Raw genomic sequence first — 71,856 nt, 5'->3', positions numbered from 1 at the left:
ATGTGGCGGCAAAAAAGCCAATGGGATTTTGGCCTGCATCAATAAGAGCAGACACAGTGAAGACATCTGCCCTTGCGCTATGCTACTCTGCTGCTGAGTATGCATGCCCAGTGTGGAACACATCTCACCACACTAAAACAGTAGATGTGGCTCTTAATGAGACATGCCGCATTATCACAGGGTGTCTGCGCCCCACACCACTGGAGAAATTACACTGCTTAGCCGGTATTGCACCACCTGACATCCGCCGGGAAGTAGCAGCCAATAGCGAAAGGACCAAGGCAGAGACATCTCCAGCTCATCCCCTGTTTGGGCATCAACCAGCACGTCAACGACTTAAATCAAGATATAGTTTTCTTAGATCTACAGAGACACTCGCTGGAACACCCCAGCAAGCGAGAGTCCAAAAGTGCCAGGCCCAAACCCAGCACCTGAGTGCTCTCATCTGGTATCCATGGGTGATACCAGATGAGAGACCCCCCTGGGCACACAGAAAACTGGGCGACTTGGAAGGCGCTGAACAGACTGTGCTCTGGCACCACGAGATGCAGAGCCAATCTTAAGAAATGGGGCTACAAAGTGGAATCCTCGGCATGCAAGTGCGGAGAAGAACAAACCACTGACCACCTGCTGCAATGCACCCTGAGCCCTGCCACATGCACCATGGAGGACCTTCTTGCGGCAACACCAGAGGCACTCCAAGTGGCCAGATACTGGTCAAAGGACATTTAACCAACTACCAAATTTGCAAAATCTGTTTTTTTTTCTTTTTCTTTTTAATCTGTGTGTTTGTTTTGCTTTGTTAGAATTGTAATATAATGGTATGGTTGCTGATGACACGATGACACACAATAGGAGCATAGTGTCTAGATCCAGGGAAGTCATGCTACCCCTCTATTCTGCCTTGGTCTAGATTTGGAGGGCCATCTAGTCCAACTCCCTTCTTCTAGGCTGAAGGGTACCATCAAACTCTCCTGACAGATGGCCATCCAGCTTCTAAACTAATTAATATGCTTCCCCTAATAATAGTAATAATAATAATAATAATAATAATAATAATAATAATAATAATTCTGGGAAATGTAGTCTAGGAATTCTGGGAAATGTAGTTTAGGGCAGGGCCTTTTGAATTCTGGGAAATGTAGTCTAGGAAATCTGGGAAATGTAGTTTAGGGCAGGGCCATTTGTAAGGTTCAAAAAAGAATTCATGACGCACTCACCTCCATCATGTTGCCCAAGCACTCGTCCTGGCCATGCTGGCACTCAAACTGCCACCGGCTGGGTCCCTTTGTCTCCTAGTCAAGGCAAGCAGAGAGAGGATGTGAGGACAAGTGAGATGCTGTCACGCCCAACGGATCCCCACAGCAAGGGATCGGTCCTTACCTGTGCATTCCCATAAGGCACCAAGGTGATGTTCATGATGTGGGACAGCATCAGCCAGGTGGGGAAGAGCTGCAGGACCAGGAAGGCTCGGCAGGCTGGGCAGAGGCTCTCGTAATAGAGGCTGACCGAGACAGGGGGTGCCACGGAGGGGCCCGGATCAAGCTTGGCACAGTGCTTCTCCACCTGAAAGAGCCATAGAATCCTAGGGTTGGAAGAGACTCCTTGGGCGATCTAGTCCAACCCCCTTGTGCTATGCAGGGAAAGCACAATCAAAGCAGCCCCAGCAGATAGCCATCCAGCCTTTGTAATAGTAATAATAATGATGATGGCAGTAATAGCAGCAACCTCAGGTGTCATCTAGTCCAACTTCATTCTGCCATGCAGGAAAGGAACACACACACACACACCCGACAGGTGGCCCTCTGTTTAAGAGTCTCCAAGGAAAGAGCTTCCATCGGACTCCGAGGAACAATAATAATAATAATAATAATAATAATAGTAATGGAAGAAACCACACAAACCATCCAGTCCTTCTTTCTGCCAGGCAGGAAAAGCACAATCAAAGCACACACCCCAGCAGATGGCTATCCAGCCTCTGCTAAATGATAAGTAATAATAATAATAATAATAATAATAATAAGAGTTGGAAGAAAGAGACCACACAAGCCATCTACTCCAACCTCCTTCTGCCTCCAGGCAGGAAAACTACAATCAAAGCACCACTACCCTGACAGATAGCCATCCAGCCTCTGCTTAATGATAAGTAATAATAATAATAATAATAATCATCATCATCATCATCAATAGAGGTGGAGGAGACCACAAAAGCGGTCTAGTCCAACCTCATTCTGCCACGCAGAAAAAGCACAATCAAAGCATCCTCCCCCACCCACCCCCCGTCCCGGCAGATGCCCATCCAGCCTCTGCTTAATGATAATAGTAATAGTAGTAATAATAATAAATAGAGTTGGTAGAGACCACACAAGCCATCTAGTCCAACCTCCTTCTGCCTTCAGGCAGGAAAAGCACAATCAAAGCACCACAACTCTGACAGATGGCCACCCAGTCTCTGCTTAATGATAAGCAATAACAACAACAATAAATAGAGTTGGAAGTGAGCACCAAAGCCATCTAGTCCATCTGCCATGTAGGAAAAGCACAATCAAAGCATCCTCCCACCCCCCGGCAGATGGCCATCCAGCCTCTGCTTAAAGATAAGTAATAGTAGTAGTAATAATAATAATAACCATCATCATCATCATAAATAGAGTCGGAAGAGACCACACAAGCAATTGAGTCTGACCCCCTTCTACCATGCAGGATCAAAACATAATCAAAGCACACACACACACCCTGACAGATGGACATCCAGCCTGTGCTTAATGATTAATATTATTATTATTATTATTAGTAGTAGTAGTAGTAGTAGTAATAATAATAATAATAATAATAATAATAAAGCTGGAAGAGACCACACAAGCAATTGAGTCCAACCCCTTTCTGCCATGCAGGAAAAGCACATTTGTCAAGCCCCGCACATCGCATGATGTGTTCTGCATACAAGTTGAATAAGCTGGGTGAGAGTATACAACCCTGCCGTATGCCTTTCCCAATCTTGAACCAGTCTGTTGTTCCATGGTCAGTTCTGACTGTTGCTACTTGGTCCTTGTACAGATTCCTCAGGAGAGAGACAAGGTGGCTTGGGATGCCCATCCCACCAAGAACTTGCCACAATTTATTATGATCCACACAGTCAAAGGCTTTAGAATGGTTAATGAAAAAGAAATAGATGTTTTTCTGAAACTCCCTGCCTTTCTCCATTATCCAGCGGATGTTGGCAATTTGGTCTCTCGTTCCTCTGCCTTTTCTAAACCCAGCTTGTCCATCTGCCAACTCTCTCTCCATGTATTGCTGGAGTCTTCCTTGCCTTGCAGGATCTTGAGCATTACCCTACTGGCATGAGAAATAAGGGCCACTGTACGGAGGTTTGAGCAGTCTTTCACATTTCCCTTTTTTTGGTATGGGGATACAAGTTGATTTTTTCCAGTCTGATGGCCATTCTTTTTTTATTTTTTTATTTTTTTCCCCAACTATAATTTTTTTAAATTTTTTTAAATTTTATTATTACTATTGTATAATACATAGAAACATTCCATCTTTGAAAATAACATTCAAAATTACTATTGTATAATACATAGAAACATTCCATCTTTGAAGATAACATTCAAAATACCAGTTTTTTCCCCAATCCCGCCACCAGCACACCCCCCCCCCCCCCACCGGGAACAAATAGATACTTTAGTTGTGTTTATTACAATTGTTCAATCATGAGAATAGTTTTGTTCAACACCGTATATTTATCTTTCCCCTTTATTCTATATATGAGGCCCTTCCATTTTGCTTTCCATGTCTTTTTGCTTTGACCCATCATATAGTAACTTTTCCTTTCGCTAATATAATCTTGAAGAAGGTAATCTGCTAAATATTTGTACCAGGTTTTTGTATCCCATTTCTTGTGGTCTTTCCAACATTAAAGCCTCAGGGCCACTGAGGCTTTAATTCCCTCTATCATATGTTTTATTATTTCCTCACTTTCCTTATATTCCTCTTTATTTTCGAATTTCTGAGTGAAAAATTTGGCCTTATTCCATTCTATCTTGATCCCTAATAGCTCCTCCATTTCTTTCCTGATTATTTCTTGGAACTTTTGGATTTTTTCACATTCCCACCACATGTGGGCATATGTTCCTATTTTACCACAGTTGTGCCAACATAATTTTGGGCACGTTTTTGTGATATGCGCCAGTTGCACAGGAGTTCTGTACCATTTTGTCAATATTTTTCGTTGCATCTGATGGCCATTCTTGTGTTTTCCATATTTGCTGGCATATGGCACGCATCACCTTGACAGCATCCTCTTCCAAGATCTTAAACAGTTCAGCTGGGATTCCGTCGTCTCCTGCTGCCTTGTTGTTAGCAATGCTTCTTAAGGCCCATCCAACCTCAGGATGTCTGGTTCTAATTCATTCACCACACTGTCAAAACTATCCTCGATATTGTTATCCTTCCTATACAGATCTTCTGTATAGTCTCGCCACCTTCTCTTGATCTCTTCAGCTTCTGTTAGGTCCCTGCCATCTTTGTTTCTTATCATACCAATTTTTGCCTGAAATTTACCTCCAATGTTTCTAATTTTCTGGAAGAGGTCTCTTGTCCTTCCTATTCTGTTGTCTTCTTCCACTTCCATGCATTGCTTGTTTAAAAATAGTTCTTTATCTCTTCTGGCTAACCTCTGGAACAGCGCATTTAATTGGGCATATCTCCCCTTATCAATGTTTCCTTTTGCTTTCCTCCTTTCTTGGGCTACTTCCAGTGTCTCAGCAGACAACCATTTTGCCTTCTTGCATACATTATATGCATACATTAACATTAAAAACATTTGACTCAACATTAAAATATACTATATACTACTCCCATTGCATTAACTACTACACCCTAACTAGAGTGGCTTCACTCTTGTGCAGGTGGTCAGGTCAAAGGTATTAACTCTGCTATCACTTAGACAATGCCAGGTAATTTCCAAATCCTGGCAGAATGTGCTGCCTGGGAGTCATATGTCTCCTTCTCTGGGGGTTTTGAAGCGTAAGGTGCATGGTCATCTGTTGGGAGGGCTCAGGTTGTGTTTTCCTGCTTGGCAAGGGGTTAGATGTGGATGGCCCTTGCGGTGTCTTTCTTCCAACTCTAGGATTCAGTTCCGAAATGGAAACCCCTCTGTTTGGCCCCAAAGTGAGCTGAACTACCCTTCTTCTATAGGGCACAGCATCTGCAGAACTGTGAGTCAGAAGGCAACTTGATCATTCTTTATTTTTAACCCGGCTTCCTTCTTCAAAAAGCGAAGTGAAAGAAAGAAGCCTTTTCTGGGCAATTAGGACAGTACCTTCCTTGCAATTCTGCAGAAATGCTGGGGAATTCCAAAGAAGGGTTTTTTCCCCTGCCATCATCGCAATAGTAATAATAATAATAATAATAATAATAATAGTAATAATTTAATAAAATAAAATAATAATCATTAAATTATTTAAAGATTGAACTGCAAAGACTCTGGCACAAACCAGTCAAGGTGGTCCCAGTGGTGATCGGCACACTGGGTGCAGTGCCTAAAGACCTTGGCCTGCACTTAAACACAATCGGCGCTGACCAAATTACCATCTGTCAGCTGCAGAAGGCCACCTTACTGGGATCTGCATGCATTATTTGCCGATACATCACACAGTCCTAGACACTTGGGAAGTGTCCGACGTGTGATCCTCTACAACAGCCAGCAGGGTGCCTGCTGTGGACTCATCTCCTGGTGTTAATAATAACAATAACAATAACAAGGTGGTCCCAGTGGTGATCGGCACACTGGGTGTAGTGCCTAAAGACCTTGGCCTGTACTTAAACACAATCGGCGCTGACGAAATTACCATCCGTCAGCTGCAAAAGACCACCCTACTGGGATCTGCACGCATTATTCGCTGATACATCACATAGTCCTAGACACTTGGGAAGTGTCCAACGTGTGATCCAATACAACAACCAGCACAGTGATCTTGTTTGCTGTGTACTGTTCTTGTTGTGTTCCACATAATAATGTAATAACAATAAATAGAATAGGAAGAGATCAGATCCCCAAGGGCCATCTAGTCCAACCCCCTTCTGCCCTCATGCAGGAAAAGCACAATCAAAGCCCTCCCAACAGATGGCCATCCAGTCTCAATAACAATAATAATAATAATAATAATAATAATGTTGGAAAAGATTCCCAAAGGCCATCCAACCCAACCCAGTCTGTCTGTCCGTCCGTGGCCATGGACTATGATTTCGGATAATGTGATTTTAAATAGTGTTTTAGAGTTTGATATGTTGGTTTTTAATGATCATTTTAAAATAGATGTTTATTTTACTATATATATATGTTTACATGCCATTGAATCATTGCCTATACATGTAAGCCACCTTGACTTCTCTACAGAGTTGAGAAGGGCAGGATATAAATAGGGTAAATAAATGAAATAAAAGAAATGTATGCCTCTATCTATCTTAAGGGATTGGATGACCCTAGGGGGTCTTTTCCTCTATCTATCTGTCTGTCCGTCCGTCCATCCGTCCGTCCAACACTACAACTAACTAACTAACTAACTAACTGTCGGTCGATCCGTCCATATATCCACCAATACATGTCTCTCTTTCTCTATCTCTCTACCTATCTACCTACCTATCCATCCACCTATGTATATATGTATCTATGTAACTACCTACCTACCTACGTATCCATCTACCTGCCTTTCTACCTGTCTGTCGGTTTATCTACCTGTTTCTTTATCTACCCACCTACGTACCTACCTATCTGTCTATCTATCTACCTACTTATCTATCTACTTATCTTTCTACCTGTTTGTCTATTATTTATTTATAATTATAGAAATTATAAATATATATAAATAATTATAATTATATACATAAATATTCATCTACCTACCTGTCTGTCTTTCTATCTACCTGCCTACTTATCTGTCTATATCTACCTATCTACGTACCTACCTATCTACTGTCTGTTTATCTATCTATCTATCTATCTACCTATCTGTCTACCTACCTACCTACCTATCTGTCTATATATCTTTCTACCTACCTACCTGTCTATATCTACCTACCTACATACCTACCTGTCTGTCTATCTATCTATCTACCTACTTACCTACTTATCTATCTATCTACTTGTATATCTGCCTATCTACGTACCTACCTAGCTACTGTCTGTTTATCTATCTATCTATCTATCTACCTACTTACCTATCTACTTATCTATCTACCTACCTACCTGTCTATCTATCTACCTACCTGTCTATATCTACTTACCTACATACCTACCTATCTACCTGTCTGTCTATCTATCTATCTATCTATCTACCTACCTACTTACCTATCTATCTACTTGTATATCTACCTACCTACATACCTACCTGTCTGTCTGTCTATCTATCTATCTATCTACCTACCTACTTACCTACTTATTTATCTATCTACTTGTATATCTGCCTATCTATGTACCTACCTATCTACTGTCTGTTTATCTATCTGTCTATCTATCTACTTACCTATCTACTTATCTATCTATCTACCTATCTACCTACCTATCTACCTGTCTATATCTACCTACCTACATACCTATCTATCTATCTATCTATCTATCTATCTACCTACCTACTTACCTATCTATCTACTTGTATATCTGCCTACCTACATACCTACCTATCTACCTACCTATTGGTCTGTCTCTGTATCTATCTACCCACTTACCTATCTACTTATCTGTCTGTCTACCCACCTACCTATCTACCTGTCTATCTACCTGTCTGTCTGTCTACCTACCGGTCTATTGGCCTGTCTATCTGCCTATCTGCCTATCTGCCTATCTATCTATCTATCTATCTATCTATCTATCTATCTGTCTGTCTGCCTGCCTGCCTACTTACTTACTTACCTACCTACCTATCTACCTATCTACCCATCCATCTATCTACATTTCTGTCTTTCTCTATTTATCTATCCACGTGTGTCTTTCTTTATCTAATTATCTATCTATCTATTCATCCATCCATCCATTCGTCAATACATGTTTATCTAAAGCAGTGGTTCTTAACCTGTTTATCCCCAGGTGTTTTGGCCTACAACTCCCAGAAATCTCAGCCAGTTTACCAGCTGTTAGGATTTCTGGGGGTTGAAGGCCAAAACATCTGGGCACCCACAGGTTGAGAAACACTGGTCTAAAGGGATGGGACTGGGTGGCCTTTGGGGGTCCTTTCCAACTCTAAGATTCCATCTCTCTGTGCCCCCATGCTGTGGCCCACATGGGGGTTCTGTGTGGGAGGTTTGGCCCAATTCTATCATTGGTAGGGTTCAGAATGCTCTATGATTGTAGGTGAACTATAAATCACAGCAACTACAACTCCCAAATGTCAAGATTCTATTTTCCCCAAACTCCACCAGTGTTCACATTTGGGCATATTGAGTATTTGTGTAGAGTTTGGTCCAGGTTCATCATTGTTTGAGTCCATAGTGATCTCTGGATGTAGGTGAACTACAACTCCAAAACCAAAGGACACTGCCCAACAAACCCTTCCAATATTTTCTGTTGGTCATGGGAGAACTGTGTACCAAGTTTGGTTCAATTCCATCGTTGGTGGGGTTCAGAATGCTCTTTAGAATCATAGAATCAAAGAGTTGGAAGAGACCTCATGGGCCATCCAGTCCAACCCCATTCTGCCAAGAAGCAGGAATATTGCATTCAAATCACCCCTGACAGATGGCCATCCAGCCTCTGTTTAAAAGCTTCCAAAGAAGGAGCCTCCACCACACTCCGGGGCAGAGAGTTCCACTGCTGAACGGCTCTCACAGTCAGGAAGTTCTTCCTCATGTTCAGATGGAATCTCCTCTCTTGTAGTTTGAAGCCATTGTTCCGCGTCCTAGTCTCCAAGGAAGCAGAAAACAAGCTTGCTCCCTCCTCCCTGTGGCTTCCTCTCACATATTTATACATGGCTATCATATCTCCTCTCAGCCTTCTCTTCTTCAGGCTAAACATGCCCAGCTCCTTAAGCCGCTCCTCATAGGGCTTGTTCTCCAGACCTTTTATCATTTTAGTCGCTCTCCTCTGGACACATTCCAGCTTGTCAATATCTCTCTTGAATTGTGGTGCCCAGAACTGGACACAATATTCCAGGTGTGGTCTAACCAAAACATTTTGATTTTACCAAAGATTTTGATTTAAAATCTTTGATTGTAGGTGAACTATAAATCCCATCAACTACAACTCCCAAATGACAGAATCAATTTTTTTGAGTGAAGGACATACATTGGGTTGTTAGGTGTCTTGTGTCCAAATTTGGTGTCAATTCATCCAGTGGTTTTTGAGTTCTGTTAATCCCACAAACGAACATTACATTTTTATGTATATAGATTATTATTATTATTGAGGCTGGATGGCCACCTGTTGGGAGTGCTTTGATTGGGCTCTTCCTGCATAATGCCAGAAGGGGTTGGACTGGAGAGGTCCCTTCCAGTTGGAGGATTCTCTCTCTGTCTCTAGACTGGAGGACTCCCCACCTTCTGGGTGCCTCTCTCCTCCTGCCTTCGGGGGTGGGACTGGCTGGCCTTGGGAGGTCCCTTCCCAGGTTCCCACTCACCTGGCAGGTGCGGGCGGTCTCCCCGTGGTGGCACCAGAGGGGCGGGGCTTGGGGGCAAGGAGGGCCCCCCAACACAGCGCCCCCCAAAAGGGACACACTGGCCGACAACACCCAGAACAGCCTCGCCAGAGCCATGAGCTCGTCCTTCTGGCCAGGGAAGAAGCCCAGGAGGGAGGTTGGGAGGGAGGAGGCTCCTTTGGGGAAGGGGGGCCGGGTTGGCTCCTCCCTCTTTCTCCCTCAGCAAGCTGTTCTCTCTCTGGTCCGCCTCCGGGAGGAGGAGGAGGAGAAGGAGGAAGCAGCCCTTCTTCCCTTTGCCCTCCCCAGCAAGGTTGGGCTAGATGACCTTCAGGGGTCCCTTCTCGCCAGCCAACTTCTTCTCCTTCCTTTCTTTTCTTTCTGTCCTTCCTTTCCCTTCCTTCCTTCCTTCTTTTACTTTCTTTCTTTCCTTCCGTTTCCTTCATTCCTTCCTCCCTTTTCCCTTCATGCCTTCATTCTTTCTTTTTCCTTAGTTCCTCCCTCCCTTTTCTTTCTTTCTTTCTTTCTTTCTTTCTTTCTTTCTTTCCTTTTCCTTCATTCCTTCCTTTCCTTCCATCTTTTTTCCTTAGTTCCTTCCTTCCTTTTCTTTCTTTCTTTCCTTCCTTTTCCTTCATTCCTTCCTTTCCTTTCTTCTTTCTTTTTTCCTTAGTTCCTTCCTCCTTTTTCTTTCTTTCTTTCCTTTCTTTTCCTTCCTTCCTTCCTTTCCCTCCTTCTTTCTTTTTTCCTTAGTTCCTTCCTACCTTTTCTTTCTTTCTTTCCTTCCTTTTCCTTCATTCCTTCCTTTCCTTCCTTCTTTCTTTTTCCTTAGTTCCTTTTCTTTCTTTCCTTCCTTTTCCTTCATTCCTTCCTTTCCCTCCTTCTTTCTTATTCTTTAGTTCCTTCCTCCCTTTTCTTTCCTTCATTCCTTCCTTTCCTTCCTTCCTTCTTTCTTTTTCATTAGTTCCTTCCTCCCTTTTTCTTTTCTTTTCTTTCTTTCCTTCCTTTCCCTTCATTCCTTCCTTTCTTTCCTTCTTTCTTTTTCCTTAGTTCCTTCCTCCCTTTTCTTTCTTTCTTTCTTTCTTTCTTTTTCCTTAGTTCCTTCCTTTTCTTTCTTTCTTTCCTTCCTTTTACTTCATTCCTTTCTTTCCTTCCTTCTTTCTTTTTCCTTAGTTCCTTCCTTTTCTTTCTTTCTTTCTTTCCTTCCTTTTCCTTCATTCCTTCCTTTCCTTTCTTCTTTTTTCTTAGTTCCTCCCTCCCTTTTCTTTCTTTCCTTCCTTTTCCTTCAGTCCTTCCTTTCCTTCCTTCTTTCTTTTTCCTTAGCTCCTCCCTCCCTTTTCTTTCTTTCTTTCTTTCCTTCCTTCCTTTTCCTTCATTCCTTCATTTCCTTTCTTCTTTTTCCTTAGTTCCTTCCTCCCCTTTTCTTTTCTTTCTTTCCTTCCTTTTCCTTCATTCCTTTCTCTCTCTTTCTTTCTTTCCTTCTTTTTACTTAATCTCTTCTTTGTTTCACTTTCTTTCCTTGCTGCCTTTTCCTTAATTCCTTCCTTCCTTTTCTTTCTTTCCTTCTTTTTCTTTCTTTCCTTTTTCTTAATTCTTTTCTTTCCTTCCTTCCTTCTTTTTCTTTAATTCCTTCCTTCTTTTATTTCTTTCCTTCTTTTCTTCCCTTCCTTCTCTTTCTTTCCTTCTTTTTCCTTAATTCCTTCCTTCTTTTACTTTCTCTTTCCTCCCTTTCCCTTAATCCCCTCCTCCCTTTTCTTTGTTTCCTTTTCCTTCCTCCCCCTCTCCCTTCCTTTTCTTTCTTCCCTCCCCTCATTCCCTCCTTCCTTCTTCTCCCTTCCTTTTCTTTCTTTCCTTCCTTCCTTCCTTCCCTTCCTCCTTCTTTCTTTTTCCTCCCTACCTTCCTTTTCTTCTTTCTTTTTTTCTTTCTTTTCTTCCCTTCCTTCTCCTCCCTCCCTTTTCTTCCTCCTCCTTCCTTTGATTTGACCTGAAAAGGCCGCCTCCTTTTCTCCTTCTCATTCACACTAGATGTGTTCTGTCACTTTTGTGTGTCTTCCGTTGCTGCCTTTAAGACCCCTTCACCAGCCTTAGGAACACACAGAATAATAATAATAATAATAATAATAATAATAATAATAATAATAATTTTTGTGTCATGAGCTACTTGAGAAACTGCAAGTTGCTTCTGGTGTGAGAGAATTGACTGTCTGCAAGGATGTTTCCCAGGGGACGTTGCCTGGACGTTTTTCATGTTGTGTGGGAGGCTTTTCTCATGTCCTTGCATGGGGTGCTGGAGCTGACAGAGGGAGCTCCTCCACGCTCTCTCTGGATTCGAACCTCCAACCTCCCAGTCTTTTTAAAAAATATATTTTTTATTATTTTATCAATTATTACATTTATTATACATTTGTTTATAGTAGTTACATATTATTCAACACCCTCGTTAACATATAATCTTATTCTTCTGTTCCAACCTCTCAGTCTTCAGTCCTGCCAGCACAAGGGTTTAATCCATTGTGCCACTGGGGGCTCCTAATAATAATAATAATAGTAGTAATAATAATAACAATAATAATAATAATAATAGCAGAGAAACAACTGGAAAAACTGACACGATATGAGGATTTTAAAATTGAACTGCAAAGACTCTGGCACAAACCAGTCAAGGTGGTCCCAGTGGTGATCGGCACACTGGGTGCAGTGCCTAAAGACCTTGGCCTGCACTTAAACACAATCGGCGCTGACAAAATTACCATCTGCCAGCTGCAGAAGGCCACCTTACTGGGATCTGCACGCATTATTTGCTAATACATCACACAGTCCTAGACACTTGGGAAGTGTCCGACGTGTGATCCAATTCAACAGTCGGCAGAGTGTCTGCTGTGGACTCATCTTGTTGTGTTTCAAATAATAATAATAATACTACAAGGATTTAAAGATCGAAGTGCAAAGACTCTGGCACAAGCCAGTCAAGGTGGCCCCAATGGTGATCGGCACACTGGGTGCAGTGCCTCAAGACCTTGGCCTGCACTTAAAAACCATTGGTGCTGACAAAATCACCACCTGTCAGCTGCAAAAGGCCACCCTACTCGAATCTGCATACATTTTTTGCCGATATATCACATGGTCCTAGACACTTGGGAAATGTCCGATGTGTGATCAAATACAAAAACCAGCAGGGTGAGCTTGTTTGCTGTGTACTAATATTGTCATGTATCAAATAACAATAATGTTTATTTCTATCCTTTCCCCTCTCACTGAAGGGACTGGATGGCCTTTGGGGATCTCTTCCAACTCTAGATTATCATCATCATGATGCAGAGACTGGATGGCCATCTATCGGGTGCTTTGATTGTGCTTTTCATGCTTGGCAGAAAGAAGGGGGTTGGACTGGATGGCCTTTAGAGGTCTTTTCCAACTCTATGATTCTGTAGGTGTCTTTAAGAGGGAGGTTGGTTCCGTCCATAGAGTTATAGTTCACCTGATGGCAGGTGAACTATAACTCCAAGTAATTGCAACTCCCAAATATCAGGATCTGTTTTCCCTAACCTCCACCAGTGTTCAAATTTAGGCATTTTGAGTATTTCATGCCAAGTTTGATCCAGTTCCATAGTTGTTGGGTTTCTCAGATCTCTCCAGATGTAGGTGAACTACATCTCCCCTAAATCCCTGCCAATTTCTCCCAAACCCCTCCAGTATTTTCTGTTGGTCATGTGGGTTCTCTGTGCCAAGTTTCATCCAGTTCTGTAATTTGTGGGGGTCTCAGTGGTCTGTGGAGTCAGAGCTGAATCGGTTGAAGGTACATTCAAAGTTAACATTGACACGGAAATTCAACACCGCCTGAGCTCTGCGAGTGCAGCATTTTTCCGAATGAAGCAGAGTGTTTGAGGACCGGGACATCCGTAGGGAGACCAAGGTGCTTGTCTACAAAGCTATTGTCCTCCCAACCCTGCTCTATGCCTGCGAAACGTGGACTGTCTACAGACGTCACATGCAACTCCTGGAACGATTCCATCAGCGCTGCCTCCGGAAAATCTTGCAAATCTCCTAGGAAGACAAGCAGACAAATGTCAGCGTGCTGGAAGAAGGAAAGACCACCAGCATTGAAGCGATGGTCCTCCGCCATCAACTCAGCTGGACCGGCCACGTTGTCCGGATGCCCGACCACCGTCTCCCAAAGCAGTTGCTCTACTCCGAACTCAAGAACAGAAAACGTAATGTTGGTGGACAGGAAAAGAGATTGAAAGATGGGCTCAAAGCCAACCTTAAAAACTTTGGCATAGACACTGAGAACTGGGAAGCCCTTGAATGCTCCAGCTGGAGGTCAGCTGTGACCAGCAGTGCTGTAGAATTTGAAGAGGCACGAATGGAGGACGAAAGAGAGAAACGTGCCAAGAGGAAGGCGCGTCAAGCTTTAGAAAGCTTGGGGGTCATGGCTTTAGAAAGGTTGAGAACCACTGACTTAGGCGATCCCTCATTGTCAGATAGGATTGTCTTCCAAGATCGGTGTACTGGCGGTGGGTCCGTAGGCAACTGTGGAGCCCTATTCTTGACCCACATCTTCCACAGTGAAGACATTGGTTTCGAGGTGGAAGGCAGTCCCAGTAAGGGTTGACTTCACGTGCCTTCCTCTTGGCATGTTTATCCCTTTTGTCCCCCATTCGTGCCTCTTCAAATTCCACAGCACTGCTGGTCACAGCTGACCTCAAGAGTCAGGGCTTCCCAGTTCTCGCTGTCTATGTCACAGTTTTTAAGGCTGGCTTTAAGTCCATCTTTAAATCTCTTTTCCTGTCCCCCAACATGACGTTTTCCATTCTGGAGTTGGGAGTATAACAACTGCTTCGGGAGGCAGTGATCTGTGGGCATTCGTACAATGTGGCCGTCAGTCCAGTGGAGTTGATGGCATAGGAGCACCGCTCCAATGCTGGTGGTCTTTGCTTCTTCCAGAACGCTGACCTTTGTCCGCCGGTATTTTCCCCCCAAGAGATTTGCAGAGGCAACGCTGATGGAATCGTTCCAGGAGTTGCATGTGACGTCTGTAGACAGTCCACGTTTCGCAGGCATATAACAGGGTTGGGAGGACAATGGCTTTATCAACAAGTACCTTGGTCTCCCTACCGATGTCCCGATTTTTAAACACTCTCTGCTTCATTTGGAAAAATGCTGCACTTGCAGAGCTCAGGCAATGTTGTATTTCAGTTCACTTACAATCAAAGAGCGTTCTGAACCCCACCAATAATGGAATTGAACCAAACTTGGCACACAGTTCTCCCATGACCAACAGAAAATACTGGAAGGGTTTGGTGGGCAGTGTCCTTTGGTTTTGGAGTTGTAGTTCACCCACATCTAAAAATGACTGTGGACTCAAACAATGATGGATCTGGACCAAATTTGGCACGAATACTCAATATGCCAATATGTGAACACTGGTGGAGTTTGGGGAAAATGGACCTTGACATTTGGGAGTTGTAGTTGCTGGGATTTATAGTTCACCTACAATCACAGAGCATTCTGAACCTCACCAATGATAGAATTGGGCCAAACCTCCCACCCAGAACACCCATGTGGGCCACAGCAACGCATGGCAGGGGACAGCTAGTAATAATAATAATAATAATAATAATAATAATAATAATAATAATGGGTTTTCTTGATGTCCAGTGAGAGACCAAGCTTTTTGTATGTCTGCAAAGGCGTTTAGAGCGGCTTGTCGGCTTTCAGAGTTCCAAATTCCATTCCATTAGTCATTTCCTGGCCATTCTCAAAGTCCTTTCTTTATCTGCACGATTGTCCGAATGCCTGGTCCCAAATCCATGTTTTCAGTTTTTTCCTGAAGGAAAGGAGTAATTGGGTTGTTATAGGTTTTTCCGGGCTATATGGCCATGTTCTGGAGGCAATTTTTCTCCTGACGTTTCGCCTGCATCTATGGCAAGAATCCTCAGAGGTAGTGACGTCTGTTGGAAGTAGCTCACTACCTCTGCGAATGCTTGCCATAGATGCAGGCGAAACGTCAGGAGAAAAATTGCCTCCAGAACATGGCCATATAGCCCGGAAAAACCTACAACAACCCAGTGATTCCGGCCATGAAAGCCTTCGACAATACGAAAGGAGTGATGTCGCTGATCTAATTTCCCCGGAGAGCGAATTCCACAGGTGGGGGGCCACCACCGAGAAGGCCCTGCTCCTCGTCCCCGCCAACCTCACTTGTGATAGAGGCGGGGTCAAGAGCAGGGCCTCCCCAGAAGATCTTAGACGTAAAGGGAGATCCGTTCGGACAGATACACTGGGCTGGAGCCGTATAGGGTTTTGTAGGTCAAAACCAGCACTTTGAATTGTGCTCAGAACTGGATCGGCAGCCAGTGGAGCTGACATAACGGGGGTGGTATGCTCCCTGTATGACACTCCGGTGAGCAGTCTGGCTGCCTCCCGCTGGACTAGTTGGAGTTTCCGAACAGTCTTCAAAGGCAACCCCACGTAGAGCGCGTTGCAGTAATCTAATCTGATCTTCTTCTGAATGCGCACAGACTACATTATCATCAGCATACTGAAGTTCTATAACAGGTGTTTGTTGTGACCTTGGTTTTGGCTTCATTTGTAACCTTAACCCTAACCTACAATTCTCTGGGCAGGAGTGGTAATTCTTGGTTCCTTAAAAGTCTCAGATTATAATGCAATCTCTGCTGGGCCCTCTTCACCATCACAATGGCAAGTCTTCCTAAGCAATGTAGCACCCAGGGACTTAAAACTGGCCTCACGCTCCACTCGATCTCCATTTGTAACCAAAAAGTTGAATTTCTGATCTGTTCTGCATGATGGGGTTTATAAGGGGGTTTTGGAAAAGAACATCCTCATTCGGGTTGCGATCTGAACTCATATCCCAGCTCTACCAGAAACCAGGTAGGGTGCCTGCCCTTCACTGTGAAGGCTCTCTTGGGCTGTTACTCCCTACCAATGCATGTCGGAGTGCCCTGATCCATGTCAAAGGCCCCAATCCACCTCCAACCCTTGAAGCTCATGGCTCCAAACCCTTACCTTGGCCCTTGGCTATGGAAACTTGCCCAATGCCTCTTGCGCAAAGGGACCGCAAAGCGCCCACAAACCCGCAGGACGGGTTCTCCCTGACTTTGGGCAAGCCCAGCCTTGGAAAAAATTATTCTTCCCAGAACCTCTCTATCTAAACAGATGCCAAGGCCAGCCTTTGCATATTACTAATACTAATGCTAATAATAATCTATATAAATAAAAATGTAATGTTAGTTCGTGCTACCATCAGAACTCTAAAACCACTAGGGGAATTGACACCAAATTTGGACACAAGACACCTAACAGTCCAATTTATGTCCTCCACTCAAAAAAAATTGATTTTGTCATTTGGGAGTTGTAGTTGCTGGGATTTATAGTTCACCTGCAATCAAAGAGCATTCTCAACCCCACCAGTGATGGAATTGAACCAAACTTGGCACACAGAACTCCCATGATCAACAGAAAATACTGGAAGGGCTTGGTGTGCATTGACCTTGAGTTTGGGAGTTGTAGTTCACCTACATCCAGAGAGCACTGTGGACTCAAACTATGATGGATCTGGACCAAACTTGCCACAAATATTCCATATGCCCAAATATGAACACAGATGGAGTTTAAGGGAAATAGACCTTGACATTTGGGAGTTGTAGTTGCTGGGATTTATAGTACACCTACAATCAAAGAGCATTCTGAACTCCACCAATGATGGAATTGAACAAAACGTGGCACACAGAACTCCCATGACCAACAGAAAATACTGGAAGGGCTTGGTATGCATTGACCTTGAGTTTGGGAGTTGTAGTTCACTTACATCCAGAGAGTATTGTGGACTCAAACAATGGTGGAGCTGGACCAAACTTGGCACAAATATTCCATATGCCCAAATATGAACACAGATGGAGTTTGGGGGAAATAGACCTTGACATTTGGGATTTATAGTTCACCTACAATCACAGAGCATTCTGAACCCCACCAACGATAGAATTGGGCCAAACCTCCCACACAGAACCCCCATGTGGACCACAGCAACGCATGGCAGGGGACGGCTAGTAATAATAATAATAATAATAATAATAATAATAATAATAATATCGAGTTGGAAGGAACTCCCAAAAGACATCCAATCCAATCCCCTTCTACCAGGTGGGAAAAGCACAATCAAAGCACTCCAGACAGATGACCACCCAGCCTTTGCTTAATAATAATAATAGAAGAGTTGGAAGGGACCCCCAAAGGACATCCAGTCATAGAATCAAAGAAAAGAGTTGGAAGAGACCTCATGGGCCATCCAGTCCAACCCCATTCTGTCAAGAAGCAGGAATATTGCGTTCAAATCACCCCTGACAGATGGCCATCCAGCCTCTGTTTAAAAGCTTCCAAAGAAGGAGCCTCCACCACACTCCGGGGCAGGGAGTTCCACTGCTGAATGGCTCTCACAGTCAGGAAGTTCTTCCTCATGTACAGATGGAATCTCCTCTCTTGTAGTTTGACCCCTACCAGGTGGGAAAAGCACAATCAAAGCACTCCAAACAGATGAGTACCCAGGATTTGCTTAATAATAAAAGAATAGAGTTGGAAAGGACCCCCAAAGGACATCCAGTCTAGCCCTCTTCTACCAGGTGGGAAAAACATAATCAAAGCCCTCCAGACAGATGGGCATCCAGCCTTTGCTTAATAATAATAGAGTTGGAGGGGACGCCCAAAGGACATCCAGTCCAACCCTCTTCTGCCATCCTGCAAGAAAAGCACAATCAAAGCACCCCTGACAGATAGCCATCCAGTCTGCATAATAATAATATTGGAAGGATTTCTCGCTCATGGAAGAGGAAATCCCTATGGCTTCTTTTCAAAGAAGCACCTTGAAGTTGGGATGGTTTCTCTTGGAGTGAGAGCTTTTCCTGGAAATCATCAGCCCACTTCTTAACAACCCCGGGAGATTTGTGGTTGGTTGCACTCACTCGCTGCCACATTATTGTCACGTGAGTGGTGTGTCCTCAGGCAGACAGGTCCAAAGGGCAAGGCCAAGTGCTTGCAATGTCTGTTTTGTGGTTCTTGTTTGCGGCCCATGGTTTGCTCCATTGTGGACACAGCTGCGGCACCTCTCCCGCCAGCCAAACCCATGAAAATAGACTTTAGCCTTTTAGGGTCTCAATGTAGAGAGGAAAGTGGGATATAAATATTATTATTTGATACACAACAAGCTCATTCTGCTGGCTGTTGTGTCGGATCACATGTTGGACCCTTCCCAAGTGTCTAGGACTGTGTGATGTATTGGTGAATAATGCGTACAGATCCAAGTAGGGTGGCCTTTTGCAGCTGATAGATGGGAATTTTATCAGTGCTGTTTTTAAGTACAGGCCAAGGTCTTTAGGTACTGCACCCAGTGTACAGATCACCATTGGGACCACCTTGACTGGTTTGTGCCACAGTCTTGCAGTTCCATCTTTAATATAAGCTGTTATTATTATTTAATAATTTTTATTAAAGTATTTTCTCAATAACATAAAAAAGAGGAAATTTGTATGAAAAGGGGAGGTGCTGGAAGGTATAGAGAGGAAGGGATAAACGGCTATGGCAGCGGTTCTCAATCTGGGAGTCGCGACCCCTCGGGGGGTCGTTTGGCCATTTTCTGGGGGTCGCGAAGCTGCATTGGCTGGCCATGCCCCCTCCAAAATGGCGGCCGACCCCCTGAGCCACTGGCACTCCCGTGTGCGAAGCCATCCGCCTGTCCCTCATCTCCTTCTGATGGCAGAAGGAGGCGAGGGATGGGCGAGCGGCTCCGCGGCCTTGTGCCAGCCGCCCCTCTCCTGCTTCACTCTCCCTCCAGCAGGCAAGGGTGCGGAAGAGGCGAGGGCTCTTTGATTGTAGGTGAACTATAAATCCCAGCAACTGCATCTCCCAAATGTCAAGGTCTATTTTCCCCAAACTCCACCAGTGTCCACATTGGGGCATATTGAATACCTGTGCCAAGTGTGGTCCAGATCCATCATTGTTTGAGTCTGCAATGCCCTCTGGATGCAGGTGAACTACAACTCCCAAACTCAAGGTCAGTGCTCACCAAACCCTTCCAGTGTTTTTCGTTGGTTGTGGGAGTTCTGTGTGCCAAGTTTGGTCCAATTCCATCATTGATGGAGTTCAAAATGCTCTTTAATTATAGCTGAACTATAAATCCCAGCAACTACAACTCCCAAATGACATAATCAATTTTCCCTCCAACCCCATCAGTATTCAAATTTGGGCATATTGGGTAAAATAAGGTAAAAGTTTTCCCCTGACATTAAGTCCAGTCGTGTCCAACTCTGGGAGTTGGTGCTCAATTTCTAGGCCAAAGAGCCGGTGTTGTCCATAGACACCTCCAAGGTCATGTGACTGACATGACGGCATGGAGCGCTGTTGTGCCAAATTTGGTCCAGTGAATGAAAATACATCCTGCATTTCAGATTTTTACGTTATGATTCATAACAGTAACACAATTACAATTAGGAAGTAGTAATAATAATTGTTTTATGGTTGGGGGTCACCACAACGTGAGGCACTGTATTAAGGGGTCACGGCATTAGGAACATTGAGAACCACTGGGCTATGGGGTCAGAGGGAGGGAAGAAACCGGTCTTCTACATTGTGATGTTCGAGTCTATATTTTCCTTTTATTTCCAACTTCCTTTCTGTATTCCAGAGTATGTTTTCCTTCTCTAAGTTGGTTCATAATATTATTTTCATTTTTTCTTGCTTTATATATTTAATCGATAAAAGTTCACTCCGTTATCTTTTTGGCGTTGTTTTGTCTGCTTGTTAATTGTTGTGTTAATGTATCCATACTCATAACATCCGTCATCTTTATTAACCATCCCTTTATTGTAGGGATTTTGCTTACTCGCCAACGTCATGCATAAACTGTTCTGGCTGCTGTTGTCAAATATATAAAGATAATTTATTTGGTTTTTCCCCCTAATTTTCTGTCTAAGGTAAAGGTAAAGGTTTTCCCTTGACATTAAGTCCAGTCATGTTCAGCTCTGGGGATTGGTGCTTATCTCAATTTCTAATCTGCCGTTGTCCATAGATAGATTGAAGGTCATGTGGCTGGCATGACTGCATGGAGCGCCATTACCTTCCCACCGGAGCGGTACCTATTGATCTACCCACATTTACATGTTTTCAAACGGCTAGGTTGGCAGTAGCTGGGGCTAACAGCAGGAGCTCACCCTGCTCCCCGGATTTGAACCTGCAACCTTTTGGTTCATAGCTTGGGAGTGATCCTGGACTCATCGCTGAGTCTGGAACCCCAGGTCTCAACGGTGGCCAGGAGAGCTTTTGCACAATTAAAACTTGTGCACCAGTTGCACCCGTACCTTGGGAAGTCAGATCTGGCCACAGTGGTCCACGCTCTTGTTACATCCCGAATAGATTACTGCAACGCACTCTACGTGGGGTTGCCTTTGAAGACTGTTCAGAAACTTCAATTAGTCCAACGAGCGGCGGCCAGATTACTCACTGGAGCGTCATACAGGGAGCATACTACCCCTCTGTTATGTCAGCTCCACTGGCTGCCGATTCAGTTCCGAGCACAATTTAAAGTGCTGGTTTTGACCTACAAAACCCTATACGGCTCCGGCCCAGCGTACCTGTCCGAACGTATCTCCTTCCACGTCCCGCCTCGGAGTTTAAGATCTTCTGGGGAGGTCCTGCTCTCGGCCCCACCTCTATCGCAAGTGAGATTGGTGGGGACGAGGAGCAGGTCCTTCTCGGTGGTGGCCCCTCGCCTGTGGCATTCGCTTCCCAGGGAAATTAGGTCATCGACATCCCTCCTCTCTTTTAGAAGGAAATGAAAAACATGGATATGGGACCAGGCCTTTGGGTAACCTGGCAGACCGACAAAGGACAATGACGACTAGAACTGGATAGGATTATGACAATGCGGAATGAACTTACGGATAATGAGCTTGGCGAACGTTGATCACTAGATTGCTTTTTATTAGTTGTACTGTATAACTGGGTTGTTTTAATTGTTTTATAATTGTTGCTGCTATGTATTTTATCTTACTATGTGTATTGCTGGCATCGAATTGTGCCTTTTCTAAGCCGCCCTGAGTCCCCCTTCGGGGGTTGAGAAGGGCGGAGTAGAAATACTCGAAATAAATAAATAAGTTCAGCAGCTCGGCGGTTTAACCCACTGTGCCAACGAAGGCTATCATTTTATATTTAGAATTCCTTATAAAAAAATAAGATTCTGGTTTAAATTGGAATTTTATCTGTAAAAATCTCCAAAAGTTTTTTTGCCATCCCACAACGCCACCATATGTGGAAGAAGGTGCCTTTTTTCCTTTCCCATTTCCAACAGTTTGCGTTCATATTTTTGTAGCATTTCGCCGGTCTATCCGGGGTGACATACCCTGATTCCCCAAAAATAAGATCTAGCAGAGGTTTTGCTGAATTGCTAAATATAAGACCTCTCCCAAAAGTAAGACCTAGCAAAGTTTTTGTTTGGAAGCATGCTCCCCCTGGTGGCCAGAAGTTGCAATACCATCCCTGCTGTATAAGTGGTCCAGGAACTGCGGTGGGAGATTGTTAGTTTCCAAACATTGTGTGGGAGCCAGGCTTCTTTGTGTAGTCCGTCGTGGTAGTTGCTAGAGTGGCCCAGCATTTCTGTGTTCTCAAATAATATGTTGCGTCCTCTCACCTCTGCAGGAGTCTACCGTTTACCATAAGGACCACGCAACACAGCAGCATTGTCCAAACATGAATCAAGGAACAGGAAAGGCACTGCAGACTACTTCAACCAGAGAAGTCAACCATTGCAGAGCATCTGATGAACTAACTTGGACACAGTACGAGGGTTGAATGAAAAGTAATGCCTCCACCTTCGTTACTTGGGTTTTGATGGGCCCATGCCTTAGTTACCTCTAGACTGGACTACTATAATGCTCTCTACATGGGGCTACCCTTGAAGACGGCCCAGAAACTACAACTTGTCCAACGTTCGGCATCCAAATTAATAACTGGGGCAACCTACAGGGAGCGGTCAACCCCCCTGTTTAAGGAGCTCCACTGGCTGCTGTTTATTTTCCGGTCCCAATTCAAGGTGCAGGTTATCACCTACAAAGCCTTAAACGGTTTGGGACCATATCTCCCACCATGAACCATCTCGGGCCCTCCGATCCTCCCGGGAGGCCCTTCTCTCGCCCCTGCCAGTCTCCCAAGCTCATCTAGTGAGTATAAGGTAGAGAGCCTTTTCCACTGTGGCTCCCCGACTCTGGAACTCACTGCCTGGAGAAATTAGGAAAGCCCCTTCTCTAGAAATCTTCAAAAAGAACCTTAAAACCCGGCTCTTCCGCTGCGCCTTTGATGAGTAGGTATATAATCCCACATGATTGCTCTGACTCAGGGTTCTGTCATTGGAGTATACGTCCCCCTTCATGGGAAAGCTTGATTCCACAACTCCACAACTAAAATGAGCCCTCCTCAATAAATTACCTGCTTCCCTCTTTTATCTCGCCCAACTTTTTTGTGCTCATTTCCATTTCTAAGTCGAAGAGCCAGCGTTGACCATAGACACCTCCAAGGTCATGTGGCCCGCATGACTGCATGGAGCGGCGTTATATAAACCCAATTTCCCTAGTTTCCAACAGACCTCACAACCTCTGAGGATGCCTGCCACAGATGTGGGCAAAACATCAGGAGAGAATGCTTCCGGAACATGGCCATACAGCCCAGAAAACTTACAACAACCCGTATTCATTCTTTTCTTTTGCCAATTTAATCTTCTGTCTCCAAAGTTTAATAGAAGTGCTATCTTTGGATATTTTTTTTATAGATTGATCAATGGTATGTCATTAATTTCAACAAATACTTTTTGAAAGTGGAAAATAACAGAGGATATATAAACTCCATTTTCCTAGTTTCCAACAGACCTCAAAACCTCTGAGGATGCCTGCCACAGATGCCGGCAAAAATGCTTTTGGAACAGCTTGATTAGCATTTAATGGCTTGGAAGTGCCTGGGGGGGAATCTTTTGTTGAGAGTGATTTGATGTGCCTGATTGTTTAATTAAATGCTAATGAAAGCCTTAAGACAATACATTCAACAATATTGTTGGGTTGTTGTAGGTTTTTCCGGGCTATATGGCCATGTTCTAGAGGCATTTTCTCCTGACGTTTCGCCTGCATCTATGGCAAGCATCCTCAGAGGTAGTGAGGTCTGTTGGAAGTAGGAAAATGGGTTTATATATCTGTGGAATGACCAGGGTGGGACAAAGGACTTTTGTCTGCTGGAGCTAGGTGTGAATGTTTCAACTGACCACCTTGATTAGCATTTAAAGGCTTGGAAGTGCCTGGGGGGAATCTTTTGTTGAGAGTGATTTGATGTGCCTGATTGTTTAAATAAATGCTAATCAAGGTGGTCAGTTGAAATATTCACACCTAGCTCCAGCAGACAAGAGTCCTTTGTCCCACCCTGGTCATTCCACAGATATATAAACCCTTTTTCCTAGTTCCAATAGACCTCACTACTTCTGAGGATGCTTGCCATAGATGCAGGCGAAACGTCAGGAGAAAATGCCTCTAGAACGTGACCATATAGCCCGGAAAAACCTACAACAACCCAGTGATTCCGGCCATGAAAGCCTTCGACAAAACAATATTGTTGTTGTTGGAGATCCAGTCCTGCAACAGGTGTGGGGACATGCTTTAGCCCCACTCCTGACGTATTGGGAACACTGCAAAAAGACAAGGGACGTCCCTCTGCGTGAGTCCCGGCCACACTGACCTCCCACCCCGGCTGCGTTTTGCTTCCCTTTTTCCTGCGAAGGATACTTGGGTGTGGACAACTTCCTCAGAAAGTCTCTCTTCTCCTAGCGCCCCCCCCCCCCCCCGGAGATCTGGGTCTCTAAAAATACAATGATCCGCCAACACTGCTGGAAATTTTGCAGGAACATATTTCATTTTAATTATATTTTCCCCTTTAGAAGTACCGTACAAAACTCTTCTTCTTCTCTTTAAACATTTGCGCGAGTACGCGCCTCTCTTACAGTAACAAACCCCAACATGAAATACTGGCATTTGACGACGAGGGAAAGTAAACAGGAATACTTCTTTTTTCTTATCTTAAATGGAAGGAACATGGAAAAAAAACTGATGCTGGCGGGAATGAGGAAAGGGAGGATGAGGGAGATGTTATTGCATATTTCTGAAGGGGACACTTTGGAGGCTAGTGGACCCCAGATGGAACAGGGGTTCTACTTTGGTTTTGGGGTTTCAAAGGGGTCCTGGGGGGATTCGAAAGGAAGACCTGAAACAATGCAGAGAAGGGTGATATGCTCCGAAATGGCAATAGCAGGGGTGCCCAGCAGCCCTTGTTTGGGGGAGATGTTGCATTCTGGGGGAAATAAAAACGCCCAGGCGATGGGAGACTCGAAATGGGGTCACTTGAGGAGCGGAAAGTGTCCTATTATGGCTTTGTAGGGAACAGGAAGAAAAGGCTGCCCTTCTTCCCCAGCATTTGATGGGTCTCCACACGAAAGCCAGCACTAGAATAAATCGGATGCCTGGAACAAGGAAAGTGGAGCGAGAAAGAGTGCCCCTTGTGTAGTGTACAATGTGCGGGGTTGCCATCTTCACCCCAATTTTTGCATATTTAAGGATTAAAAATGGCTGCTGCATGGGACTGAGGTGGGAGGAGGTGGATATGTCTTTCGCAGATAGATAAACCTGAAAGGATGGATTGGGGGGAAGCACCCCGACAGAAAGAGGACAAGAGCTGTGCGAAAAGAAGTCGACCCCTGACAACAGGACACAAGGGGGAAACAGGTGCCTTGTGGGACTGTCATGGTAACCGGCAACCAGGAAGGGACTTAGAAGGTTGTTGGCTGCAAAGGGACTTGGAAAGTTGGTGACTGTAAAGGGAACCGGAAGGTTGGTGACCGCGAAGGGACTTGGAAGGTCGGCGACCGCGAAGGGACTTGGAAGGTCGGCGACCGCGAAGGGACTTGGAAGGTCGGCGACCGCGAAGGGACTTGGAAGGTCAACGACCGCGAAGGGACTTGGAAGGTCGGCGACCGCGAAGGGACTTGGAAGGTCGGCGACCGCGAAGGGACTTGGAAGGTCGGCGACCGCGAAGGGACTTGGAAGGTCGGCGACCGCGAAGGGACTTGGAAGGTCGGCGACCACGAAGGGACTTGGAAGGTCGGCGACCGCGAAGGGACTTGGAAGGTCGGCGACCGCGAAGGGACTTGGAAGGTCGGCGACCGCGAAGGGACTTGGAAGGTCGGCGACCGCGAAGGGACTTGGAAGGTCGGCGACCGCGAAGGGACTTGGAAGGTCGGCGACCGCGAAGGGACTTGGAAGGTCGGCGACCGCGAAGGGACTTGGAAGGTTGGCGACCACGAAGGGACTGGTCTTGGCTTTGTGTCTTGGGGAGATTCCCTTCACCTGGGGGGATGCTGGGCCAGGATAGGGTGGGCTAAGGTGACATTGAGGGAGTCGTTGTGCTGGATGAGTGAGGTGTGCCGGTAGTGCAGGACCAGCTCCTGCAGAGAGGCGTAGAGGTTGTAGGGCTCCGCGAAGCCAAAGCCCGTGGCCGTCTTGTAAATCACGCAGTGCTTGGTGTCGCCATCCACCCTGCAAGAGGAAAAAGGGCACAAAGCACAGACCGGCGTCACTTTTGTAATCTAGACATCTAGCTATATATCCTTTCTCTCTAATTTATTTATCTAATTTATACATCTATCTATCTAGGAGCCCCCGGTGGTACAGTGGGTTAAAGCACTGAGCTGCTGAGCTTGTTGATCGAAAGGTCGTAGGTTCGATTCCGGGGAGCGGCGTGAGCTTCCGCTGTCAGCCCTAGCTTCTGCCAACCTAGCAGTTCGAAAACATGCAAATGTGAGTAGATCAATAGGTACCGCTCCGGCGGGAAGGTAACGGCGCTCCATGCGGTCATGCCGGCCACATGACCTTGGAGGTGTCTACGTACAACGCTGGCTCTTCGGCTTAGAAATGGGAGATGAGCACCACACCCCAGAGTCAGACATGACTGGACTTAAATGTCAGGGGACTACCTTTACCTTTTACCTATCTATCTAATCGAGTGCTTCTCAACCTGTGGCTCCCTAAGTGTTTTGGCCTACAACTCCCAGAATCCCAGTTTACCAGCTGTTAGGATTTCCGGGAGTTGAAGGCCAAAACATCTGGGGACCCACAGGTTGAGAACCACTGATCTAATCTCTTTATAATTTATACATTTATCTAATCTCTTTCTCTCTAATCTAATTTATAATTTATTTACATTATTTACACTATTTATACCCCACCCTTCTCATCCCGAAGGGGACTCAGAGTGTCTTACAGAACACACATACGGCAAACATTCAATGTCCATTATACAATTCACAAGGACAGACAACACAAACAGGCTTGGAGGCCATCTTGGAGGGGGGGAATGCTGTCACTCCAACTTGTATGCCGAGGAGCGTTTCTCCGATCCATGTCCTTAAAGGTGCCTTTATTGCCTCCCCGCTAAAAGCAGTACCTATTTACCTACTCACATTTCTGCTTTTGACCTGCCAGATGGCAGGTGATCTGGGGCTAACGGCGGGTTTTCACCCTGACCTTTCGATCAACAGGATTTTTCTGCAGTACAGTGGTTTAATCTGCTGTGCTAAGCTCAGATATCCATCTGTAATCTATCTATTTAATTTATATAGCTATTTAATCTCTCTCTCGCTAATCTATCTAATTTACACATCTATGTAATCTATCCGTCTATCTACCTAATTGATACATCTATTAATCTAATCCAAGACTGCCCAACATTTTGGACTTCAGCTCCCAGAATCACTGGTGTTGCAAGAACTGGAATAAGGGGCTTCTGGAAGCTTAAGTCCAAAACACCTGGAAAGTGTTCCAAATAATGAAATGTGTTGGGGGAGGGAGAGAACTCACACGACGGAGCATGCGTAGCACCCGCGCTGGCTGCTCTCCCGGATTAGGAAGGTCCCGTCCCGCTTGCCAGCCAGCATCTCCTCTGCCTGAGTGCGGTGGATCTTGCCCACGTACCACGTGCGTTCGTCGTGGTGCGGCAGCTCTTCCTCATCCTCCATCATGGAGTATTGGCTGCACATAGGGAGGAGGGCACAGAAACACAATCAGCCCTTGAGTGAGGAGGAGGTTAGAATGAAAGGTTTGCTCTCTTGGACTACATCTCCCAGAAGCTGAGGGACGGGGGACTTGTTACTTCAAAGACACCCCCCTCAGAACCCCCTCACCACCAACACAATGTTACAGCATGCTCAAAAGAGAGCCACATACTCCTCAGTTTCATTCTTGATCCCGAGCCATTCGTTGATTTTTTTTTGCCGCGTTCCCTTCTGTGTCAGCCACCTGGAAGAGATCAGAAAGGGAAGTGATCACCCCGTAGATCCAACTGTGCCCAGCGGGAGCTTAATGACTTATGGACCAAAGTATGGAATCAAGACAGGAGAACAGGGGACATCTATTGACCCTGAGACTATTAAGACAAAAAAATGAGTCGGAAGGAAAAAATGGATTCATCCCCATACTGAGTACACATGCGAGGACAATTAAATGGTTCAAACCTGTTGCAAACATTGAAGAAAGTTAGAGAGTTCAGATTCAAACTTCCAGATAAAAACATACACTTTACTGAACTCTGTCACATTTCCATCAACTATGAGAAAGGACTTCATCCCCGTACTGAGCACACATGTGGGAATGATTAAATGGTTCAAACTTAGTAGCAACCCTTGAAGAAAGTTAAGAGTTCAGATTTATTTATTTATTTATGATATTTCTATCCTGCCTTTCTCAAGCCCGAAGGCGACTCAAGACGGCTTCAAATTCCCAGACAAAAACACACACTTTACTGAACTCTGTCACATTTCCATCCATTCAGTCAGCTGTATGAGAAAGGACTTCATCCCCCTACTGAGCACACAAGTGGGGACGATTAAATGATTCAAACAGGTAGCAAATCTTGGAGAAAGTTTGAGAGTTTAGATTCAAACTCCAGATAAAAACATACGCTTTCCTGAACTCTGTCACATTCATCCACTCATAGTTGGCTCTATGAGACATGACTTCATCCCTGTACTGAGCACACATGTGGGGACAATTAAATGGTCCAAACTGGTATCAAACCTTGGAGAAAGTTAGAGAATTCAGGTTCAAACCAGATAAAAACATGCACTTTACTGAACATCACATTTCCATCCACTCATAGTCAGTTCTATGAGAAAGGACTTCATCCCCATACTGAAAACACATGTGGGGACATTTAAATGGTTCAAACTGGTAGCAAATCTTGAAAAAAGTTAGAGTTCAGATTCCCAGCGGACCTCCTGCTCACAATTTAACTTTCCAGAATCCTCAAGTTGTGTTGGTGATAGTCTAAAAACAGTTTTTTCCCCCTCAAACTTTGGGTAATGATAAATAATAGTAAAGCAATGCTTATCCGACATTTCGTCTTATTCGACGCTCATATCCAACACTCCCCTTTTCCTCCAGCATTTCTCCTTCAATTAAAGGAGTGCACCCCAACTCTCTCTCCATTCTCAATAACTGAAAAAGGCAAGACAAGGAGGAGGGAGGAAAGGGGAAAAAGAAGCAGGACCAGAAGCAGAAGCATCCCCTCCTTCCTTCCCTCTGTGATTTCCACCCATCTGGGGACTTCAGGTGTTGCCTAGACTTAAACATTTGAGTCTCTATTGTTAGTATTGTAGGTGTCTAGCACCATGTAAGACAGGTAAACAGTAGGAGACTCCGTATTATTCAACATTTTCATTTATCCGACGTTCTGCTGGCCTGGTTATGTCGGATAAGTGAGACTCTACTGTAGTAGAGTGCCTGGGACAGAAAAGTAAGCAGTGGGGATCCCAACAGAAGCAATGGGGATGGAAACTTTGCTTTCGTTTCCAGAAGGGGGACTCCACCTACACCAGATATTGGTCCCGGAGTTTGCGCAGCTGGAGCAGATCCGGCTTCAGGCTGTTCATTCGCTTGTCGATCTCCCGGTTTTCACTCGCTTGTTGTTTCAGGTCTTGCTCCAGCTTCATCTTGCTGTCGTGGATCTCCGCGATCCGGGATTTCAGCTTTTCCGAATTCATCAGGATCCTTGGGAGGGGAACAAGGGAACCATTATATGAGGTCTGTTGATACACCGTGACCCAGTATCTCTAGTGGCCACGGGTGTCCATGCTCTTGTTACATCTAGGATAGACTACTGCAACGCACTCTACGTGGGGTTACCTTTGAAGACTCACCGTTGCAGCTCCTTGTCGTTGCCCTCTCTCCGGAAGCGCTCCATGTAGTCCTGGCTACACTTCTCTTGGGTCTGGCATTGCTCCTCAAAGATCTTGATGGTTTCATTGAAGGCCTCGATAGCCGTCCGCTTCATCTGTAGTTCCTGCAGACAGACAAGCAGTTGACAGGACGGCTATCAAGAACTCCAAATCTTCCAAATGGTTAAGATTATACAAACTTGACCACAGAAAAGCTATCAATCCGACTAGGCTAATAACAACAACAACACCACCACGAGGGTTATTCAGAGAGTAAGGTTAAAAGATTTTTGAAATATACAAAGAATGACTATATTTTAATAAAATTTCTGTGGATTGTAGCATAGGTATTACATTTGAGAAAATCAAAGTGCTCTTCCAGCAAATGGCACCAGCCAATCCCTCTGCAATGCCAGAAATGGTGTAACATTAGAAAATGTTGTCCATTTCCGCTCCCTTGGCAGCCACCTCTCCACAAAAGTCAACATTGACAATTAAATACAACACTGCCTGAGCTCTGCGAGTGCAGCATTTTTCCGAAGGAAGCAGAGAGTGTTTGAGGACCCGGATATCCGTAGGGAGACCAAGGGGCTTGTTTATAAAGCTATTGTCCTCTCAACCCTGTTCTACGCCTGTGAAATGTGGACTGTCTACAGATATCACACGCAACTCCGCCCTGAGTCCCCTGCGGGGTGAGAAGGGCGGAATATAAATACTGTAAATAAATAATAATAAATAAATGTGCCAAGAGGAAGGTACATCAAGCCAACCCTGACCAGGACCACCTTCTGTCTGGAAACCGATGTCCTCACTGCGGGAGAACATGCGGGTCAAAAATAGGGCTCCACAGCCACCTACAGACCCACCGCCAAGACACTGAATTTGGAGGACCATCATCCTCGGGCTACAAGGGATCACCTAAGTAAGTAAGTAAGTGGTATTACATTATTTTTCCACATAATCACCATTCAGTTCAATACATTTTGTCATCTGTGGGACGATTTTTTGATGCCTGTGTCATAGAAGTTTCCCTCTGCCTTTCTTAGCCAGTTTGTCACTTCGATTTTCACTTCCTCATCATCGGAAAGTGTTTTCCCCCAGGTGTCCTTCAATTTAGTAGACAGATGAGAGTCACTGGGTGCGAGATCGGGGCTGTGACAGGGGGGGGAGGGGGGGCTTCAAACATCCCCATATAAGGAAGTCAACCACTCCTGTGTTGCATGAAGGAGACAGACTCCCGCCATCAGCATCCCACGATGTTTGTTTTGAATGGCTCTGCGAAGTTTCTTCATGGTCTCACAATATATTCCGTACCTGTTTTGTCACATGCTGTCTTGACATTACATCCTCTCCATAAACTGAAACGTTTGTGCAGTGAATCGCAGTAGCATTCATGCCGAACATTTAGGTAGCATACTACAGCGTGAACTTTGCACTTGGAGGGAAACTGAATGATGACGCTCATCTCTAACCTTCACCACAATACCAGTCGATGAGCTACTGACGACTGGCACTGCTCGTTCGCTTCCACTGGTTTCCCGCTACACCGCAGTGAAACCAACTTCCCCAGAGAAAATTCCCATAGCAAGAGCTACGTGCCATAATCTATATAAATAAAAATGTAATGTTTGTTTGTGCTATTCACAGAACTCAGAAACCACTGGGGCAATTGACACCAAATTTGGACACGATACACCTAACAACCCAATGTATGTTCTCCACTCAAAAAACCCCACGAAAACCAAAAGCAGAAAGGACTTCTAAACTGCATGTCCACAAAGGAGAAACTGCATGTCTACAGAGACCCATGGCCACACACCCCTCCTCCTCCTCGCGGGGAAACAGCTGGCCGTTAAAGCCAGGCACACGTGCACGGCCACACACACACACACAAGTGAGTGGAGTGGAGGAGGTGGAGGCAGTCTCCTTCTCCTTTCCCTGTTGGAAGAGGAAAGGGCGGATGAGTGCCAGCAGCAGCAACGGAGTAAGGAAGAAGGGGAGGAGGAAGGGGAGGAGGAGGGGGAGGGGGGGGGGAGGCGAGGAAGGTTCACCGTGCTTGAATGAAGGACCTTCCTTCTCTCCCTCCCTTCCCTTCTTTCCTCCCTTTCCTTCCTTCCTTTCCTTTTCTTCTTTCCTTCTCCTTCCCTTCCTTCCTGTCCCTCCTTCCTGGCCATCTGTCAGGGGTGATTTGAATGCAATATTCCTGCTTCTTGGCAGGGGGTTGGACTGGATGGCTCATGAGGTCTCTTCCAATTCTTTGATTCTATGATACCTCCCTTTCCTTCTTCTTTCTCTTTCTTCATTTCCTTCCCCTTTATTTCCTTCCCTCCCTCCTTTCTTCATCCCCCTCCTTTCTTTCCCTCCTTCCTTCCTTCTCCTCCCTCCCTGTCCTTCCTTCTTTCCCTCCCTTCCTTTTTCCTTCCTTCCTGTCCCTCCTTCCTTCTTCCTTTCCTTCTTTTCCTCCCTCCCTCCCTCTCCTTCTTTCCCTTTCTTCATTTCCTTCCCTCCCTCCTTTCTTCATCCCCTCCTTTCTTTCCCTCCTTCCTTCCTCCTTACTTCCTTCTCCTCCCTCCCTCCCTGTCCTTCCTTCTTTCTTTTCCTTCCTTCCTTCCTTCCTGTCCCTCCTTCCTTCCTTCTTCCTTTCCTTCTTTCTATGTAAGATATAAATACAATATTAAATGGAAGGGACAGTCAAGAAGTAACGAGAGAAGGAGGGAAAGAGGGAAGGAAGATAGAGAAGCAAGGAAGGAGAGAAGGAAATAAAAAGTGAAAGGAAAAAGAGAGGGAAGGAAGGAGATAAGGAACGAAAGATAGGGAAGGAAGGATGTAACCAAAGAGCAAAGAAAGGGAGGAAGGAAACAGGTAGAGATGGAAGAAAGATGAGAGATAGGGAAAGAAAAAGAGGAAAGGAAGGAAAGAGGGAAGGGAGGAGAGAAAGAGGGAGGGAAGGTTGGCCACAGCAACACGTGGCGGGTACAGCTAGTACTAGTATAATAGTATTATTACTATTACTTCTTCTCTCCTTACATTCTGGATAACCCTCATAATAATAATAATAATAATAATAATAATAATAATAATAATAATGCTATTTCTAACCCGCAAAGGGACTCAGGGCGGCTTCCATTTACAAAACTTAAGCAAGCTTTCACAATGTGGCAATTGACACGAGGTGGGCTCACCTGAGAGGTGCGGGTGTATTCTTCGTAGAGTAAGTCATACTCGCGGCTCTTGTCCTGGTACTGCTGGTGGTAGGCCTTCAGTTGCTCCCCAACTGCCTCCACGCTGTCCTCCTTCACCACTTGGTCCTATCAGGAGGGGAGAAGTTTCGGAAAGGCAGGGAGAGGCAGGTAATATATACATTAATAGTAGTAGTTGGTAAAGGTTTTCCCTGACATTGTCTAGTCGTGTCCGACTCTGGGTAGTGGTGGTGCTCATCTCTATTTCTAAGCCGAAGAGCCAACATTGTTTGTAGACGCCTCCAAGGTCACGTGGCTGGCATACTGCATGAACTGCTGTTACCTATTGATCTACTCACATTCGCTTGTTTTCGAACTGCTAGGTTGGCAGAAGCTGGGCCTAACAGCGGTAGCTCACCCCACTCCCCAGATTCAAACTACCAACCTTTCAGTCATCAAGTTCAACAGCTTAGCAGTTTAATCTACTACTTTCCCTGGCTCCAGTTTTGCCCCACTTTTCCTCCCCACTTGGTCTCTCTCCCTCTCTCTCTTCATGAAGCCAATCAACTCAAAGCTCCTCAAAGTGGAGAAGAAGACAGCAATCTCTCAAAGCGGACAAAAGCACGAGGCCTGGAGGTTGCTCCCTTGAATCCCTAAAGCCCTGGACTCTCACTCTAGCACTTCCTTTTAACTCAAAATGTGGCTCGTATGTCAGTGAAACCCAGGCCAAGCAATGGCTCTTAACTCAAAACGCTCTTAAGTCAGTACACTCTTAAGTCAAGGTTACACTGAACAGACTTTTTTTGTGCCAGCCCAACAATCCTTTCCCCCTCTTCCCTACACTGGCATCAGGAGGAGGACGTCAAAAACAGTTAAGAGATATGCAATGCGAATAAAAGCTTTCCCCTGGCTTGTTCCCACTCTGCTCAACGGGGTCACCTCACCTGCTGGTACTTGGAGATGGGGTACAGGAGGCGGGTGTCCAGTTTGGCGTTGTACTGAGCCAGAGACTCATGCCGGTAGTGGTTGATCAGCTCCACCACCGAGCCAAAGGTCAGGGGCTCTGAGAAGCCGTACTTTCCCTCCCGGTGGAAGATCTTGATCAGCTTGTTGTTGCCACCTTTCCTGCAGGGACAACGGAGGAGAGGTGTCACTCTCAATGGCAAATGCCTCCCCTTCACTCCACCTTCCCTTTATTGACATCCCTACTTTCTCACTGATTGGAACTCAAGGCAAAATGCTATGATAACACTGTTCTACAAATTTTCAGTTTTTCTCAGTTACGGAAACGAAATGTGCCGTTTCTTAATAAATTTAACATGCTGAATTCAAATATAATAATTCAATGTGTTAATTGGCTCTGGTTTTTATGCAACAGCTATTTCAATTTTCTCCACAATAGGTAATTCGTTAATATTATGATAATGCGCCTAACCTTACTGCATGTATATAAACCGTGAATATTTACTAAATTTTAGTCAAATTATATTGCCAATAGTTTATACATGAGACATATTTATTGAATTAGTCTATTGTTTATGTTTGTGCAGCAAGAAACTATATTAGTAGGCCTAATGCAGTTGAAAAGTCTGAAAGTTTAAGTGTCGCTTTAATCGTGACTTTAGTTTATATCCTGTTTGCTTCTCTTGACTTTTCTTTTGTATTCAAGGAAAGGATTGTCTCTTACAATGCTCCAGCAGTAGTCTGACAGCATTGACGGAGTCCATTTGCCTTGATATCTTTTTTCCATAGTGCTTTATTTACACACGTGCGAGGCATAACTACAGTAAAAAGAACAATGTAAAACGATGTTTAACGATACTGTCTCAGTCTTCAACTGACTGACCCTCACCGTTCAAAGGTCTGGCCTTATATAGGGCTTTCTGGCTTTTGCACACGGCACTAATACTGCGTCATCAAACTTTCTAGAATATTCTAGAATCTTCAATATTGTAAGTCGCAACGTGCATTTTTTCAACCATACGTGATCACGTGATTGCTTATATCATAAAAACTAGAGCCAATATACATTTTTAAATGTCATTTTCATTTTCAGCACCCCAAAATCATAAAAGAACAACTATTTTCAGGCCCGAAACTTTTTCTCCGTTGAACAGTGTAACTTATATAGAATCAAGAATAAAGTGTCATGAACTCATGTCTTTGTTTTGTGTGAAGACAGGAAATTGAGCCATGCGTTAGATCTGGCTGGTGTATATTTGAAACGAGGGTGAGGGTTGCCATGGAAACAGGAGTAATAAAGAGGAGGGGCCAGCGTGAAGGACAGGAGGCATGAGGGAAATAAACTGGCAGTTGGAATTTTGTTGCATTCCCTAATGCATACTTTTGAATTAAAGCCTTCCAACTTTGTTTGTGAGGTAATTATTTCGCCAGAAAGCTACAGATCCGGACATTAAAGATCAGAATCCACCAGAAAACCATTCCTCTTCAGTATACAAAAGGTATTGAAGGCCTCACCTAAGTGTCAAGGTGTATTCGCCTTGGATCTTGCTGGAGGCGTCTCGCACCAGGAACGTGCCGTCCGGTGTGTCCCGAAGTTTCTCATTCACTTCCTCCCTGCAGTTGAGACCAAAGGGGGTCACTTGCGGGACACTGGGGTCTGGACGAATAAAGGCCTGATCCCTCGGGGTGCAGATCCCTGCTTCCAAAACCTGCCATTTGCAACCCTCTTGTAGCCAATAGCCCTCCTCCTCCTCTTACCTGGAAATGTCGCCCCAGTACCACTCAGCGTCCTGGAGGGGGGTCCCATTGCTGCCATTGGGGAGGGGTCCCGCCACAGGTTTCGGTTTGGGGGGCTTGGGAGGTAGAGCTGGAAAAGAGAGGGGTAGCTACAGACAATGACCTCCTTTCCTTTTCGGAATCACCTGTTTTCTCTCGTCACCACCCTCCATACCACCCCAGCCTTACGGGGGTCTTCCAGGACCCCCGTGCTCCTGATCCTACCTGGAGGGGGCAGGTCGGGCTCTGAGTCTCTGTTCTGCAGAAGGGTTTGTAGGAAGACTGCAGGGAAGTCGGCAGCTGCCTCCGCACTGTGTGGAAAAGGGAGTCCAATAACGACCATATTTGTACCATACCCCTATACCCACCTCCAAGCGATTTAGTAAAAGGCCCTGTTCTGTCCCCCGAGCTAACTTTCAGGTACCCCCAATTCTAAGAGAATTGGAAATTTACAATTAAAGGTGTAAACAATAAACAAAAAAAAATTGTAATTGTCAGAAAGCTCAGTCCTCTAACCCCTCCCGGGCTGAATAACAAACAAATACTTTGACGAAACAGAGCTCAGAACTTAACTGGGAATTCTCTTGGTTACTTTCAAATAAATAGTCTTTTCTGGCCTCTTTTATGTGTCCTTTATCTGGCTTTGTCTCTTAAACTTTAAGTTTCCTCAACCTTAGGCTGAGTTTCCTAAAACATAGACTGGAGTTTCCTAAATGTGGAAGATGTTGCAGACTCTAGACTCCCTAGACCAGTGGTTCCCAACCTGTGGTCCGTGGACCACCAGTGGTCCACAAGAAATAAAATATGATCACTGGCCTAACAGTTACTACACCATTGCAGCGAAAGCGGTCCCTGGTCAAAGTGGTTCCTGGTATTAATGCTGGAGGGTGGTCCCTGGTCAAAGTGGTTCCTGGTCAAGGTGGTTCCTGGTCAAGTGGTCCCTGGTACTAATGTTGGAGAGTGATTCCTGGTCCAAGTGGTCCCTGGTCATAGTGGTCTCTGGTACTAATGTTGGATAGTGGTCTCTAGTCAAAGTGGTCCCTGGTACTAATGCTGGAGGGCGGTCCCTGGTCAATGTGGTCCCTGCTACTAATGTTGAAGAGTGGTTCCTGGCCAAAGTGGTTCCTGGTCAAGGTGTACTAATGGTCGTGGTTAAGTGGTCTCTCGTCAAGGGTGGTCCCTGGTACTAATGTTGCAGAGTGGTTACTTGTCAAAGCAGTCCCTGGTACTAATGCTGGAGAGTGGTACCTGGTCAAAGTGGTTCCTGGTCAAGTGGTCCCTGGTACTAATGTTGGAGAGTGGTCCATGGTCAAGTGGTCTCTAGTCAAAGTGGTCCCTGGTACTAATGCTGGAGGGCGGTCCCTGGTCAAAGTGGTTCCTGGTCAAGTGGCCTCTGGTACTAATGCTGGGGAGTGGTTCCTGGTCAAAGTGGTCCCTGGTACTAATGTTGGAGAGTGATTCCTGGTCCAAGTGGTCCCTGGTCAATGTGGTCCTTGGTACTAGAATTGGAGAATGGTCCCTGGTCAAAGTGGTTCCTGGTAAAAGTATTCCATGGTACTAATGTTGGAGAGTGGTTCCTGGTCAAAGTGGTCACTGGTGAAAGTGGTCCCTGGTACTAATGTTGGAGAGTGGTTCCTGGTCAAAGTGGTCCCTGGTACTAATGTTGAAGAGTGGTCTGTGATTAAGTGGTCTCTCATCAAGGGTGGTCCCTGGTACTAACATTGCAGAGTGGTTATTGGTCAAAGAGGTCCCTGGTCAGGTGGTCCCTGCTCAAAGTGTTCCCTGGTTCTAATGTTTGAAAGTGGTCCCTGGTCAAAGTGGTCCCTGGTACTAATGCTGGAGAGTGGTCACTGGACAAAGTGATCCCTGGTACTAATGTTGGAGAGTGGTCCCTGGTCAAGTGGTTTCTGGTCAAAGTGGTCCCTGGTACTAATGCTGAAGAGTGGTTCCTGGTCAAATCAGTCCCTGGTCAAAGTGGCCCCTGGTCCAGTGGATCCTGGTCAAATGGTCCCTTGTCAGAAAAAGATTTGGAACCACTGCCTTAGACTAACTGCAAAAGAGTTGTTGGGGAGGACAGCAATCTCCACCTCTGGGGGGTTTCTTAAAAGGACAGGGTCTAATTAAGGGTCCCTTCCACAGAAACTTAAACAAAAAGGAACTGAATCAATTTTAACCAAGGGGTTCATTTAAGGCTTAAGAAAAGAAAACAGTAACACCTCTGTGGGGGGCATGACAAGACCTCACATTCTCAATGAGAATTTGGGGAGAACTGGATGTCTCATAGACACGCAACCCGGGTCTTTTTTTCAGTAGCATGTTCCCCCCTCCCCAAATAAACAGACAGACCCCTGACCCACCTGGCAGAGGGAGCACCCCGTAACAGTAAGGGCCCAAAGATCTCCCCCAAAGTCAGGGGACAGAGCCCGTTGCTCTGGGCATGGGCAGCCACCTTGGCCAAGTGCTGCAGGAGGAACCGGAGAGTGAGGAGGTGCGGATGGGGCAGGGCCTCCAGGACTGAGAGAAGCTGCTGGCGGCACAGGTCCGGCGACGGGGCCGCGTCTGCAGGGAAGCAAGGAGGGGGTCAAAATCACCAAGAGGGAAGGAAGAAGTGCCCCCCACCCCAGTCTAGGAGGTATCGGGCGAGCTGGTAAAGGGGGGAGATGTTGCAAATGCCTGTGTCAAAGACCTGTACACAGAATCTCTGTTAAAGCAGCCACTTGCTAACTCGTAGTCAAAGAGAGTCCGAAGTCATAAAAAGCATGCAGTCCAACAAGGGCAAAGCACACAAATAGTTTAGAGTTTCTTTCCAAGGGTCAAAAGCAAGAATTCTTATCAACTCAAGCCGTAATCTGCGCATGGCTTGATAGATGCACAGTAGCAGGAAGGCGCTCCAAAGAGTCACCACTCCTGCACAGCAAATCATTGGCTGCCCTCTTTCTCCCCTCTTTGGAAGAACTTTATAATTCCCACAACCTTAAGAAAGCTCAGAGCATTCTTTCGTTTTTTAGTTTGATCCAATCCATGGCCCATGGATTGGCACATAGGCCAATCTTCCCCTCTTTTTCTTGTCTATCATATTTTTAAAACTAATTATTGGTTTTTTTCCCTTGCCATATGTGTTTGTTAATGTCTTTATTCCACTCTTTTATGTTTTTTTGGTTTCTTAATATGGGTAAGTTTTGAAATAAGAAGGTTATCTTGGGTAATATGTTCATCTTTATACTCGCAATCCTGCCCAGGAAGGATAATTTTAAATTTTTCCATTTTTCCAAATCTGCTTTGATCTCCTTCCATTTTTCCCCGTAGTTATTTTGTAGTAATTGTACATTCTTTGCTGTGATGATAATGCCCAGATATTTTAGCTTAGGAACTATCTCTATGTTCCATTCTTCTTTTAGCAACTCTAGTTTTTTCTTTGGGATTTTTTTGTAATTGCTTTTGTTTTATCCATGTTTATTTTTAGTCCCGCCACCTCACCAAATTCATTTATCTTTCCCACCCGATTTGTTAGTTTGGCTCTTCAATAACACAGATTATATCATCTGCAAAGTCCCTACATTTATATGTTTGGCCTTTTATAGATGTGCCCTTTAATTCTTTATCTTCTCTAATTTTGTTCATTAATATTTCTAGAGCCAGTATGTGATAAAAGGGCACCCTTGTCTTGTGCCTTTTCCTATTTCTACATTTTTGCTTTCCTGTCCATTCACTAATATTTTAACTTGTTGGTTTTCCTAAATTGCCACAATTATGTTTTGGAAGTAACAGCCTATATCCATTTCTTTTATGAGTATTTTTAAAAAATCCCAATTAACATTGTCGAACGCTTTTTCAGCATCTAAGGCCAAAAACATTACTTCTTTTTGGATGTTCCTTTCGTAATATTCTATTTGATCAATAACTATTCTCACATTTTCTCTTTGATGCTTGTTTGGGAGGAATCCCGTCTGTTCCTCTTTGATCCAATTTTCTAAGAATGCTTTGAATCTCTCCACTATTATACTGCTAAATAATAATTGCTTTCCTTTTAAAAATTTTCTTGTTTTTAATCATGTGTATTATTATTTTTTGTCATGTCAGGAGTGTCCTGTTGTGAGAGAATTGGCCGTCTGCAAGGACGTTGCCCAGGGGACGCCTGGATGATTTTGATGTTTTATCATCCTTGTGGGAGGCTTCTCTCATGTCCCCGCATGAGGAGCTGGAGCTGATAGAGGGAGCTCATCCGCCTCTCCCCGGATTCGAACCTGCGACCTGTCGGTCTTCAGTCCTGCCGACACAGCTTTAACCCTCTGTGCCACCGGGGGCTCCATGTGTATTATGAAAATATTTAATAAAGATTATTTAAAAAAAAGAAAGCTCAGAGCATTCTCGGGGATCCATGTCACTCAGCATATTCTTTTTTAAATTATTCCCATCTGGGAGATGGTACAGGGTGACAAAGGCAAAGACAAATAGACTGGAGGATAGCTTTTATCCTAGAGCTGTGGCTATGTTGTGTAGTTTCGCACTGATGTGGCATTGGGGGCTGTACAATGGTGGTGATGAGGGGATGTGGAAGGATGGATGTGTTGTTTTGTGGTATGTGAGGGGGAAAGCACGTAATTTCGTTGTGCAATAACACAAAGATAAATAAAGCTTTTCGATTCTGTTCTATTCTATCCTAACTAGTCCAGTCACCAAAGTCAAGGTTCAATCCAAGAGTTCACTGACAGAAATTCAGGCTGTAGCATTTTCACAACATTGCTCCAGCAACTACCACCTCAAGCCTCCAGCTCTTATGCCACTTTCCCAAGCACTCTCTCCTGTTGGCCCTCCTCTGACCCAACCAATTAGCTCTCTTCCATTGGATGGCATCAGTCCGTAATTGCAGCCTTAATAGCTGGAATGCTTAACTCCTGGTCTACTTCCTGGAGCTCCCAATCCTGTCCTAACTCTGTCCCGGCTTCCCTGAGGCTCCTGGTCCTGCTTTGCAGCAGTGTCAGGCTGCTCAGGCTCTCTGCTCACCATTGACTCAGATGCTGAGCGAAGCAGCCCTTAATCTTTGTCCTCATCACAAGTCTGACAGCCCACGGATCTCGATATGGCACTCTCCCAACCCCATAAGAAGCCTCTTTCCTCACCTTGAAGCACCCGCAGGATCTCCACCTGGGTACAGGCCGGCACCACGGGGGTCGGGAGGTCCTGAAGGAAGCCCTTGAGAGCATCACCAAGGGAAAGAGGATCTGAGGCCTCCAGGTCACCAGCCGCCACTGCCGCCCAGTCTGCGGGGAGAGAAACAAGAGAGCGGCTTCATTGCCATCTTTCCCCATCCAAGTATAGTCCCCTTTCGGATGCCACCAGATGAGGGAGTACATCCAAACAACAGAGGGTAAGCCCCCCAAAGCAATAGTTCGGCGCAACTTTATATACTCCATCGGCCTTTGCATGGAAACCCAAGGGTGGTTAATTAGCCATAACAAACTTAAGTGGGCAATTCCCAATTGCTGGGGTTGAATAGGGCTCCTTTGTGCATTTGAAGCATTTCTGTTGCATGCAAAATGCAGAGAGTGGGGGCTTTGTTGTGGCTGCTAGACCTCATGGGGGTGTCGAGGGGTCACATGGGGGAGTCAAAGGGTCATGTGGAGTGTCAAGGAATCACATGGGGGTGTCAAGGGGTCACGTGGGGTATCAAGGGTCACATAGCGGTGTCAAGGGATCTCATGGGGGTGTCAAGGGGTGTCAGGGGGTAATGAGGGTCTCATGGGGTGTCAAAGGGTCTCATGGGGTGTCAAGAGATCTCATAGGGGTGTCAAAGGGTCACATGGTGTGTCAAGAGATCTCATGGGGTGTCAAAGGGTCACATGGTGTGTCAGGAGGTCTCGTAGGGGTGTGTCAAAGGATCACATGGGGTGTAAAGGGATCTCATGGGGATGTTAAGGGTCTCATAAGGGTGTCAAGGGGTCACATTGGGGTTTCAAGGGTTTGGTTCCTACCAGTTCGAAGCGCCTGCCTGAGTTCAGAGCCAGATGTCCTGTAGAGCATCTTGTTCTCCAGCCCTGTGGAAGTCGAAGGAAGTCACCGGGAAAGGAGAAAAACAGCAAGAGGGCAGGTTAGTGGGTTGGGGGTACACATACCCATACATATAAACACATTAGGTTTGGTCACAGATCCGTTTTGAAAAACCATTTCTAAAGACGCCATAAAATGAGGAGGTAATTTATATTTAAATGCTCTTTCAGGTGCTGTGGCTCCCATTGAAATCAGTGACTCAGCTTCACTGAGGACAAACGATGCCAGAAAGGGTGGTATCTTCACTCTGGTGCTTTTAATCCAGTTCTTAACGAAGGATATAAGGACAAACAATGGCAGAAAGGGTGGTATCTTCACTCTGATGCTTTTAATCCAGAGTCACCGGTGGCGCAGTGGGTTAAAGCCTTGTGCCAGCAGGACTGAAGACAGACAGGTCGGAGGTTCGAATCCGAGGAGAGCACAGATGAGCTCCCTCTGTCAACTCCGGCTTCCCATGCAGGGACATGAGAGAAGCGTCCCACAAGGATAGTAAAACATCAAAACTTCTCGGCATCCCCTGGGCAATGTCCTTGCAGATGGCCAATTCTCTCACACCAGAAGCGACTCGCAGTTTCTCAAGTCGCTCCTGACACGAAAAAAAAATCCAGTTCTTAATGAAGGATATAGGGACAAACGATGCCAGAAAGGGTGGTATCTTCACTCTGGTGCTTTTAATTCAGAGTCACAGGTGGTGCAGTGGGTTAAACCCTTGTGTCAGCAGGACTGAAGACTGACAGGTCGGAGGTTCGAATCCAGGGAGAGCGCGGATGAGCTCCCTCTGTCAACTCCTGCTTCCCATGCGGGGACATGAGAGAAGCCTCCCACAAGGATAGTAAAACATCAAAACATCTGGGCGTCCCCTGGGCAACATCCTTGCAGATGGCCAATTCTCTCACACCAGAAGCGACTTGCAGGTTCTCAAGTTGCTCCTGACACAACAAAAAATTCCAGTTCTTATTGAAGGATATAGGGACAAACGATGCCAGAAAGGGTGGTAGCATCACTATGGTGCTTTTAATCCAGTTCTTAATTAAGGATATAAGGACAAACTATGCCAGAAAGGGTGGTTTCTTAAGACTGATGCCCAAAAATGACAGGGAGGGGATGCTTGGAAGCCCCCCCCATGGCCACCAATGGGCTGGATCCAGGCATGTAGCCGGGAGGGGGGGGGCTTGAGGGGCTTCAGCCCCCCCCCCCCCGATATTCTCATGGTGGTTCGCGAAAAGGCCTTACTGGTGCATTATTTATACTGTTATGTTTATTCATATCATGATCTGATCACCATACTCAATATATCCCATATGCATGGGGGTATTGGGGTAATGATACAAAAGGTTTGCTAGGCTAGACCCTCTTTCACTCAGACTCAGCCCCCCCCGAAACTCAGCCCCCCCCCCAAAAAAACCCCTGAAAAATATTCACCCCCCCTCCCCCCGAAACGAAATCCTGGCTACGGGCCTGGCTGGATCAAAACCAAATCTTCCGACTTCCAGGATCAAAAACGGATTTCTGTCCTCTTGTATTTGGGAAGCTCCAAAAAGTGGATCTGCCCCCCAAAATCAGGACACCGAAACAGATCACTGTTTACCCAAATTGCTCAACCCTAATACATATACACATATATACTAGATGTTGGACTAAATGTCCTTTGAGTTCCCTTCTAAGTGCTTGGGACCAGATCTGGGCAAAATTCAGCTTTGGGGGGGGGGGGATTGTGAATCGTCGCCCCTCCCTCTTGGAACAAGCATACTCCCAAATGTGAAGGGGAGACTCTCCTTCTGCCCACAGCTCACCTTTCTTCTCAATGCCGTCCACCATCCGGCACAGCAGAGGCGGAGCCACTTCAGGCGGCCCAAACTGATCCGACAGCTCCGGAAGCATCATTCCTATGGAGGGATTCGAAAACAGGGTAATTAAAGGGGGTCAAGCAAAAAGGGAAGGGACCCCAACCCAGTCCTATTCCTGGGGAGGTTGCTCAGCTTTTTAATTTAATTTTCCTGGGCATTGTGCCCATTCTTAAATTATTCGCTTTTGTTTTCCTTCTTTCTACGCAGGAGACACCAAAGGGCCTCCCTCCAATGACATTGCAAGTTATAGTGAATGCCATGAACATGTCTAAGAGCCCTGCCAATGTCCTCCACAAACACAATTCTGCCCACCACTCAAGTGAAGGCTTTCATACAGGGACCATTGTACCCACCAAGAAGGCCCTCTCTCTCATCCCCACCAACCGTGCTTGTGACGGTGGTGGGAGCGAAAGGAGGGCCTCCCCGGAAGATCTTAAAGTTTGTGCCGGTTCATAGAGGGGGATGCAATTGCAAAGATAGGCGAGGCCCGAACCGTTTAGGCTATATAGGTCATAACCTGCACCTTGAATTTGGCTCGGCAAATTATCGGCAGCCAGTGAAGCTGTTTTAAAAAAGGCGTTGTATGCTCCCTATAGTTTGCTCCAGTAAGGAGCCTGGCTGCCGCCCGCTGTACCAGTTGGAGCTTCCGGACCATCTTCAAGGGCAGCCCCACGTAGAGCGCATTGCAATAGTCTAATCTGGATGTAACCAAGGCGTGGACCACACTGGCCAAGTCAGACTTCACGAGATGTGGTCGCAGCTGGTGCACGAGTTTAAGTTGTGCAAAGACCCTCCCGGACACCGCCGACACCTGAGCATCAAGTGAGAGCGTTTGAGTCCAGGAGGACCCCAAAGCTACGGACCTGCGCCCTCAGGGGGAGTGAAACCCCGTCGAGCACAGGTTCCCACCCGGTACCGAGACAGCTTTGGTCGCCTTGGTGGATGACCTCCGTAGGGAGCTTGACAGGGGGAGTGTGACCCTGTTGGTTCTCTTGGATATTTCAGTGGCTTTCGATATTTCAGCCGGTATTGCACCAGCTGACATCCGCCGGGAAGTAGCAGCCAATAGTGAAAGGACCAAGGCAGAGACATCTCCAGCTCATCCCCTGTTTGGGTATCAGCCAGCACGTCAACGACTTAAATCAAGACATAGTTTTCTTAGATCTACAGAGACACTCGCTGGAACACCCCAACAAGCGAGAGTCCAAAAGTGGCATGCCCAAACCCAGCACCTCAATCCATGGGTGATACCAGATGAGAGACTCCCCCCTGGGCATACAGAAGACTGGGCGACTTGGAAGGCGCTGAACAGACTGCGCTCTGGCACCACGAGATGCAGAGCCAATCTTAAGAAATGGGGCTACAAAGTGGAATCCTCGACATGCGAGTGCGGAGAAGAGCAAACCACTGACCACCTGCTGCAATGCAACCTGAGCCCTGCCACATGCACAATGGAGGACCTCCTTGCGGCAACACCAGAGGCACTCCAAGTGGCCAGATACTGGTCAAAGGACATTTAACCAACTACCAAATCTGCAAAATCTGTGTGTTTTTTTCTCCTTTTCTTTTTAATCTGTGTGTTTGTTTTGCTATGTTAGAATTGTAATACAATGGTATGGTTGCTGATGACACGATAAATAGCGGCTTTCGATACCATCAATCATGGTATTCTTCTGGGATGACTCTCTGGGATGGGTCTTGGAGGCATGGTTTTGTCATGGCTCCGATCCTTCCTGGAGGGCCGCTCCCAGATAATGAAGCTGGGAGACTCCTGCTCGGACTCCTGGCCTTTGACCTGTGGGGTCCCGTAAGGTTCCATTCTGTCTCCCATGCTTTTTAACATCTACATGAAACTGCTGGGAGAGGTCATCCGGAGTATTGGAGTTGGGTGCCATCTCTACACAGATGACATGCAACTCTACTACTCTTTTCCACCTAATTCCAAGGAAGTCCCTCGAGTGCTGGACGAGTGCCTGGCCGCTGTGCCTGTCTGGATGAGGAGGAACAAGCTGAGGATCAATCCCAACAAGACAGAAGTCCTTTTGGTAGATCGCAAACCAGATCGGGGTATAGGATGGCAACCTGTGTTGGATGGGGTTACACTCCCCCTGAAGTCACAGGTCCGCAGTTTGGGGGTCCTCCTAGACTCATCACTTACGCTTGAAGCTCAGGCCAGGAGGGCCTTCGCACAATTAAGACTTGTGCACCAACTGCGACCGTACCTCGTGAAGGCGGATCTGGCCAGAGTGGTCCATGCCTTAGTCACCTCCAGATTGGACTACTGTAATGCACTCTACGTGGGGCTACCCTTGAAAACGGCCCGGAAATTCCAACTGGTTCAACAAGCGGCAGCCAGGTTGCTAACTGGAGCTCCTTACAGGGAGCGGTCAACCCTCCTGTTTAAGGAACTCCATTGGCTGCTGTTCATTTACCGGACCCAATTCAAGGTGCAGGTGCTTACCTACAAAGCCCTAAATGGTGCGCGACCACATTTCTGTGTACGAACCCACACGATCTCTTCAATCATCTGGAGAGGCCCTGCTCACGCTCCCACCACCATTGCAAGCGCGATTGGTGGGGACGAGGGAGAGGGCCTTCTCGGTGGTGGCCCCTCGACTCTGGAACTCACTCCCCAGGGACATTAGACAAGCCCCAACTCTGGCAGTCTTTAGGAGGAGCCTGAAAACGTGGCTGTTTCAGTGTGCCTTCCCAGAATAAGGAAACTCCCAGCAATACGTCCTCAAACGCACTTTAATACTGATTTTGGATTGTCTGCACATTCTTCCCTCTTCGAAACCTTTATTCCAATTACATGCTACCTGTTCATGCCCAGCATTATTTTTATAAAAATTTTAATTATTGCCTTTGGCCCAGCCATTGGTTTTTAAATGCCTCGTGTTATTGTTATTGTTTTTGCTTATTTTGCTATGAGTTTTGTATTGTTATTTTTAATGCTACTCTTCTAGGACCTCTTGTTTGCAAACAGAGGAATTGATCAGCAACTGAACATACTAGAGAGGTTTGGGGAGAATTCTTGGGGAGAGGTACTGGGATGTTTAGTTTACCTGCAATCTAAGAGCACTCTGAACTCATCCACTGATGGACCTGGAACCAAGTTGGCACACAGAACGCCCATGACCAAGAAAACACACTGGAGGTCTTTGGAGGGATTTCTAGGAGTTGTAGTTCACCTACATCCAGAGCGCACTATGAACCCAAACAATGATGGATCTGGACCAAACTTGGCATACATGCCCAATATTCCCACATTTCAATACTGGTGGGTTTTGGAGTGAATTGGCCTGGAAATTTTGGAGTTGTAGGCACTGAGATTTATAGTTCACCTATAATCAATGAACACTGTGAACTCCACCAAAGATGGCATTGGACCAAACTTGTCACACAGAACCCCCATGACCAGCAAAAAATACTGGAAATCTTTCGGGATAATTTACCTTGATTTGGGGGAGTTGTAGTTCTCCTACATCCAGAGCACACTATGAACCCAAACAATGATGGATCTGGACCAAACTTGGCATACATGCCCAATATTCCCACATTTCAATACTGGTGGGTTTTGGAGTGAATTGGCCTGGAAATTTTGGAGTTGTAGGCACTGAGATTTATAGTTCACCTATAATCAATGAACACTGTGAACTCCACCAAAGATGGCATTGGACCAAACTTGTCACACAGAACCCCCATGACCAGCAAAAAATACTGGAAATCTTTCGGGATAATTTACCTTGATTTGGGGGAGTTGTAGTTCTCCTACATCCAGAGCACACTATGAACCCAAACAATGATGGATCTGGACCAAACTTGGCATACATGCCCAATATTCCCGCATTTCAATACTGGTGGGTTTTGAGGTGAATTGGCCTGGAAATTTTGGAGTTGTTGGCACTGAGATTTATAGTTCACCTGTAATGAATGAACACTGTGAACTCCACCAAAGAAGGAATTGGACCAAACTTGGCACACAAAGCCCCCATGACCAACAAAAAATACTGGAAATCTTTCGGGATAATTTACCTTGATTTGGGGGAGTTGTAGTTCTCCTACATCCAGAGAGCACTGTGAACCTAAACACTGATGGATCTGACCCAAACTAGGTACACAAAATATTCCAAAATTTTATTATTGGAGGGATTTGGGGAGAACTGGCCTTCCCTTCACCCACAACCAGAGAAATGTTGACCTCCACCAGTGATGGACCACACTTGGCGCATAAGAACCCCCATGACTAACTCAACCTACTGGAGAGGTTTGAGGGGACTGACTCACCGTACTGAGACTTGTAGTTTACACTACAACCAGAGAGAGCTTTGATTCTATATCGAACTCAAAGGCTTCACACTGAGGCGGCATTACAGGGTGGTGCAATCGTGATTGAAATGTGCATTGTTTTGGTAATTCTACATAGGTATTAATAGATGCATGCGGCCGAGAGAGTGTTCCCCTTGACCCGCCTACCTTGACCTGCCTCCGAGCCAGGAGCGGCGGGCAACGGCCGGGACATCCGGGGCCGCTGGGCTGGGAGGGCAATCTGGACAGTCCCCAGGTATTCCACGTAGGTGCCAGGGAAGTCCCCCTTCTGCCGACTGCGCTCGTTGACCCCCGGGATCCACCCGACGCGGTGCGGGAAGGCCTCGTCCCCATCCCGGAAGCCCCCCAGCGCCTGTAGGGCCCCCTTACTGACCACCAGCACGTCCCCTGGGAGCAGGTCGATGTCCTCCTCCCGCTCCTTGCGGTACGGGTACAGGGCCCGGTACTGGAACCCTTCGGCACTGCCCATGGCTCCCGGAAAAGTATCTGCTGTGATATTATGATTAAGTGCAGCCCCGCTCCCGCAACTTGAAGCCCCGGCTCAACCAGACGATGGAGCAGAGGGAAAACGTGACCAGCATAATCTTTTTCGGGGAGGCGGGACGCTTTTCAGGGGGTCCGTTCCCTAGAAAGGAAAGAGAGAAAGAGAGAGGAGAGGTCATCGCTTGCAGCGGCGTGCTTTTTCCCACCTCATTTCCGGAGCCTGCGTGTGTGAGGGCAAACGACTCTAAAATAAAGCAGAGCATCCAAAAACAAACAGGATACCAAAGTTGAGCATCAGCTCATTCGCCATGATAAAAAATAACTGCATTTCTTCATAATCAAGAACTGAGCCTGAGCTACTCTAACACCCATCTCTTCCAAGGTTTCAAGAGTGGGAAAACCTCAATCACGACATCTCTCCTGACACACAAGCAGAGAGAGATCTCAAAGTACACAGCACATATATGATATTATTACTGCTAATAGTAGTAGTAGTGCCATTGTTATTATTAGCAATAATATGATAATGCTGTCGAAGGTTTTCATGGCGGAATCACTAGGTTGCTGTGAGTTCTCAACCTCTGAGGATGCCTGCCATAGATGTGGGCAAAACGAAAGGAGAGAATGCTTCTGGAACATGGCCAGACAGCCCAGAAAGCTCAAATCAACCCAATATTATTATTACTAATCATATTATACTAATAATACTAATAATATTATTGCTACTAATAATTAAAATAATACTATTAATGTACAATTTTGTTGTTGACATTGCTACTACTAATGGTGATGATAGTATTATTACTGCTAATAATAGTAATATTGTCACTACTACTATTATTACTAATGATAGTTATTTTGTTGTTACTATTATTAATACTAATAACAATAATATTATCGCTATTACTGCAAGCAGTAGTAATAATAACATTACTAATAATACCATTATTGTTGTTATGGTTATTACTACTATTACTACTAAAATAATGACATTTTTATATTACTGCTAATACTACTATTAGTATTACTACCATGATTACTGCTAAAATGGCATGACTGCTATTGCTAATAGTGATATTACTAATGATTATTATTATTATAGTATACTTTTTTTGTTCTTAATATTATTACTACTACTATTTCTACCAATGATCTTATTTCCAATATGATTATTACTACTAGTAGTAATAATAATGTTATTACTAATAATTACTACTGCTAGCAGTAGTAATAATAGCAGTTGTATTGTTGCTGTTGTTATTATTATCACTATTATTATTATATTTCCTCTGCGCACAATGGGAGGGTGGTGTTGTGAGGCAAGCAGGGTTTCCCCTCTTGAATAATAGTAGTAGTCGTAGTCATATTGTATTATTATTATTATTATTATTATTATTATATTTCTTCTGGCGCACAATGGAGGCAAGCAGGGGTCCCCCTCTTCAATTAGAAATAATGATATTATTATTATTACTAATAATAATAATAGTAGTAATATTGTATTATTATTATTATTATTATTATTATTATTATTATATTTCCTTTGGGGCACAATGGGAGGCTGGGGTTGTGGGGCAAGCAGGGATCCCCCTCTTTAATCAGTAGTAATAACTATTATTATTGTTATTATTGTTGTTGTTGTTGTTATGACTAATAATAGTACTATTGTTACATTATTATTATTATTATTATTATTATATCATTATTATATTCCCTCTGGCACACAATGGGAGGGCAAGCAGGGGTGCCCCCTCTTGAACCAGTAGTAGTAATAACGATATTATTATTATTACGACTAATAATAGAAGTAATCCTATTGTTGCATTACTATTATTATATCATTATTTTATCATTATTATATTTCCTCTGGTGCACAATGGGAGGCTGGTGTTGTGCGGCAAGCAGGGGGTCCCCCTTTTGAACCAGTAGTAGTAATAATGATATTATTATTACTAATAATAGTATTAGTAGTAGTCCTATTGTTGCATTATATTATTATTATTATTATTTTATCATTATATTTCCTCTGGCACACAATGGGAGGGTGATGTTGTGGGCCAAGCAGGCCGCCCCCTCTTGAACCAGTAGTAGTAATGATATTCTTATTACTAATAATAGTATTAGTAGTAGTCATATTGTTGCATTATATTATTATTATATTATCATTATATTTCCTCTGGCGCACAATGGGAGGCTGGTGATGTGCGGCAAGCAGGGGTCCCCTCTTTTGAACCAGTAGTAGTAATAATTATATTCTTATTACTAACAATAGTATTAGTAGTAGTCATATTGTTGCATTACATTATTATTATATTATCATTATATTTCCTCTGGCACACAATGAGAGGCTGGTGATGTGCGGCAAGCAGGGGTCCCCCCTTTTGAACCAGTAGTAGTAATAATGATATTCTTATTACTAATAATAGTATTAGTAGTCATATTGTTGCATATTATTATTATATGATCATTATATTTCCTCTGGCACACAATGGGAGGCTGGTGATGTGCAGCAAGCAGGGGGTCCCCCTTTTGAACCAGTAGTAGTAATAATATTACTACTACTACTAATAATAATAATAGTAGTAGCAGTAGCAGTATTCACTACTACATACTGTTTCCTCTGGTGCACAATGAGAGGCTGGTGATGTGCGGCAAGCAGGCCGCCCCCTCTTGAACCAGTAGTAGTAATGATATTCTTATTACTAATAATAGTATTAGTAGTAGTCATATTGTTGCATTATATTATTATTATATTATCATTATATTTCCTCTGGCACACAATGGGAGGCTGGTGATGTGCGGCAAGCAGGGGTCCCCCTTTTGAACCAGTAGTAGTAATAATATTACTACTATTAATAATAGTAGTAGTAGCAGTATTTACTACTACATACTGTGTATTTATTATTATTATTACTTCTATTTCCTCTGGGGCACAATGGGAAGCTGATGTTGTGGGGCAAGCAGGGTTCCCCCTCTTTGATCAGTAGTATTGTTGTTTTGTTGTTGTTATATTTACTCAGGGTCACAATGGAAGGGGGTGGGCTAGATGGCCTTTAGGGCTCCCTCTTTCCCTCCTGATCCATGCAAATATTCTCTAATTTAGTCCTCTCCATATACAAGGGGGAAATGTGTGTGTGTGTGTGTGTGTGTGTGTGTGTGTATATATATAGAGAGAGAGAGAGAGAGAGATTCTCAGCAAAGGACCCCTCTATTGTTTGCATTGGGAAGGAGTCAATGGGTGTTTGGAATTGGAGGGCTCTAGGGCCTTTCCTGCCCCCCATCTCTCAATTAGTTATAATATATGAATTGCAATATCTTAAAAGACCCCCATTTCGACCCCCCCCCCCCATTTCCGGTCCTGATCCGACCCACCTTTTGGCCGCCGAGCGATCCCGACCTCCTTTTGCAAAAAGCCTCCCTTTGCAAAGAGCTGCAACCCCGAACCCCGGGGAAAAAGACGGAAAGGGCCGAGACTTGGCGAAAAGAGCCGAACACTTTCTCGGGCTCTGGCGGAAGCAGGCGAAGCGCTTCGGGGGCGAGCGTGACGTCAAAACTGAGAGGAGCCGGTTTTCCACAACTAGTCGGTGAACCGCCGGGAGGGGGCGGGGGGAAAAGGAGAAGAGCTGTTCCGGAAAAGGCCGAGCATAGGGCGGAAATAGCCGAAGCGGGCCTGACTAAGCTGCACGTACGCGGAAGCAGCCGAATGCTGTCGGCAGGCGGCGGAAAAGCCCGAGGATTTCTTGAGAGAGGCTCCGCCCTTCGCCGTTACGTCATCACACACTTTCTTTCCCCCATTCACTCTTTCTGAGTTGCAGGAAAAACGATATAAGTAAAGCAAGCCTCTCTCTCGATAGGGATCCCTTGATAGATTGGCTTAAGTTTTTTTAAATTATTATTACTACTACTAATTATATTATTACTACTAATAATAACAGCAATATTATTATTATTATTACTACTAATATCACTACTAGTCATAGTAGTAATACTACTACTAATGATAGTAATATTATTGCTATTACTAATGGTAATATTACTACTACTATTGCTAATAATAATAGCAATATTGCTACTACTATTATTACTACTAATGATAGTAATATTACTACTACAACAAAACTTTATTTATATACCACTCTACTACTAATGATAGTAATATTATTACTATTAATATTACTAATGGTAATATTACTACTACTAATATTGCTAATAATAATATTATTATTGCTACTACTATTACTAATAGTAATACTATTACTACAAATATTACTACTAATAATAGTAATATTACTACAACACCAGCAAAACTATTTATATACCGCTCTACTACTAATGATAATAATATTATTATTGCTATTACTATTACTAATGGTAATATTACTACTACTAATATTACTACTAATAATAGTCATTATTGCTACTACTAATAGTAATACTATTACTATACATATTACTACTACTAATAATAATAGTAATATTACTACTACAACAAAACTTTACATACGACTCTACTACTAATGATAGTAATATTATTATTATTGTTATTACTATTACTAATGGTAACATTACTACTAATATTACTACTAATAATAGTAAAGTTATTGCTACTACTATTATTACTAATAGCAATACTATTACTACAAATATTACTACTAATAATAGTAATATTACTACAACACCAGCGAAACTATTTATATACCGCTCTACTACTAATGATAGTAATATTATTATTGCTATTGCTATTACTAATGGTAATATTACTAATGGTAATATTACTACTTGCTGTTGTTGTTCATTCGTTCAGTCGTCTCCGACTCCTCGTGACCTCATGGACCAGCCCAAGCCAGAGCTCCCTGTCGGCCGTCACCACCCCCAGCTCCTTCAAGGTCAGTCCAGTCACTTCAAGGATGCCATCCATCCATCTTGCCCTTGGTCGGCCCCTCTTCCTTTTGCCTTCCACTTTCCCGAGCATAATTGTCTTCTCTAGGCTTTGCTGTCTCCTCATGATGTGGCCAAAGTACTTCAACTTTGTCTCTAGTATCCTTCCCTCCAATGAGCAGTCGGGCTTTATTTCCTGGAGGATGGACTGGTTGGATCTTCTCGCAATCCACGGCACTCTCAGAACCTTCCTCCAACACCACAGCTCAAAAGCATCTATCTTTTAATATTTGATATTAATATTATTGCTGCTACTACTATTACTACTAATAGTAATACTATTACTACTAATATTACTACTACTACTAATAGTAATATTACTACAACAACCATATTACTATTATTACTACTAATAATAATAGCAATATTACTACAACAACAACAAAACTTTATTTATATACTGCTCTATCTCCCCAAGGGGACTCAGAGCAGTTTCCAAGTAACATAACCAATACATACAAAGAAAATAGCATAAACAGAAAATTAACAAGACAATATAAGCATTTAAAACCACAATAGCACATATATTTTAAAAATAATCCTGCCTGTTCAAGGAAGTTTAAAAGGTTGGGGCGGGCTAGTGCAATTTTAGAGGGCCCAGGAAATTAGATAGAGTCTATGGCTGTACATTTCCAGGGCCTAATAGAAGAAAGGGACCTGGGTAATTGGCAGAAAAAGATATGGCCAATTTCAACAGTATCTGGGGCAGAGCTAGAACTAGTTGTTCTCAACGTAAAGGTAAAGGTAGTCCCCTGATATTAAGTCCAGTCATGTCTGACTCTGGGGTGTGGTGCTCATCTCCATTTCTAGGCCGAAGAGCCAGCGTTGTCCATAGATACCTCCAAGGTCATGTGGCCGGCATGACTGCATGGAGCGCCATTACCTTCCCGCCGGAGTGGTACCTATTGATCTACTCACATTTGCATGTTTTCGAACTGCTAGGTTGGCAGAAGCTAGGGCTGACAGCGGAAGCTCATGCCGCTCCCCGGAATTGAACCTGCAACCTTTCGATCAACAAGCTCAGCAGCTCAGTGCTTTAACCCACTGCGCCACCGGGGGCTAAGGTTTGTTTAAAACACCAGGTCTTCAGGCTCTTACAAAAGGAGGGGAGGGATGGGGCCTGTATTATTTCTCCAGGAAGGGCATTCCAGAGGCGGGGGCCACCACCGAGAAGGCCCTCTCTCTCGTCCCCACCAACCATGCTTGTGACGGTGGTGGGAGCGAAAGGAGGGCCTCCCCGGAAGATCTTAAAGTTCGCGCTGGTTCATAGAGGGAGATGCTATCGCGAAGATAGGCGGGGCCCAAACTGTTTACTACTGATGATATTATTCCTACTAGTCACTTATCACTGGTATTACGTTCCAGGACCACCCGAGAAAAGTGAAAATCAAAGTAGGGACGTTATATATGTATATTGCATTCCGAGGGTGAGGCAGAAGCAAGGAGAGATTTAAAGGCACTGCACACTGAATACCACTCTGGGCAATGGGAGGCAAAAACCCGCGAAACAGCGAGTCCATAAAAAGCTAACTACGAAGTAGCATGGGAACACTGTAATAATACTGCTACTAATGATGTTATTACTAGTAGCCATAGCAGTAATATTATCATTGACGTCGAACATAAATTTAGGGGGCTGGTGAGACCCTAAAAGAGGATCCGGAATACCTGGCGAGACAGCAAGCACCAGAAAAGATTTTTCCCTTTTTCCCAATAAAAGTCTCACCAATCTGCAATGCAGATTCCCTGCAAGCCTCTTGAAGACCTTGATGATACTCTCATGCTGTATGACCTCTGGCACATGTTGAAGCTGTTTGCAATTTATAATGTAGATTTCAAAGTATGCATGTATGTTTAAAATGCAGTAGCTATGTGCCGAGTGTAATGTATTCCTGTGTGGAAAGAGTTAAATGAACCATGGAGGAATGGCATTCCTAGAGAGGTCATAAATCAAGTGTGTAGAACAAATGGACTCAGCGTCATACGACGCTCTGACCAAAAAGGTCATGAGTTCGAAGCCAGCCCAGGTTGGAGTGGGTTTCCAACCAATTGTGTGTAGCCTGTTGTCGACCTTTGCAACCCGAAAGACAGTTGCATCTGTCAAGTAGGAAAATAAGGTACTACCTTAAAGTGTGGGGAGGCTAAATTAACTGATTTATGAGGCCATAAAGAAAACTCCAGCGAAGCATTCCAGCGGGGAAGCATGCGGGGAATGCGGAGGTGCTTCATCAGCGTCGCAGATGGACGATGAAAGTGACAGCTCCCCTGGCGGCCAGAAAAAAGTTAAATAGCATCTGTGTATGTCTGTTTATGTTTGTATGTCAAAAATTGGCATTGAATGTTTGCCATATATGTGTACACTGTAGTCCGCCCTGAGTCCCCTGCGGGGTGAGAAGGGCGGAATATAAAAGCTGTAAATAAATAAATAATAAATACATCACTCTGGAATGCAGGAGGTGTGGACTAGTACTGATAACAGTTGAAGTGTTCGCAATGTTACGATCAGACGGTAAAGAAGCAAGTTTACGATGTGCTGAGTGTTAAGTAGCTTCTAATGTATATAGCTGTAAAATAAAGTAGTTTATAGCTTAGGTGGCTGTGATTGATCTGTTCCTGCCTTGCTGTGTTGCCGATGTCACTGACAGCACATTCAATCATTATCCAACTCTGCTGTTTTTGTTTCGAAAACATTGTGACAACACTTACTTTAGACCGCAAGTGAATACAAGGTTCAGTACTTCGCGTCACTCCGCATGCGCATGTGACGTAGGAAGGGCAAGTCTTTCTGTTCAGAGTTAACATAGGTATGTAACTAACGTGTGGTATAAATGACATTCTTTGGTTTCGTTGCATGGCATCTTTACAGCAGTGTTGCCTCTATTAAAGTTCCAACGCTCGTATATGGAATAATGTAATGATGTCTAAAGATAAAGGTTTTCCCCTGACATTAAGTTCAGTCATGTCCAACTCTGGGGTTGGTCTCATCTCCATTTCTAAGCCAAAGAGCTGGCATTGTCCATAGACACCTCAAAGGTCATTACTTTACTTGCTTACTTACTTAGGCGATCCCTCGTCCAAGTAGGATAGTCTTTCAGGGTCGGTGTCCTGGCGGTGGGTCCGTAGGTGACTGTGGATCTGCATCTTCTCCCGCAGTGAGAGCATCAGTTTCCAGGTGGAAAGCAGTCCCATTTGGGGTTGGCTTCGGCCAGCTTGACTGCATGGAGCACCATTACCTTCCTGCTGGAGCAGTACGTATCAATCTACTCACATTTGCATGTTTTTGAATTGCTAGGTTGACAGAAGCTGGGGCTAAAAGCGGAAGCTCACGCCGCTCCCAATTCGAACCTGTGACCTTTCGGTCAACAAGTCTAGCAGCTCAGTGGTTTAACCCACTAGGGGAATGATGTCTAGAGTGGGAGAAAGAACCATTGTCTGTTATACAAGTGTAAAGGGTGCCATTAGCAAGTGTTTGAGTGGGATCCACCCATTAGCATGTCAGTAAATGAGAAAATTGCATAGTTCACAATGAGGGCACCTGCATGGAAGTAACCCAAACTTTGCTCCCTTTGAATTGTTTACTTCCTGGAGACATCCTTAGCCTGGGTGGTGTTCACTAGCCCTTGCTGTTTGGAGGCCTTCTGTGTCTGGGTGGCATTCATTAGTAACTGTCTTAATTCTGGAGTTTCTCAACACTGGTAGCCAAACACTTGCAAACCAAGCTTGCTAACTGAACCCTCTTATCTGGGAGTTTGAATCTGAACTCTCTTTCTCCAAGGTTTGCTACCAGTTTGAACTATTTCATCGTTCCTGCATGTGTGCTCAGTGCAGGGATGAAATCCTCTCTCATAGAGTGGATGGAAATGTGATGAAGTTCAGATAAGTGTATATTTTATCGGGTAGTTTGAATCTGAACTAACTTTCTCCAAGGTTTGCTACCAGTTTGATCCACTTAATTGTCCTCGCATGTGTGCTCAGTACGGGGATGAATGTTGTTGACGGCTCTTCTGATTTTGAGGGAGAAGTAGGACAGGTGGTTAAAGAAGCAGCACCTGGGGAGTTGGGGATAATAATAATAATAATAATAATAATAATAATAATAATACTTTATTTGTACCCCGCTACCATCCCCCCAGGGGACTCGGTGCGGCTTACATGAGGCCGAGCCCAAATACAGCAATACAAGCAAAACAACAACAATACAAGCAATTAAAATAAAAACATAGACAATAAAATATACAACATTATCAATAAGACAACACGCAATTAAAAACAGTGGGAAGGCCAAATGTAAAGTTAAAATGGAAATAATGCTGGGACCCTGAGGAAAGGTGATAGTGGCGTTTGTGGAAGGGCATATGAGCAGATCTAAAAAATGTAAAGTGCTTTGAAGGACAAAGTGCTATGGGATCATTATTCCGGGAAGGCACACTGGAACAACCACGTCTTCAAGCTCCTCCTAAAGACTGCCAAGGTTGGGGCCTGTCTGATGTCTTTAGGGAATGAGTTCCAGAGTCGAGGGGCCACCACCGAAAAGGCCCTCTCTCGTCCCCACCAACTGCGCCTGCAATGCTGGCGGGATCGAGAGGAGGGCCTCCCCGGATGATCGAAGGGATCATGTGGGTTCATATACAGAGATGCGGTCACACAGGTAGGCGGGTCCCAAACCGTTCAGGGCTTTGCAGGTAAGGATCTGCACCTTTAATTGGGTCCAGTAGATGAATGGCAGCCAGTGGAGCTCCTTGAACAGGAGGGTTGACCGCTCCCTGTAAGGAGCCCCAGTTAGCAACCTGGCTGCCGCCCTTTGGACCATCTGGAATTTCCGGGCCGTTTTCAAGGGAGCCCCACGTAGAGTGCATTGCAGTAATCCAGTCTAGAAGTGACTAAGGCGTGGACCACTTTGGCCAGATCCGCCTTCCCGAGGTACAGTCGCAGTTGGCGCACGAGTCTTAGTTGTGCAAAGGCCCTCCCAGCCACCACCGACGCCTGAGCCTCAAACGTAAGTGAAGAATCCAGGAGGACCCCAAGACTGCGGACCTGCGACTTCAGGGGGAGTGCAACCCTGTCCAGCACAGGTTGCCACCCTATACCCCGGTCTGGTTTACGATTGACCAGGAGGACCTCTGTCTTGTAAGGATTAATCTTCAGCTTGTTCCTCCTCATCTAGACAGCCACAGTGGTCAGGCACTCGTCTAGCACTCGAGGGGCTTCCTTGGAGTTAGGTGGAAAAGAGTAGTAGAGTTGTGTGTCATCTGCGTAGAGATGGCATCCAACTCCAAAACTCCGGATGACCTCTCCCAGCAGTTTCATGTAGATGTTAAAAAGCATGGAAAAGAGAATGGAGCCTTGCGGGACCCCACAGGTCAAAGGCCAGGGGTCCGAGCAGGTGTCACCCAGCTTCACCATCTGGGACCGACCCTCCAGGAAGGACCAGAGCCATGACAAAGCCGTACCTCCAAGGCCCATCCCGGAAAGTCGTCCCAGAAGGATACCATGATTGATGGTATCGAAAGCCGCTGAGATGTCCAAGAGAACCAACAGGGTCACACTCCCCCTGTTAAGGGTTAAGTGGTGAGGAGGAGGAGGAGGAGGAGGAGGAGGAGGAAGATATATCACAAATCCCTACATTTCTGGAGCGCAGAAGGGAGAAAGAAGTCAAAAGGAGATCAGCTAGGCTAGCAGAGAAAACGCTGAGCAATCAGACTACGTCCTAGAGACAGCTGTGCTGGGAAGCTCTGGTCTATAAATTAGCAACAAAGTCAGGGGCTCAGTGGTGGCTGCAACTGACCTACTTCGTGGGGGTTCCTGATCCAAGCACCGTCTCTTTGTTCCAGTGTAAGATCTTGCTGAAGGCTCTTGACGTTTGCGACTTGTAAGCCTGTTTATCAAAGACTTTAATTTCTGTCTGATGTGAAGACTTTTGTTTTAAGTTGACTTGAAGGCCATGCATCATCATCGAGATTGTACTTTCTGTTTCACGGATTGCATTATCTTTATTTTGGTTGAATTAAAGCCTTTAATATTTACTTTCACTTGTGTCCAAGGTTGTTTCTTGCATAGAACCTGACACTGAACTTCCCAGCACAGTTGTCTTTAGGGCGTGGTCTGATTGCTCAGCGTTTTCTCTGCTAGCCTAGCTGATCTCCTTCTGACTTCTTTCTCCCTTCTACGTTCCAGAAATGTAGGGATTTGTGATATATCTGCTATCTTTTCTGCTACTTACCACTTAACCTCAAATCCCCAGGTTCTGCTTCTTCAACCGCATGTGTGTTCCTTCTCCCTTAGAATCAGAAGAGCAATCTCATAGAGCCAACCATGAGTGGATGGAAATGTGGCGGAGTTTGGATAAGTGTATATTTTTATTGGGTAGTTTGAATCTGAACTCTCTAACTTTCTGCAAAATTTGCTACCAGGTTGAACCGTTTAATCATCCCTGCATGTGTGCTCAGTACGGGGATGAAGTCCTCTCTCTATGAGCCAACTATGAGTGGATGGAAATGTGACCGAGTTCGGTAAAGTGTATGTTTTTATTGGGTAGTTTGAATCTGAACTCTCTAACTTTCTCCAAAGTTTGCTACAAGGTTGAACCGTTTAATCGTCCCTGCATGTGTGCTAAGTACGGGGATGAAGTCCTCTCTCTCTATGAGCCAACTATGACTGGATGGAAATGTGACCGAGTTCGGTAAAGTGTATGTTTTTATCGGGTAGTTTGAATCCGAACTCTCGTAACTTTCTCCAAAGTTTGCTACAAGGTTGAACCGTTTAATCGTCCCTGCATGTGTGCTCAGTACGGGGATGAAGTCCTCTCTCTCTATGAGCCAACTATGACTGGATGGAAATGTGACCGAGTTCGGTAAAGTGTATGTTTTTATCGGGTAGTTTGAATCTGAACTCTCGTAACTTTCTCCAAAGTTTGCTACAAGGTTGAACCGTTTAATCGTCCCTGCATGTGTGCTCAGTACGGGGATGAAGTCCTCTCTCTCTATGAGCCAACTATGAGTGGATGGAAATGTGACCGAGTTCGGTAAAGTGTATGTTTTTATCGGGTAGTTTGAATCCGAACTCTCGTAACTTTCTCCAAAGTTTGCTACAAGGTTGAACCGTTTAATCGTCCCTGCATGTGTGCTCAGTACGGGGATGAAGTCCTCTCTCTCTATGAGCCAACTATGACTGGATGGAAATGTGACCGAGTTCGGTAAAGTGTATGTTTTTATCGGGTAGTTTGAATCTGAACTCTCTTAACTTTATCCAAGGTTTGCTACCAGCTTGAACCGTTTAATCGTCCCTGCATGTGTGCTCAGTACGGGGATGAAGTCCTCTCTCTATGAGCCAACTATGAGTGGATGGAAATGTGACCGAGTTCGGTAAAGTGTATGTTTTTATCGGGTAGTTTGAATCTGAACTCTCTAACTTTCTCCAAGGTTTGCTACCAGCTTGAACTGTTTAATCGTCCCTGTATGTGTGCTCAGTATGGGGATGAAGTCCTCTCTCTATGAGCCAGCCATGAGTGGATGGAAATGTGACCGAGTTCGGTAAAGTGTATATTTTTATCAGGTAGTTTGAATCTGAACTCTAACTTTATCCAAGGTTTGCTACCAGCTTGAACTGTTTAATCGTCCCTGCGTGTGTGCTCAGTATGGGGATGAACTCCTCTCTCTATGAGCCAACTATGAGTGGATGGAAATGTGACCGAGTTCGGTAAAGTGTATATTTTTATCAGGTAGTTTGAATCTGAACTCTAACTTTATCCAAGGTTTGCTACCAGCTTGAACTGTTTAATCGTCCCTGCGTGTGTGCTCAGTATGGGGATGAACTCCTCTCTCTATGAGCCAACTATGAGTGGATGGAAATGTGACCGAGTTCGGTAAAGTGTATGTTTTTATCGGGTAGTTTGAATCTGAACTCTCTAACTTTCTCCAAAGTTTGCTACAAGGTTGAACCGTTTAATCGTCCCTGCATGTGTGCTCAGTATGGGGATGAAGTCCTCTCTCTATGATCCAACTATGAGTGGATGGAAATGTGACCGAGTTCGGTAAAGTGTATATTTTTATCAGGTAGTTTGAATCTGAACTCTAACTTTCTCCAAGGTTTGCTACCAGGTTGAACCGTTTAATCGTCCCTGCATGTGTGCTCAGTATGGGGATGAACTCCTCTCTCTATGAGCCAACTATGAGTGGATGGAAATGTGACCGAGTTCGGTAAAGTGTATGTTTTTATCGGGTAGTTTGAATCTGAACTCTCTAACTTTCTCCAAGGTTTGCTACCAGCTTGAACTGTTTAATTGTCCCTGCATGTGTGCTCAGTATGGGGATGAAGTCCTCTCTCTATGAGCCAACTATGAGTGGATGGAAATGTGACCGAGTTCGGTAAAGTGTATGTTTTTATCGGGTAGTTTGAATCTGAACTCTCTAACTTTCTCCAAAGTTTGCTACAAGGTTGAACCGTTTAATCGTCCCTGCATGTGTGCTCAGTACGGGGATGAAGTCCTCTCTCTATGAGCCAACTATGAGTGGATGGAAATGTGACCGAGTTCGGTAAAGTGTATGTTTTTATCGGGTAGTTTGAATCCGAACTCTCTAAATTTCTTCAATGTTTGCTACTGGTTTGAACCATTTAATCATCCCTGCACGTGTCCTCAGTACGGGGATGAAGTCCAACTTTCTCCAAGGTTTGCTACCAGTTTGAACCATTTAATCGTCCTCGCATATGTACTCAGTATAGGGATGAAGTCCTCTCTCATGGAATCGACTATGAGTGGATGGAAATATGCTGGAGTTCAGAAAAGTGTATGTTTTTATCGGGTAGTTTGAATCTGAACTCTCTAACCTTCACTAATGTTTGCTACCAGTTTGAACCATTTAATCATCCCCGCACGTGCGCTCAGTACGGGGATGAAGTCATGTCGACTATGAGTGGATGGAAATGTGATGGAGTTTGGATAAATGTGTATTTTTATCGGGTAGTTTGAATCTGAACTCTCTAACTTTCATCAATGTTTGCTACTGGTTTGAAACATTTAATCGTCCCCTCACGTGTGCTCAGTATGGGGATGAAGTCCTCTCTCATAGAGCCAACTATGAGTGGATGGAAATGTGATGGAGCTTGGTAAAATGTATGTTTTTTTTAAATTGGGGAGTTTGAATCTGAACTCCAACTTTCGTCAAGGTTTGCTATTTTATTTGACGGCTTGTTTTGCATCAGTGAAAGTTGGCAATAGACATGTGCATTCAAGGAAAATCTTGTCCTGTTTCATGTCCTGGCTATTGGTTGGGGGCCCCAATCCATTTTTGTAAGGCTCCCAAAATTGGGAGGGTTGTTTTTGATTCTTTAATTTCGGGGCCCAAAAACAAGAAAATTATGGGAAGGGGGCTTCCCACCAACTGGGTCCCCTTCCTGGCATGTGTTTTTACCTGTCACCTGCTGTTTCTACTCTTAGAGGAAGAGGCACTTGGCTGTAGGCACTGACTGGCGCGGAAGCTTTCCGGGCCTGCCTGTACACCTCACCACGCACGCACTCTCCTTGGAAAGAGAGTGCATGTGTGGCGGGGTGTGCAGGCAGGCCCGGAATGTGCACACACGCCTGCCAGTCCTGCAACCAAGTGCCTTTTACTCTAGAGTAAGAGGCGCTCAACCGCAGGCGCCCCCTGAGAGTGCTTGTGTGGCGGAGTGTGCATGCAGGCCTGGAGCATACCTGTAGCCAAGTTCTGCATCTGCCGGCCTACATGTCCCTGCCACACATGCCCCACCACACTCTCCGAGAGTGAATGTGTGGCAGGGCATGCAGGCAGGACCAGAGCACGCCTGCCTGCCTGCACACCCTGCCACACAGGGTAAGGAGACAAGTTCAGGTGCACACAAAAGCAGGCTTTTCTGTCGAGCAGATTTTTGTGTGAGGAGGGGGCTTCCCGTTTTTTGCATTTGAAGAAACAGAAGACACGAAAGAAACGGTAGAAATGGTCGGAACGAATTTCACGCACATGTCTCATTGGCAATATATCTTACTGATATATATATTTGTTTCCCTTCTGACCCATTTTGTATCAGTAAGATACATTGCCAATGAGACATTCCTCATTCTCCTCTCCTGGTTCTGTGCATCGTCTACCTTTTCTGTCCAGAAACTCACTTTGCAAGAAAGAAAGCACCAGGATTGTGGCGCAGCTGGCTGAGTGTCAGCTGCATTAAGATCACTCTGACCAAAAGTTCATGAGTTCGAAGCCAACCCAGGTTGGAGTGGGTTTCCAACCAATTGTGTGCAGCCTGTTGTCAACCTTTGCAACCCGAAAGACAGTTGCATCTGTCAAGTAGGAAAATAAGGTACCACCTTAAAGTGTGGGGAGGCTAAATTAACTGATTTATGAGGCCATAAAGAAGACTCCAGCAAAGCATTCCAGCGGGGAAGCATGCGGGGAATGCGGAAGTGCTTCATCAGCGTCGCAGATGGATGATGAAAGCGACAGCTCCCTGGGTGGCCAGAAAAAAGTTAAATAACCTCTGTGTATGTCTGTATATGTTTGTATGTCAACAACTGGCATTGAATGTTTGCCATATATGTGTACACTGTAATCTGCCCTGAGTCCCGTGCGGGGTGAGAAGGGCGGAATATAAAAACTGCAAATAATTAATTAATTAAATAAATAAATAAAGACTCCGCAGCCACAAGAAGTGCTATCCAAGGGAGAAAGTGAGAGGTGGGGGTCCTGCTCCACCGCCATCTCCATTTATTTGGCTTTTTTTCGCCCTTTGCAAAACGTCTCCTGCAAATAAGGGACACAAAATATACCCCCTTTCCTTTTGGGGTTCCTCCATGCCTTGCCTGTCCCTTGCAAATAGTCCAAAGTGGGGATATATATATATTTTTGCAAGAATCAGCTCTGAGCGGACAACATATGCATATTTCACCATGGAATTGGCTCAGAAAGGAGGCTTTGCATCCACCAGGCCCAATGCAAAATAAGCATTCAACCTCCTTTTTGGGTTCCTTAGAAAGATAGGCTCCAACCCAGCCGGAATTCACAACCACAATTGTTTGCCCCGAAAGCCAATACCAACAATAATAACACTATGTAACTATGGTTTTTTTTGTTCCCGGGTTATCAATGTCATTATTTTCTAATTGGTTCTAAAACAAAAACATGGTTCACGCTGGGTTGTTTTGAGTTTTTTGGGTGGTATGGTCATGTTTCAGAAGCATTCTCTCCTGACGTTTTGTCTGCATCTATGACAGGCATCCCCAAAGGTTGTGAAGTGTGTTGGAAACTAGGAAAATGGGGTTTATATATCTGTGGAATGATGTCCAGGGTGGGAGAAAGAACTCTTGTCTGTTGGAGGTACATCCGGCAAAGGACAAGAAGGACCCTCTCAACTCTGCAGGAGTCTCCTGTTTCCCATGCAACAGTGGACAAGTCTACATGGGGACCACCAAACGCAGCAACATTTCCCAGGCACGAATCAGGGAACATGAACAGCACTGCAGACTAAGTCAACCAGAGAAGTCAGCCATAGCAGAGCACTTGATGAACCAACCTGGACACAGCATATTATTTGAGAATACAGAAATGCTGGAGTACTACAACAACCACCATGTCAGACTACACAGGGAAGCCATTGAAATCCACATCCATGTGGACAATTTCAACAGAAAGGAAGAAACCACGAAAATGAACAAAATCTGGATACCAGTATTAAAAAAACTCTAAAATCAGGACAGTAAATAAAGAACAGCACTCAGAAAGAGGGGAATTCCAGACAAGAAACAATCAGGACCAGCTAATCACTCAACAAAGGATTCCCTCAGGCAGTAAGAAGCCAGACCTTGAAACTGCAGGTCATTAAATGCTAATCAAGGTGGCCTATTGAAACATTCACACCTCCTTCAAACAGAAAAAGAGTTCTTTCTCTCACCCTGGACATTATTCCACAGGTATAAAAGGTAAAGGTAATCCCCGTGACATTAAGTCCAGTCACGTCTGACTCTGGGGTGTGGTGCTCATCTCCATTTCTAAGCCGAAGAGCCAGCGTTGTCCGTAGACACCTCCAAGGTCATGTGGCCGGCATGACTCCATGGAGCGCCGTTACCTCCCCGCATAAACCCCATTTTCCTAGTTTCCAAAAGACCTCACAATCTCTGAGGATGCCTGCCATAGATGCAAGCAAAACGTCAGGAGAGAATACTTCTGGGTCATGGCCATACAGTACGGAAAACTCAGAATAACCCATTGATTCTGACCATGAAAGCCTTCGATACAATGGTTCAAGTTTATTAAAGTTTATTAAACTTTAAAAACTGCAAAAGAAACCTGCAAAAAAAGTTTATTAAACTTTAAAAACTGCAAAAATAATGTCTTTGTGGGCAGGGCATCCTTCTGCAACAGCACATTTTGCGATAGTTTTTCCATGAATTATCTCGAGTCACAATGCATTCAGCATGGTTTGTGCCACAAAAACAAAGTTTCTGGAGTAGAGCAACTACTTTTCAAGTAAGGGTCGCACAGTTTAACAGGAAATAACACTTTTAAACCAGGAACAGAAAATAAAATTTGCATTTTTTTTTACATAGTGTAGTAATAGTTATAATTATTCCCCCTTTTCTGGCATCAAAATATGTTCAAACAACAACAACGGTAAGAATAAAAGTGGTACAAAAGCTACAGGAATGACTTCTTCCCAATAACAGTCCCGAAACAGAAGGCGTCAAGCATCCAAACCTTTGGAAAAATGGGGTGGCCCACAAACTGCACTGCTGGGAGTTGTAGTCCCTCCACAAAATGCTCTTCCCAAGGGGAGATCATTTGGTCTCACTGGGGGGAGGGTGCAATAAGTATTGGGGTTCAACACAACTGGAGATGACAGCCAGGGACTTTTCGTCTGGCCGAAAGAGAAATGTAGAGATGTAGAGAACGTCCAAAACAACCTTCATTGTTGCTCCTGCTTTGTGCCCATCTCCATCAACAGATCTATCTGCAGTTGCTTAAATAACCCAATTTTTTTAAAAAATTAATTATTATTATAGGGCATTTTTGGTCCTTAAAAATTATTAAAAATAATACAGAGTTGCGGGGCTGAATTTTAGGAATCAAGAAGTGGGGCGGATGGGGAAAGAGAGCCAAAGGGAAATAAAGGGAGAAAGGTTCTGTTAAGAGAAATGCATCAGACCCTTATTTCCATCTTCGTAAACAGATAATAAGGGGGAAAAGATCCAGTTGAGAGAAATGCATCAGACCCATAGGCCTCCTATCTACACTGCCAGATGATCTGCTTTGAACTGGATTATATGGACAGTGTAGACTCACAGAATCCAGTTCAAAGCAGGTCATAATGTGGATAAGCTGCTTTGATAAATCTGGATTATATGGCAGTGTAGAAGAGGCCTCAATTTTCCTTCTTCGTAGGGTAAATAAAGGGAAAAGGTCCAGTTGACAGAAATGCATCGGACTCTTCTTTCCTTCTTTGTAGGGTAAATAAAGGGAAAGCTCCAGTTGAGAGTGTCTTTCTTCAAAGGGTACTAAAGGGAAAAGGTCCAGTTAAAAGGGAAATGCATCAGATCCTTATTTTCTTCTTTTTGGGTAATCAAAGGGGAAAGGTCCAGTTACGAGAAATGCAGCAGACTCTTCTTTCCTTCTTGGTAGGGTAATAAAGGGAAAGGTCCAGTTAAAAGGAACATATCAGATCCTTATTTCCTTCCCTATGGGGTAAATAAAGGGAAAATTGCTCCCGAGGGAGGGATAACGGGCACACAGGTCAGAACTGGCCAGTGGAAGGAGAAAGGGGGGGCCCACATTTAAGGAGGCGCGCTCTTATCTATGGCAACGGTTCCAAATCAACCCCTGGTGGCTCCTCCTCCTCTTTATGACCAATCTGGGGGTCATCTTGGGGGTCTGGCAGAGACTCCCGGCGCTGGGAGGAGGAGACGCTGGTGTACTCCACAGCCGTGCTTCCATCAGCTTGCTCGATGTACACCCGGGCCTCCAGGCGGAGCGGGTAGGATGCTTGGCATTCCCATGAGGCTGACGATGCCGGAGGATCTGCTTGGCACTCCCATGATGCCGCTGCTGCTGGAGGATCAGCCCCTTGGACCGCAATGTGGGGCACAGGTGTGCGGCCGGGCACCTCCGCCACCCAGGGAGCTGTGTGGAGGCCCGCCCGTCTCGTTGGGGTCCGCTTCTCCGTGGGGGGCTCCCCTCCAGCGGCCTCAGGCTCGTCGAAGCTGACCTCCTGGACAGCCTCCTGCTTCTTGAAGGAGTCCCGGCGCTCTGAGAGGTTCAGTCGCCGCATGACCACCACCTCCTGGTGGTCAGACCCAAAGCCTCCGCCAGACCAGTCCCGGAGGCGGGATCCCCCCTCAGGGCTTTCGATGGGGTCTTCATCCCCTGGCACGTGGGTTGTCTTCCGGCTGGCAGGGATCTTCTCAGCCGATTGGACCCTCTTCAGGAGTGGGGAGCGGGAGCCTTCGGCTGAGCGGGGTCGGGCGGCTTGGCGGGCAACAACAGGTGGGGAGAGGGTCTTGCCCTGGAAGGTTGGGGGGACTTTGGGGAAGGGGAGTGGGGAAGGGGAGCGTTGTGGGGAGGTGGGATGAGGAGCTGTGGAGGAGGAGGAGGAAGAGGAGGAGGGGGTGCAGGCCAGTGGGGAGGGGGGGATGCTGCTGGTAGACTTGCGGCGGCCCACTTTGTATCGCTGGCCGCTCAGCTTGGGCCCCAGGCCATGGAGGGAGCTGGGCCGGATGTGGCCCGCAGGGGAGGTCGGAGTGCTGGACACCGGGGAGGTGCTCTGCGGTGAGGAGGATGCATCTGCAGAAGAAAAGGAGGAGGAGATGAGAAAAATGGCTGTCTTGCATGCTCTCCACAGCATGTTTAATTGTGTTGACACCAAAGCCAGTTGCACACTTTTTGCGAAATCTTCTGATAAGGTTGCTGTGAGTTGGAAAAGACTTGGAGACACTCAACAACAACAACAGATAGACAGATAGATTTTTAACTAGTGTAATTTATGAAGCCATAAAAATCTCCAGCAAGCATGCGGGGAATGAGGAAGTACTTCATCAGTGTTGCGGATGGACGGTGAAGTGAAAGTTCCCCTGGTGGCCAGAAAAAGTTGGAATTTTAAATATTTATTTATTTATTTATTTATTTATTATTCGAACTTATATGCCGCCACTCCCCTGGGGCTTGGAGCAGCTCTGACTGTCTGTCTATATATTTGTGTGTCTATGGCATTGAATGTTTGCCATGTATATGTACATTGTAATCCGCCCTGAGTCCCCTGTGGGGTGAGAAGGGTGGAATATAAATAAATCTATATAAATAAAAATGTAATGTCTGTTTGTGGGATTAACATAACTCAAAAACCACTGGACGAATTGACACCAAATTTGGACACAAGACACCTATCGGGCCAATGAGTGACCATCACTCATAAAAAAACTGAAAAACACTTCAGAAGGGACTTAAAAAGCAAAACAAAAAACAAAAAAAAATACATTACAACGCATGTGCAAAACTACATTCATGTGTGTGTGTATATATATATGCAAACAGCCTGAAGAAGAGAAGGCTGAGAGGGGATATGATAGCCATGTATAAATATGTGAGAGGAAGTCACAGGGAGGAGGGAGCAAGCCTGTTTTCTGCTTCCCTGGAGACTAGGACGCGGAACAATGGCTTCAAACTACAAGAGAGGAGATTCCATCTGAACATGAGGAAGAACTTCCTGACTGTGAGAGCCATTCAGCAGTGGAACTCTCTGCCCCGGAGTGTGGTGGAGGCTCCTTCTTTGGAAGCTTTTAAACAGAGGCTGGATGGCCATCTGTCAGGGGTGATTTGAATGCAATATTCCTGCTTCTTGGCAGAATGGGGTTGGACTGGATGGCCCATGAGGTCTCTTCCAACTCTTTGATTCTATGATTCTATGAAACACACATATACACAAATATATACACACACAAAACACATGTACACAGACTGGGCCACAGCGAGAGAGTATTGATAGAAAGATAGATATTAGGCATGTGCAATCGATATAAACTTGTTTCAAAAGTAATTACAAAACTGGGGGGTGCCGGTGTTTTGTTTCTAAAGTGTTTCCAAAGTGTTGTTAGTGAAAATTGTGTGACTATGATGAGAGTAACAAAATTTAATTCCTTTTTTCGTTATAGTCATTGCGAAAGTGGGGAAACTTCAGGGGCTCCCTTCTTCCTCATTTTTACAGTTATTGGGGTGAAACTTGCTATAATGGTAATACACTGTTGACCACTGTTAGCCCATCAAGTTTTGGAATGTTTCACTTATCCACAGATTTTGGGGATGTATTTTTTTTAAAAATGTTTTTTATGAACAACAAGAGCGATCGCCTTGAATTTTCTATACGATGACACAAGATAGGAGGGAATCATTCCCCCCAACTTTCACAAATATTCATATATCTACTGATTTTAGGGATTTAGATGATATAGGGAGAGAGAAATGATATAGAGAGATCTAGAGAAAGAGATGAATGATAGATGATAGAAATAGATGAGGTAGATATATTGATAGATGAGAGAGAGATGACAGACAGGCATAGATGATAGAAAAAGACACACAGATAGACAGACAGACAGACAGACAGACAGACAGACAGATAGATAGATAAATAGATAGATAGATAGATAGATGATATATAAATGAGATAGATAGATAGATAGATAGATAGATAGATATGGAGAAAAAGATTACTGATAGATGATAACAGTAGATAATAGATAAGATAGATATATAGTAATATATCTACCTTATCTATCATCTACTGTTGGAGAAAAAGATAATTTGTACATGATAACAGTAGATATTATATATCTACCTTATAGATCTGTTATAGAACTCCAATATGCTAATGATAACACAGTCTGTGCGCATTTAGAAGAAACAAGCCACTCTAAACACCTCTGCAGAAGCGAACGTGAAGCTCAGCCTCTCATTGAACATGGAGAAAACCAAAGTGCTCTTCCAGCAGGCACAGCCAATCCCTCTGCAATGCCAGAAATACAGCTTAATGACGTAACATTGGAACATGTTGACCATTTTTGCTTCCTTGGCAGCCACCTTTCCACAAAAGTCAACACTGACACTGAAATACAACACCGCCTGAGCTCTGAGAGCGCAGCATTCTTCCGAATGAAGCAGAAAGTGTATGAGAACTGGGACATCTGTAGGGAGACTAAGGTGTTTGTTTATAAAGCCATTCCCCTCCGGACCCTGCTATACGCCTGCGAAACATGGACTGTCTACAGACGTCACACGCAACTCCTGGAATGATTGCATCAGCGTTACTTCCAAAAAATCCTGCAAATCTATTGGGTAAAAGACAGGCGGACAAATGTCAGCATGTTGGAAGAAGCAAAGACCATCAGCATTGAAGCGATGATCCTACGCCATAATTTCCACTGAACTGAATGCCATGTTGCCCGAATGCCCAATCATCATCTCCCAAAGCAGTTACTCTACTCCGAACTCAAAAACGGGAAACGTAATGTTGGTGGACAGGAAAAGAGATTTAAAGATGGGCTTAAAGCCAACCTTAAAAACTGTGGCACAGACACTGTTCGCAGGTTCGCAGTCTGGGAGTTCTCCTGGACTCATCGCTGAGCCTGGAGCCCCAGGTTTGCTGCCCGGAAGCTGCAGCAAGTCCAACGCGTGGCAGCCAGATTACTAACGGGTGCGGGGTACAGGGAGCACACCACTCCGCTGTTACACCAGCTCCACTGGCTGCCAATTAGCTTCCGAGCACAATTCAAAGTGCTGGTGTTATCCTATAAAGCCCTAAACGACTCCGGCTCTGTTTACCTCTCTGAACGTATTCTCCCTTATGAACCATCAAGATTATTAAGATCGTCTGGAGAGGCCCTGCTCTCGGTCCCACCGGCCGCACAGGCACGCCTGGTGGGGACGAGGGACAGGGCCTTCTCGGTGGTGGCCCCGCGACTCTGGAACTCTCTCCCACCGGAGATCAGAACCGCCCCTTCTATCCTGACATTTAGGAAACGGGTGAAAACGTGGTTGTGGAGACAGGATTTCGATGAATGAGACGACACCCTAGGATTTTGTATGGAAGATGATGTATATTTGATTTTAATATGACGACTGACCACCGTAGTTTTAAATATATTGTTATTTTAAATGTGTTACTGTAATTGTGAACTATGATATTTTACTGATTGTATGTGTTTTTATGGTTGGAAACCGGGCTGAGTCCCTCAATGAGGTGAGAAGGTTGGTATAGAAAACTTTGAAATAAATAAATAATAAATAAATAAAGTCCTGGCCCTTGAGCACTCTAACTGGAGGTGAGCTGTGACCAGCAGTGCTGCAGAATTAGAAGAGGCACAAATGGAGGGCGAA

The 71,856-nt window shown here is 45.0% G+C and overlaps 3 protein-coding genes across 6 annotated transcripts in view; all 3 read right to left on the bottom strand.

Moving 5' to 3' along the window:
* The window catches only part of IFI30 (IFI30 lysosomal thiol reductase), a 17,452-nt gene extending 7,662 nt beyond the window's left edge, over positions 1–9,790 (bottom strand). The window contains exons 1-3 of the mRNA XM_067473566.1: positions 9,609–9,790; positions 1,384–1,566; positions 1,221–1,295 (exon numbers count right to left, since the gene is read on the bottom strand). Of these exons, the coding sequence (XP_067329667.1) occupies positions 1,221–1,295; positions 1,384–1,566; positions 9,609–9,743 (393 nt within the window). The 5' untranslated portion in view covers positions 9,744–9,790. The remainder of the gene's footprint in view (positions 1–1,220; positions 1,296–1,383; positions 1,567–9,608) is intronic.
* A 14,766-nt stretch (positions 9,791–24,556) lies between these two features.
* On the bottom strand, positions 24,557–52,169 carry PIK3R2 (phosphoinositide-3-kinase regulatory subunit 2). Its single transcript, XM_060784849.2, has 16 exons — positions 51,923–52,169; positions 48,215–48,692; positions 43,685–43,777; positions 41,816–41,878; positions 40,964–41,104; positions 38,201–38,402; positions 36,069–36,154; positions 35,826–35,934; positions 35,583–35,681; positions 34,049–34,229; positions 33,108–33,233; positions 29,908–30,050; positions 29,582–29,758; positions 27,938–28,009; positions 27,572–27,742; positions 24,557–26,251 (listed from the first exon to the last, which is right to left on the bottom strand). The coding sequence occupies exons 2-16, from the start codon at positions 48,534–48,536 to the stop codon at positions 26,059–26,061; spliced, it is 2,178 nt and encodes a 725-aa protein (XP_060640832.2). The 5' UTR covers positions 48,537–48,692; positions 51,923–52,169; the 3' UTR covers positions 24,557–26,058.
* Positions 52,170–65,848: 13,679 nt separating this feature from the next.
* MAST3 (microtubule associated serine/threonine kinase 3) overlaps positions 65,849–71,856 on the bottom strand; it is a 99,247-nt gene continuing 93,239 nt past the window's right edge. For all 4 annotated transcript variants that reach the window (XM_060785745.2, XM_067473554.1, XM_067473555.1 and 1 more), the window contains one exon: positions 65,849–68,271. In XM_060785745.2, the coding sequence (XP_060641728.2) occupies positions 67,286–68,271 (986 nt within the window). In that variant the 3' untranslated portion in view covers positions 65,849–67,285. The remainder of the gene's footprint in view (positions 68,272–71,856) is intronic.

The sequence above is a fragment of the Anolis sagrei genome, chromosome X (assembly GCF_037176765.1).
Source record: "Anolis sagrei isolate rAnoSag1 chromosome X, rAnoSag1.mat, whole genome shotgun sequence".
Lineage (NCBI taxonomy): Eukaryota > Metazoa > Chordata > Lepidosauria > Squamata > Dactyloidae > Anolis > Anolis sagrei.
The sequence above is the reverse complement of the archived record's forward strand: the minus strand, read 5'-3'. Positions and strand labels throughout refer to the sequence as shown.

Excerpts from the sequence above, each read along its gene's own strand:
- PIK3R2 (XM_060784849.2), bottom strand. The coding sequence starts at position 48,536 with ATGGGCAGTGCCGAAGGGTTCCAGTACCGGGCCCTGTACCCGTACCGC. Across the intron at positions 28,010-29,581 it reads CTCCGGGACCAATATCTGGT|GTGGCTGACACAGAAGGGAA; the intron begins GTAGGTGGAGTC and ends GATCTCTTCCAG. Across the intron at positions 27,743-27,937 it reads ATCAAGAATGAAACTGAGGA|CCAATACTCCATGATGGAGG; the intron begins GTATGTGGCTCT and ends CCCTATGTGCAG.